This window comes from Dreissena polymorpha, chromosome 6, assembly GCF_020536995.1.
Source record: "Dreissena polymorpha isolate Duluth1 chromosome 6, UMN_Dpol_1.0, whole genome shotgun sequence".
NCBI lineage: Eukaryota > Metazoa > Mollusca > Bivalvia > Myida > Dreissenidae > Dreissena > Dreissena polymorpha.
Window position 1 is genome coordinate 28,188,605 of NC_068360.1, and position 61,420 is coordinate 28,250,024.

General features: G+C 35.1%; 3 protein-coding genes and 1 long non-coding RNA gene across 5 annotated transcripts; 2 read left to right on the forward strand and 2 right to left on the reverse strand.

Moving 5' to 3' along the window:
* Window positions 1–7,788: 7,788 nt before the first annotated feature.
* On the forward strand, window positions 7,789–30,708 carry LOC127833932 (eukaryotic translation initiation factor 2A-like). Its single transcript, XM_052359449.1, has 16 exons — window positions 7,789–7,854; window positions 8,583–8,652; window positions 9,441–9,515; window positions 12,641–12,759; window positions 13,900–13,999; window positions 15,132–15,214; window positions 17,596–17,696; window positions 18,977–19,274; window positions 22,809–22,910; window positions 23,987–24,161; window positions 25,540–25,706; window positions 26,323–26,424; window positions 27,130–27,194; window positions 27,907–28,029; window positions 28,939–29,004; window positions 29,832–30,708. The coding sequence occupies exons 1-16, from the start codon at window positions 7,836–7,838 to the stop codon at window positions 29,892–29,894; spliced, it is 1,728 nt and encodes a 575-aa protein (XP_052215409.1). The 5' UTR covers window positions 7,789–7,835; the 3' UTR covers window positions 29,895–30,708.
* A 1,727-nt stretch (window positions 30,709–32,435) lies between these two features.
* LOC127833958 (uncharacterized) lies at window positions 32,436–33,737 on the reverse strand. The gene is made up of 2 exons (XR_008027697.1): window positions 33,617–33,737; window positions 32,436–33,332 (listed from the first exon to the last, which is right to left on the reverse strand). It is a non-coding gene; the product is annotated as an uncharacterized LOC127833958 (long non-coding RNA).
* A 238-nt stretch (window positions 33,738–33,975) lies between these two features.
* Window positions 33,976–38,259, reverse strand: LOC127833947 (mitochondrial import inner membrane translocase subunit TIM14-like). The gene is made up of 6 exons (XM_052359473.1): window positions 38,093–38,259; window positions 37,412–37,463; window positions 37,153–37,223; window positions 36,477–36,553; window positions 35,147–35,217; window positions 33,976–34,476 (listed from the first exon to the last, which is right to left on the reverse strand). Exons 1-6 carry the CDS (start codon window positions 38,093–38,095, stop codon window positions 34,409–34,411), a joined length of 342 nt encoding a protein of 113 aa, XP_052215433.1. The 5' UTR covers window positions 38,096–38,259; the 3' UTR covers window positions 33,976–34,408.
* Window positions 38,260–40,472: 2,213 nt separating this feature from the next.
* LOC127833937 (probable glutamate--tRNA ligase, mitochondrial) lies at window positions 40,473–59,425 on the forward strand. 2 transcript variants are annotated; one of them, XM_052359460.1, is made up of 14 exons: window positions 40,473–40,740; window positions 42,581–42,653; window positions 42,991–43,028; window positions 44,834–44,881; window positions 46,143–46,313; window positions 47,726–47,818; window positions 49,310–49,402; window positions 51,712–51,815; window positions 52,575–52,629; window positions 53,023–53,127; window positions 53,995–54,152; window positions 54,503–54,563; window positions 57,171–57,437; window positions 58,505–59,425. In XM_052359460.1, exons 1-14 carry the CDS (start codon window positions 40,534–40,536, stop codon window positions 58,610–58,612), a joined length of 1,581 nt encoding a protein of 526 aa, XP_052215420.1. In that variant the 5' UTR covers window positions 40,473–40,533; the 3' UTR covers window positions 58,613–59,425. The 2 variants fall into 2 exon arrangements, with proteins under 2 accessions (XP_052215420.1, XP_052215421.1); XM_052359461.1 differs by having other exon boundaries at window positions 40,475–40,740; window positions 51,721–51,815.
* Window positions 59,426–61,420: the final 1,995 nt, after the last annotated feature.

Genomic DNA, 61,420 nt, shown 5'->3' on the forward strand with positions numbered 1-61,420 from the left:
GAAGTAGTTTTCATCCAATCTTAACCAAACTTGGTCAGAAGTTGTATCCAGACAATATCTAGGTCAAGTTTGAATATGGGTTATGCCGGGTAAAAAACTAGTTCAAGGGGTCACTTAGTGCATTTCAAGGATTTAGCATGGTGTCCGCTCTCTCTGATTGAAGAAGTTTTCATTTGATTTTCCCCAAACTTTGTCAGAAGTTGTATCTAGACAATATCTAGGTCAAGTTCGAATATGGGTCATGCGGGGTCAAAAATTAGGTCACGGGGTCACTTAGTGCATTTCAAAGATTTAGCATGGTGTTCGCTCTCTTATTGAAGTAGTTTTCATTCGATCTTCACCAAATTTGGTCAGAAGTTGTGTCTTAATGATATCTAGGTCAAGTTTAAATATGGGTCATGAAGGGTCAAAAGGGCATGAAGTTACTTAATGCATTTCAAGGATTTAGCATGGTGTCCGCTCCCTAATTTAAGTAGTTTTCATCCGATTTTCACCAAATTTGGTCAGAAGTTGTGTCTAGATAATATGTAGGTCAATTTCAAGTATGGGTCATGGTAAAGTTATCAAGTTGTCCAAAACCTTTAAACCGGCGTATCTTGTGACAGTTTGGCACTCTTGTTCAGCAATAATTTTGCTGTATGGATTTTAAGATAACTTGGAAATCCTCACAAGATGATTTGTCCCATTATACCCATCTTCCTAACTCAAAGATCAACGTAACATTTAGAGGTAAAAAGTCAAACATGGTCATAATCAGCTCAACAACTCTTGTCATGGCCATAACTTTGTAATGTATTCATGGATTTTAAAATAACTTGGCACAAGTGTCATAAGATGATGTGTCGCGTTAAAAATGTGTTTACCTAACTCAGGTAAAGGTCACACTAATAGGTCAAAGTTGGCCATTACACAGCTTGTCCTGACTGAAACTTTGTCATTCATCATGCAATTTTAAAATAATCAGTATAACTGTAAACATAACCAAAGAAAAAACAAACTTTACCCCTACCTCAAAGGTCAAGGTCGCACTTAGAGGTCAAAGTTTAAATTTAGCCATAAAACAGCATTTTCAGAGTGTTATTCCATGCATAATGCAATTATAAAATACAAGAGTCGGACATGAGGACACCTTGTGTTGTGCTATATAAACTTCTCTCAACCTCAAAGTTAAATTTGGTCATAAACAGCTTTTTATTGCCAATAGTTGAGTTTTGAAACAAATGTGAAATGAGGTGGGAATTTGTGTCCTATGGAAACGTCTTGTTTTGCTGCACCTCTAATCTAAAACGACTAGAAATGGCCAACTAGACCGATACATTTTCTTAGAACGTTATTCTAGAAATATATCAAATACTTCTTTAATGGTAAGTTTTATCATGAAGTTTTGTAAAAATAAAGCTTGGATCATGCAATTCATTCAATATATTGTGTTACATTTCCTCTCATGAAGAATAATTCTATCAAATTGCAGGTCAGAGTAATGAAGCATGGTCAGTGATCTCACAAATGACCCAAAACACACGTTTGACATTTCAATAGAGTACCTTTAGAAGGAAATGTGATATTTCGAAGTACAAAAGGGCGGCATTTTTCAGAATCTTGAAACTTGGTCAGTAAACTCACACAATGACCATGAAAACATGTGTAAAACTCATATTGATTAAGTATAGTAGAAACAGTTTAATATTGATGTTGCACATTTACTTTAACCAGAGCACTATGTGGACACAATATATTTTAAATCTCTAAGACATCAAGATCATTTTGCTTGTTTGAATAAAAAGTTTACTTTGTGTGAGCAATCAATGACAATTTTTATGCCCCCAGAGCGAATGATCCGGGGTATATTGTTTTTGACCTGTCTGTTTGTCATTGTATGTGTGTGTCTGTCCCAAAACTGTAACCTTGGTCATAACTTTTGCAATATTGAAGATAGAAACTTGATATTTGGCATGTGTGTGTATCTCATGGAGCTGCACATTTTGGGTGGTGAAAGGTCAAGGTCATCTTTCAAGGTCAAATATAAAGGGTCAAATATTGAAGATAGCAACTTGATATTTGGCATGCATGTGTATCTCGTGGAGCTGCACATTTTGAGTGGTGAAAGGTCAAGGTCATCCTTCAAAGTCAAAGGTCAAATATATGGGGGGACATAGTGTTTCACAAACACATCTTGTTTCTGAAATGATTTTCCCAATCTGTAAAAAGGTCTAGTTTTATATAAATTTGTTTTATAGAGAGTAGCCTAGGATAAGTGAATGAATAGTCAAATAAGATTCATATGTAACACTTCTTGTTGTTTTATTGGTTTTACCACTATGTAAAATTTCTGCAAAGATATAGATAACAATCATAAGTAATGGCAATAATTAATTTGAGTAATGCAATAATTATAATTAGACATTTGGGTTTGACATTAATGTTTCTGAATCCATTACCAGTATCATCATAATCATCATTATGCACCAACATCCGCATAACAACTATATCATTAAGACAAACATTTTGACAAAGTTACATGAAGATTGGACATCAAATGTGACTTCTACAGTGTTCACAAGGTTTTTCTTTTTTTGACCTAGTTTTTGACCCAGCATAATCCAGTTTCGAACTCGGTCAAGGTATCATTGGGACAAATGTTCTCACCAAGTTTCATGAAGATCGGACAGTAAATGTGGCCTCTAGAGTGTTCACAAGGCAAATGTTGACGCACGACGGACAAAAGGCGATCACAAAAGCTCACCATGAGCACGTTGTGCTCAGGTGAGCTAAAAAAAGTCTGATAAAGGGAGACAACTCAAACTGAACTGATTGTTTATAATTAACCCCCCTTGTTTCAAAATAAATATATTTTTAGTTGTGGCGACCTTGACCTTGGAAATATTGACGTAATTCTTTCGTGCGACACACCGTCCAATGATGGTGAACAAATGTGCCAAATGATTTTAAAATCTCACAATATGACCTTTGAACTCAAAGTGTGACCTTGACCTTGGATATATTCACATTATTCTTTTGCGCGACACACCATCTAATGATGGTGAACAAATGTGCCAAATGATTTTTAAATCTCGCAATGAACGACAAAGTTATGGCCCGAACAAGCTTGTTCCGCCCGCCGACATTCGCCAATCTAATATCCAGTTTTTTCCTTCGGAAAACCTGGTTAAAAAATACTGCTGATGTTACCCTCATGTGGACATTTCTGCTACTTATTCGTATTCCTCCATGAGAACTGTGACAATGTATAACAGGTCTGGTTCTGGCTTAGGATAAAGAGCATGTTTGTTGCAAAGGCCAGATAAAAATAAATGGACATTACAAATGTGAGAAAACAATAACCAACACATATAAAACTTGTCATGTTTTATCAATAACATATATATCAATTGAAATTTATTTTTCAAATCAACATATGTTCACAAACACTTACTGAACATAGGAACATCATAAAAAGTCACAATGACAATGACGCCTTTGCCCACTACCACAATTTAGCTTACATATGTACATTGTCTAAATATATGGATGAAACAGGCGTGCTGTATAACTGTCTATACTGCCAAACTGAGGACATATTAACTGTTACAATTCAATATATTACTATATAACTGTGGGGAATTGTAAAAGATCTGGCTTAAAACTAATAGATTTTTTCACCTGTACAGCATATTTAAATGCATTATGAAAACAGAATTATGACAAATAGGAAATCGTAGCACGCAACTATTCATACATAAAGTAATTATATTCAAGGAAACACTAGTCCATTAAGTAGTGCAAACATAAAAAAATAACCATATAACATTTTTAGATTTAGAGCACATGAATATTTAAAAAAAAAATACATTTAAAATCAGATTTTCCAAACCAATGAGCCATGGTAGACTTAATGATGGAATGCTTGACATCTCACAGAGATTGTAGATAAAACAAGAGCACCGCCTTGCGGGTGCAGACCGCTCATCTATTTTCTTTTTAAAGGTGAAGGGACTCTCATTTTCAATCACAAAGGAGGGAGGAGTGGAGTGAAGAGGGGTGTATAGTGTGGGGTTGTGGACATTTATTACATTATCTTCCAAAAAAGCGAAAAAAAAAAAATAAATAAAAAAATCGGGGGGGGGGGGGGTATAGTGTGAGGGTGTGGTGATAATTTGTGAGATGATCTTAAAAAAAAAAAAAAAAAAAAAAAAAATCAAAAAAAAAATTTGGGGGGGGGGGTGGGGGGGGTGGGGTGGGGGTATAGTGTGAGGGTGTGGTGGTCATTTGTGAGATGATCTTATAAAAAAAAAAAAAAAAAAAAAAAAAAATTAGGGGGGGGGGGAGGGGGGGAGGGGGGGGAGGGCACGGGGGATGGTTTGGGTGAAGTCTATTGTGGTATGTCAGGTAAGAGTAGTTTTCATCAAAGTATCAATCAAATCTAATCATAAATAAAGAAGTTATGGCAATTTTAGCAAAATTTAATAATTTGACCTTGAGAGTCAAGGTCATTCAAAGGTCAAAGTAAAATTCAAGTTGCCAGGTACAGTAACCTCATGATAGCATGTAAGTATTTGAAGTTTGAAAGCAATAGCCTTGATACTTCGAGTGGATCGAAACACAAAATTTAACCATATATTAAAAGTTACTAAGTCAAAAAAGGGCCATAATTCCGTAACAATGACAACCAGAGTTATGCAACTTGTCCTTTTACTGTACCCTTATGATAGTTTGTGAGTGTTCCAAGTATGAAAGCAATATCTATGATACTTTAGGGGTAAAGTGACCAAAACATAAATCTTAACCAAATTTTCAATTTTCTAAGTATAAAGGGCCCATAATTCCGTCCAAATGCCAGTCAGAGTTACATAACTTTGCCTGCACCGTCCCCTTATGATAGTTCATAAATCTTGCAAGTATGAAAGCAATAGCTTAGCCTTTGATACTGTAGGAATAAAGTGGACCTAAACACAAAACTTAATCAAATTTTCAATTTTCTAAGTATAAAAAGGGCACATAATTCTGTCAAAATGCCAGTCAGAGTTACATTACTTTGCCTGCACAGTCCCCTTATGATAGTTAGTAAGTGTTGCAAGTATGAAAGCAATAGCTTTGATGCTTAAGGAATAAAATGGACCTAAACACAAAACTTAACCAAAATTGTCAATTTTCTAAGTATAAAAAGGGCACATAATTCTGTCAAAATGCATGCCAGAGTTATCTAACTTTGCCTGCCCAGTCCCCTCATGATAGTAAGTAAGTGTACCAAGTTTGAATGCAATAGCATTGATACTTACTGAGAAAAGTGGAACTAAACGCAAAACTTAACCAAAATTTGCAATTTTTTAAGTATAAAAAGGGCACATAATTCTGTCAAAATGCACGCCAGAGTTATCTAACTTTGCCTGCCTAGTCCCCTCATGATAGTAAGTAAGTGTACCAAGTTTGAATGCAATAGCATTGATACTTTCTGAGAAAAGTGGACCTAAACGCAAAACTTAACCGGACGCCGACGCCAACGCCAACGCCAACGCCGACGCCGACGCCAAGGTGATGACAATAGCTCATAATTTTTTTTCAAAAAATAGATGAGCTAAAAAGCACACACAAGTGATAAACAAAATAATGCTTTAAGTTTAAAATAAACACAAATGACTAGCCCTAATGTGTTCGTACAATTAACAACTCAGAAGTAACTAAATCAGATTTCCTTAAAGTTGAACATTATTGGTTTAATTGCGTTTTAATTGCATAAAATCAAAAACCTTTCCCACAATGAGATGACATCATGGTCAAAGCCTTCCTGTCATAAGTGTTGTCACTTCAAGAGCTCTCCTGACAGGAGAACCAGTGCCTGGGGCTGCAGTGGATGATTGATGTTCAAGGCAAGAGTCTAACAATTACAAGACTTTGACACTTGATGTTTTGCAACAATCATTGTCAAAAGTTCAAATGATACTAAATGATGCTACACAGCTTTGGCTAGTTAAAAAGTAAACTTTTTTTTACTCTAGCTAGTGAAATAGTCTTTTTTAAAGTACAACTGTATTACAAACACCTCTTTTTAATAAAAAACATTCGAATTCTGTGCACCGGTGGATGTTTTAAAATTTACCTAACAGATAAAGCAAATAGATAATCTAGCAAATGTTTATGCAATAAAACAGTCACAGGTTGGCTATCTAGTCATTATCTGAATAGTAAAAGCCTGAGATGAAATGTTGATTCCAATTGTGTTGAGTTGGTTAAACGGTCGGTCCTCATTCTGGCTTAGAACATCCTGATACTCTGTATGATTTGGAAAATTGCTGAAAAAATAGAAAGGCAAAAAATGCAATGCAAATTCACTGCATTAATTAAAACAAGTTTACAAAAAAACAAGCAAAAGAAATAAAAAATACTTTATTAACAGCTGTAAGACAAAATGGTAGTGTTAAGAAGTTAAAAATAAACTGTACAACTGAACAAAAAACGAAATCAGCAGTTAATCATCTATGATTGTTTTTTAAAATTATTAATTGCGGTGTTAACATGATTTATTAGTAAACATTTGTACCTGATCCGCACACCACGAAGATGAAGAGGCCTAACAGCCATGGGCCAACTGGATATTTTTCTTCTTGAGGTTTCTGTAAAATCAAAGAAAAGTATTCAAAATAAGAACAATTTAACTCTGGTACAGGTATGTACTTTAACATTTGCTGTATCAATATGTCTTGTAAAACTACACATATATGTGTCAAAGTATGTAGCTTTGTTATGGAAATGACTTAACAACTTATTTACTTAAATAGAAACAAAATTTTAATTAGGTTTAAATATATTGATATATATTAAATTGCAAAGCATTCCGTTTAGTAGCCCCTACAGATGTATTCAGTTTATACCATAATTATACCATTTTTAAAGTAAAAATATTGTTTTTGTGACATAATTTTAATATTATACCCTACTCAAATATAATTATTAATCTGCAATTTGCATGTTAAAATTGTTTTGGTAAATCCCTTATTCAAAACATCTGTCAAATCATTATAAATAAGATACTTAGTCTACAACATGTGGGAATTAAGTATAGCATAAGTTTACTGGACTCCACAGTATACTGAAGTTAAAGGTCTACATGCACATTGCTGCCCCATGTTCTAATGTTTGCATTTTTTAAAAGAATTGTCCAAAGTCAAGAGTTTGAATATATTTTGAAGACTATAATAACTTTAAAAGCTTATTTCTCTTCACCAAATTTATTTAACAAATATAACTGTAAACTAATTAAGTTAAAGGCATTGGATTTTGTATTAATCAAATGAAAGTGACACAAATCCATTATGTTCATACAATAAACTTATATGCTATTTAACATGTCAAATAAATGTAAGTAAATTTAATAACCAAGATATCAACAGTATTTGAATTTTATAAAAATGATTAAATGAAGTCTAACTTACCAGAGATTTCGGAACGTTTCCTCTTGTATTAATGTTTTTGCTGTGCTTTTCTGATTGAAGACGCATCCTCTGTTTTGGTGGCATGATTTGTGTTTTGGTTTTAGCACAGCACCCGATCAAATTAAAATTAAAATGGGAAGTTGGTTTTGACAAGCTGTCACTTCTTAAGATGTTCCACGTAGAGAAAGCGTAATCAGGTCAACCGGAAATACGTACGCATAAATATAAACAAAATAGTTCTTAAACATAAACGTATTTTATATATATTGTTATTGTTGTGTATCAAACATATTAAACTTATACTACTTCAATACTTGTTATGTACGGCATAAACAATATTGTTAATAAAACAATATACATCTATTTTTGGATCTCAAAAGGACTACTTTTAGCGTATGAAAAATAAATATGGCGCTGCCCATCACATGTGAGATTGACAGTTTTATTAACAATTTTTGTATTCCAACACTTCACTATATGAAAGTATAAAAAAATGAAGTGACATTATAATAAGAATCAGTTTCAGTTTGTTTGAGAATCACATTAAAAAAAAATATCTAAAAATTCGTACCTTTACAATTTCGTACCCTTGTACTCACTAGCTTCCAGACATTTTCGACCCAATCAGTCGACTTCAAATTTAGACTAATATACTGACTGGGTATTTAGGATTCGATACATGCATTATAGACATATAACATTTTATTTGAATATACCTGCTTTGCAAAGTGCCGCTAGATGTGGGAAAACAAAAACACTGCGTTCAAAATCAAGTGACAAGGCGCTTTACTTTTAGTATAAGAATCAATCTACATTAAACAAGCCTTATAAAAATGCAAATTCTTGATAACAAGAACCAAAATCGAACCATGAAAAATCATTTCAATTAAATAAAATTGGTTTGAATTGTTTGTACCTACAGACATTTAGGCAAGATTGGTCATTGTTGACTGGTTTCCCCTGTTGGCTCGGGTACCACTTAAATGTACCCTGGGTACTCTTAAGAGTATATTCAAATGCACACTGGTTATGGAAAATATACTGAAACTATTTTTTTTCAATTTTGTCAATTTTCCAAAACATAAAAAGGTCCCTTACATACAAAAGCACATGTGGACATCCGGTCCACTCTTGACTCTGCACATGTTATTTCAGTGCGTGGGTCGGCAGGTATATGGATGATCAATGGACCGCCAAACATTGACAAGCCTCATGACTATCCCAGGTAAGCTGGTAACCAAGGTAGTCCATATAAACGTTCTCCCAGAGCCTTTGATAATTTTTGCTATGGCGGCTCTGGGACTCTCAGAACCTTTGGGTTATAAAGCTGAGAGTTGAATTATTGCAACTAGAAACCAAGGTCTACAATATGAAACATGGCTGCTTACCCATTATGTTGGCCAGATTAGTAATCAGCATTATTGGTTTTACAAAAATATGTTATGTCTTTTGACTAAGGTTTTGTGAAAAGGACTACTCCGTTTTCAAATTTGTGTGTGTGGAAATTTTAGCAGTCAATAATAATACTGACCAGAATTAGTTAGCTAGGACCAGAATTAGTTAGCTAGGATTTTTCTTTCTGTAAGCATAGATAAATGAGATACATTATTCATGATTACATTTGATTACATTTGTATGACCCCCGTAGGGTGGCATATAGCATTTGAACTGTCTGTCAGTCCGTCTGTCCGAAAACTTTAACATTTGCGTTAACTTTTGCAATATTGAAGATAGCAACTTGATATTTGGCATGCATGTGTATCTCATGGAGCTGCACATTTTGAGTGGTGAAAGGTCATGGTCATCCTTCAAGGTCATGGTAAAAAAACAAATCCAAGGGAAGTAACAAGCTATAAAGGGAGATAATTTCTATATATCATTTGGCAGGTACAGATCATTTTTACAAGGGAAGTAATATTTTTTAAAGGGATATAATAAAATTTTAAAAAATCAAAGCGGCCCAGTAGGGGGCATTGTGTTTCTGACAAACACATCTCTTGTTTTATTTTACAGGGAAACAAGTAGCCGATGTAAGGTGATGGTGTTCAGCAAAGATGGGGCAATGCTGGCATGGAGCAATGGTGACTGGTAAGATTCCAGCATGTCAGAAGTATCTCTCTTGGCTATAAACGAAAATTTTGAAATTCTTTTAACATTGTTTTTTTAGATGCCATTAGCTTACTCAGAAAATGGAGTCAGCTCAGCACACTTTTTAGTGGCCAAATGCCCGTTGGCTCCTGTTTATGCATTTTAGGGGAAGAATTCCTGTTGGGTCCTGTTTACACATTTTAGGGGCCACATGCCTATTGGCTCTTGTTTATCTGAATCCTTACTAAGTCAATTAATGCATTGTTATTGTAAGGCAGTCACTACATATCTTTATTTGCCGTACTCTTACACATGCAAGCAAATTGTCACATTTGTGTTATTGATTTTTACGCTTCCAAGCATTAAGAATTGCACTTGTCATTCAATATACTTGTATAAATTCGGAAGCTGTTGTTTTAAACTATTTTTAGCTCACCTGAGCACAATGTGCTCATGGTGAGCTTTTGTGATCGCCTTTTGTCCGTTGTCCGTTGTGCGACGTCAACATTTGCCTTGTTCACTTTCTAGAGGCCACATTTATTGTCCAATCTTCATGAAATTTGGTCAGAAGATTGGCTTTAATGATATCTTAGATAAGTTCAAAAATGGTTACGTTTGCTTGAAAAACATGGCTGCCAAGGGGCGGGGCATTTTTCCTAATATGGCTATAGCAAAATCTTGTTAACACTCTAGGGGCCACATTTATTGTCCGATCCTCATAAAACTTAGTAAGAAGATTCATCCTAATGATATCTTGGACGAGTTCGAAAATGATGTCGGTTGGTTGAAAAACATGGCCGCCAGGGGGCTGGCTATTTTTCCTAATATGGCTATAGTAAAACCTTGTTAACACTCTAGAGGCCACATTTATTTTCCGATCTTCATGAAACTAGCTCAGATGATTTGTCTCAATGATATCTTCGATTAGTTCAAAAATGGTAACCTTGGCTTGAAAAACATGGCTGCCAAGGGGCGGGGCATTTTTCCTTATATGGCTATATATGGCTATAGTAAAATCTTGTTAACTTTCTAGTTTGCTCAATCTTCATGAAATTTGGTCAGAACATTTGTTTCCTGTGTAGTAAAGTTTGGTTTTATTATGTCAATATTATGTGACATTAACTGTATTATGTAATTTTTCATAACACAGAATTTTCATAGTTAACATAACTGTTTTAGTCATTAACACTTATGATAAGCCTTTCAACTAAGAGATAACTGAAAGAAAGACAACATGTACATGATTTTGCAGTATATATGCAGTATTTATCTCCCTTGTTTAACCTGGTTCAGTAATCTATTTTTAGTTCTGCTCTGGAATTTGGGAAGATATTGATCATTGATAAATGCACTGTTCTGAGGGAAAATTGACTACTCTGCTATTGATCTTTTCTGAACTGTATAAAATAAGCTGTTTTGGCTGATTTAAACACCTCTTGGTGCTTTCTTGAAAAGTTAACAGCTCTTGAAAAAGGTTGGAATTTTGAAATAATTAAACTCTAAATTATTTTTAACACCAGCATCAAGACATTTTGGCATTATTTTCTAAATTATTCTTATTATTTAGATTATTTTTATTTGGCATTTTCTAAATTAGAAAGACTCTATTCTATTTCAATAACTTTAGTAAATTTTTCTTATTTTTACATTTGATTCACTGAAGTTTCCTAATCTCCATAAATATTGTTCTTTAGATTAAATTAGACCTATTTTGTAAACTAGATTTTTGAAGCACTTTCTAGACTAACAGTAACTTATATTTATATCAGTTTTTTTAACAGATTTTGAACTTCTTTTACATTCATTAAAGTATTTGCTGTATGTTGTTCATTTTTGTAACGATACTTAGATTCTTTAGACTTGGCTTGTACCTGTTCTTAATTTTCTGTCATTGTTCTTCATTTTCCGAGTTCTTGGAAAAAAAAAGAAGTTATTTTTGTTAAAGCTGTCTTGGTTTTTACTTATAAATTAAATTCTTTGAGTGTATTTAGGTGTCCCTGACTGAACGCCTTTAGTTAATTGAATTACAACCAGTCAGTATAGTCATCCTGACCTGAAAAAAGAGTTTGTCAAATAAATATTTCCGCATTACATAAGTGCTCACAGAGTTACATAACTTGTGACCGTCCTGTGACCGGTTCATTTGCGTAAGCGAAGGAGACCGCACTACCACACCTGGATAGGACAGTTGAGTTCGATAATGGTTTGGATTGGTAAAAAAAACATGGCCGCCAGGGGGGGTGTCTTTTTCCTTATATTTATATAGTAAAAAAGCTTGTGAACACTCTAGAAGTCACATGTTTTGCCTAATCATCATTGACTTTTGTCAAAACATTAGTTTTGTGATGTCTCGGACGAGTTTGAAAAGGTCATGATCAGTGAAAAAACATGGCCGCCAGGGAGTGGAGCAGTTTTCTTTATGTGTATATAGTGACAACATGTGAACAGTCTAGAAGACACATTTTTTTCCCAATCTTCATGAAATTTGGACATATCTTGGAAGAGTTAAAAAATGGTTCATATCTGTTAAAAAAACATGGCCACCATGGGGCCAATTGTTGTTCATTTTTCATGATACTTGGTTAGAACATTTGTTCCATTGATATCTTGGGCTACAAAGAACAGGTCATTTCTTTTTATCTCAGGTGAGCCACTTTGGGCCTTTCAGGCCCTCTTGTTTAACTACTGGTTGAATCACCTACAAACTTTTCTAGTTGAATGTTTATGTGTAGATGATGGTATGAAAAAGATTTTGGCTGTGACAATGTTTTACAAAATTTTGGCCCTTAGTGTGTGTTTCCAATGTAAAGTCGCCTGAAGCCTGTGTTTTCAATTCCTCTTTAACTAATAGGTGTATCCAACTCAAGCTTTCCATTAGAATAACCTTAATTTGTAAATGATGTAAATAATGGAATTTCAGCTGCGACTATTTGTTGCAGAATTACAGTCCTTTGTCTGTTTTTTTACCATATAATTGATAGTCTGTGCGGACTGCAAAGGCTAATCTGGAACGACACTTTACGAACATGCATTATGCCCAGTTTTCTCAGAACGCGACACAATTGATAAAAACAAATCAAGTGCATTCTGGTAAATATCTAAACATGAAAATGACTTGTTTTCAGCGTACAAATATTTGACGTGGCAGCCAACAAGGTATTGAAGGAGATTGATCGACCCAGAGCATCCCTGATGACATTTTCACCGAAAGGCACTTACTTGGTTATTTGGGAACTTTACACAGGTACAACTTAATATAACTCTGATTAATAGAACAGTTGAAAAGACATGCTTGTGTTGATGGCTGTTTTTTCTGGAAGAGATGCCAGATGAATAACCCTAACACATTGTCAGTATTTTCCAGTTGCTCCCGAGGTAAATCTGTATGTGTGTAAAATCAACATTGTCATGATGTTGTCACTGTAGTTTTGTTTTTTATGTCCACCACCCACTATAGTGGGGGACATATTGTTTTTGCCCTGTCTGTCTGTTGGTCTGTTTGCTCCAACTTTAACATTTGCAATAACTTTTTCAATATTCAAGATAGCAACTTGATATTTGGTATGCATGTGTATCTCATGGAGCTGCACATTTTGAGTGGTGAAAGGTCAAGGTCATCCTTCAAGGTCAGAGGTCAAATATATGTGGCCAAAATCACTCATTTTATGAATACTTTTGCAATATTGAAGATAGCAACTTGATATTTGGCATGCATGTGTATCTCATGGAGCCGCACATTTTGAGTGGTGAAAGGTCAAGTTCAAGGTCATCCTTCAAGGTAATTTTTTTTTTTTTTAATCAAAGCGGCGCAGAAAGGGACATAGTGTTTCTGACAAACACATTTCTTGTTTATATTGAGTATACACATACTTTTGAAGGAACATGTTCACAGTTTGGAAAAATGACTTTAAAAAAAAAATGTAATTGATTCACAAAAGCATTTGTGCATTATATTAGACAAGCAAAGTATCACTTCTTACAAAGCAAACTGTAAACAATATTGCTTTGTCTCTAAATAATCATCAATCAAAATCAGAAGAATAATAACTGGTTTTCATGTTTTTAAATGATAATGTGGAAAATACATGCATGACTTAAATGTTGTTTAAATACCATACATTTTCACTATCCTAAGTCGTAAAGTGGTAGCCTGCTTAAAAGAATCTCCTGTACTCTAAATATCCTACAAAGTATCCAGGGTATGAAAAATATGCTAAAAGTACCCTCCAGTATTGCCGGTTGCCTTTAAGCCTATTTTCCGTACCTCATGGGGTACAGTGTAGTATACTTAAAGAGTACTCAGGGGTACTACCCCTCAGTAGTACCTGAGCTGAAAACAACCAATTAAGCGGTTATAAGTCGTAATTTCTCTCTCCGTTGACAGTGGACAAGGCTACTCAGAATGGCCTGCCCAACCTCAGCATTTACGATGTGGCCAGTGGACAGTGCCTTAAAACTCTCATACAGAAGAAAGTCACACACTGGTATGTTACCTTGGCAGGGTATTGCTATGTAACCTTGACAGGGTACTGGAATGTAACCTTGGCAGGGTACTGGTATGTAACCTTGGAAGGGTACTGGTATGTAGCCTTGGCAGGCTGCCCACGTAGCAGGTTTAGCAAAGTGTTCATGTACATGTACCTTAAAAATACAAACCTCATGGTCTGTATTCACCAGCCCATCATATTCCTAGATTTTAGAAAAGAATGATCTTGAAAAAAATAATCTGAAAATGTTAATTTGTATTGAAAGAACGACATATTCATAGAAACTACGCTGTTCTTCCGAAGCTGCCCGAAGCCAATCTCGCATTTGCTGTAAATGTTGGGATATTGTAGCCAGATCATATGGAATACATTTATATTGTAGCACAAAAATAAAAACGAGCATTTTGTATCGCGTTAAATCATGTTACCAGACCACAATTAGCTTAGAAATTTTAGCTATTGCTATAAGGAACAATGATTTTAATGCCCCCCTTCGAAGAAGAGGGGGTATATTGTTTTGCTCATGTCTGTCTGTCGGTCCGTCCACCAGATGGTTTCCGGATGATTACTCAAGAACGCTTGGGCCTAGGATCATGAAACTTCATAGGTTCATTGATCATGACTAGCAGATGACCCCTAATAATTTTCAGGTCACTAGGTCAAAGGTCAAGGTCACAGTGACTCGGAATGGTAAAATGGTTTTCGGATGATAACTCAAGAATGCTTACACCTAGGATCATGAAACTTCATAGGGTCATTGATCATGACTGGCAGATGACCCCTATTAATTTTCAGGTCACTAGGTCAAAGGTCAAGGTCACAGTGACTCGAAACAGTAAAATGGTATCCTGATGATAACTCAAGAATAATTAGGCCTAGTATCATGAAACTTCATAGGTACATTGATCATGACTGGCAGATGACCCCTATTGATTTTCAGGTCACTAGGTCAAAGGTCAAGGTCACAGTGACAAAAAACATATTCACACAATGGCTGTCACTACAACTGACAGCCCATATGGGGGGCATGCATGTTTTACAAACAGCCCTTGTTTATGTGTTAATTTTTTGGAAATATTCGTTGATTTTCAGTGTTAATGGGCTTTTAACAGACTAATGTCTGTTCCAGGAATCCATTGTTTTCAGATGATGAAAAGATATGCTGTAGAAATGTCAACAATGAGCTTCATTTCTATGAAGATGGAAAGTTTGGTATGTAGGGCCCAATACTATAAACAGTCCCTCATGTTTTAGATGAACTCAGAAGATGAGATTTTTTTTAATTTCCACTCAGCTTTTTATTACGAATATCAGTCAGCTAACAAATCTCAAATGTCTTCTATATGAATTCACATATTCTTTCTCAAATGCATGAAATTATTACTATTGACATTATGAACAATGCCAGATAGGCAAAAGTATTAGTTTTGGAGTGATCCCTTCCTATATTAAAGATCAAAACTATAAATATTTGCAAAATTAACACTTTAAACCTAATTTGATTGTTATGCCCCCGGATCGAATGATCAGGGGTATATCGTTTTTGACCTGTCTGTCAGTCAGTCATTCATTCATTCATTCATTGTATGTGTGTCCCAAAACTTTAAACTTGGTCATAACTTTTGCAATATTGAATATAGCAACTTGATATTGGCATGCAAGTTTATCTCATGGAGCTACACATTTTGAGTGGTGAAAGGTCAAGGTCATCCTTCAAGGTCAAAGGTCAAATATATGGCTTCAAAGCGGCGCAATAGGGGGCATTGCGTTTCTGACAAACACATCTCTTGTTTTCTTATATGAGCTGACCAAAATAGAGTGGTTTTACAATCTTATAATTTGATGTCTCTGATTCAAAATAATTGTGAGGGATAACATTGTTCTAGAACTTTAGTTTACCTTTTGTTACTCTTTACATTTGACTGTGTTTCTGGTAGTAACGGCATATGATATATAACTTTATCCTATTACCTGATGACAATCGATAGTATAACAAGGATCGTATAAACATGAGCTTTATACTATCGCTATTTTTAGATCAGATTTGGGTTTTTCCAAAAATTGGAGAATCTGTTTTTGTCAACTACGGAAAAACTAAATCGTCAAAAAATGCCATATTTGACAGTTATTTATTGAAAATTGTGAGGAAATAATAGGATAAATAGAATATTATGTGAGTTTTGGATAAAGATCAAGTTTATCATGCTCGGCACGAACCATGTTAGCGCTCGGCAAGCCTCGCGCTACATCGGTTCTAAGCCTCGCATGATAAACTTGATCTTTGTCCAAAACTCACATAATATTCTCTATTTATAGCTTTAATAGTTTTCAGATACAATGCAACTATGCTGTCAAATATTTATAGAGATAAATTTGCACTACGCAGTGCATTTGGAACAAAAAATAAAACAAAATAAATCAACTAGTGTAGTTAAAATCAGTTGTCAGTATTTGTGTTTTGATTACTCAGGGAAGGTAAGTGAATGAAGTCTCAGATTATGTATGTAGGGGAGGGAACTGCAGAGCCTCCAATTATGTTTTAAGTGTAGAAAACTGACTAATATCTCAGCATTTTGTATTCAGGTGAAGGAACTAACACAATTTTCCCACAATGTATTTTTATTTAAATAATTTTTTAGCTCACCTGAGCACAACGTGCTCATGGTGAGCTTTTGTAATCGCCTTTTGTCCGTCGTGCGTTGTGCGGCGTCAACATTTGCCTTGTTAACTCTCTAGAGGCCACATTTATTGTCCAATTTTCATGAAATTTGGTCAGAAGATTGGTCTCAATGATATCTTGGATGAGTTCGAAAATGGCAACATTTGCTTGAAGAACATGGCTGCCAAGGGGCAGGGCATTTTTCCTTATATGGCTATAGTAAAATCTTGTTAACGCTCTAGAGGCCACATTTATTGTCCAGTCTTCATGAAATTTGGTCAGAAGATTGGTCTCAATGATATCTTAGATGAATTTGAAAAGAATTATGTTTGCTTGAAAAACATGGCTTCCAAGGGGCGGGGCATATTTCCTCATATGGCTATAGTAAAATCGTGTTAACACTCCAGAGACCACATTTACTGTCCTATCTTCATGAAACTTGGTCAGAAGATTCATCCCGATAATATCTTGGACGAGTTTAAAAATGATGCCGGTTGGTTGAAAAACATGGATGCATTTTTCCTTAAATGGCTATAGTAAAACCTTGTTAACACTCTAGAGGCCACATTTATTTTCCGATCTTCATGAAACTTGGTCAGAAGATTTGTTCCAATAATATCTTGTTATCTCAGGTGAGCGACTTTGGGCCTTTCTGGCCCTCTTGTTTAATGGAGGTAACTTACTAAAGTCCCCATTATTGTATAGAGGGGAGGTAACTGACTTAAGCCTCCATTATTGTATAGAGGGGAGGTAACTGACTTAAGTCTCCATTATTGTATAGAGGGGAGTAACTGACTTAAGTCTCTATTATCGCATAGAGGGGAGGTAACTGACTTTAGTCTCAATTATTGTATAGAGGGGAGGTAACTGACTTAAGCCTCCATTATTGTATAGCGGGGAGGTATCTGACTTAAGTCTCCCGTTTAATTTTCAGATGAAATCAAGACAAAGCTTCACCTTCAGAAGGTGACAGGCTACAGCCTCTCTGGAGCTGGACCACCGTACATGGTGGCAGGATATGTGCCTGGGGGAAAGGTGAGGAACTAATATACTAGTACAGTTACCATTTGAAACAAACAAACAAAGAAACAAAATTCAGTTTTTGACATTATCATTACTTTTTAGCCGTTACAAACCAATACCATGTCACAAAATACATCCAAAACAAGGTGTAATATAATGAAAATGAGAGCATAATGTACCAGTACCAACTAAACAGAAACTTGTAACAAATATTCAGTTTTTGTCATTAACATTACTCTTAAGCTGTTAAGGACCAATACCATGTCATTAAATACATCCAAAATGAGGGGTAGTATAATTGAAATGAGAGCATAGTGTACCAGTACCATTTAAACAGAAACTTATAACAAAATTTTCAATTTGTGCCATAATCATTATTTTAAGCAACTTTGAACTTTGTCTCAAAATGCCATTCAAAATGTTGTATACATGTAGTTGAAATGGGATCATAGCATTTTGCATGTTTGCAAATTTTAAAACTCCTTCAAAAAGTCTTTGTATTTAGCTTACACCATAACATGTTTTGTTTAGTGATCAAGATTTATTATTATAAGTTAAGTTTAACAGTTTTTAGTGTCAATATGATTGGAATTGGTTCTTTATGTTGCAGTATGTCAAGGTTTACCAATTTCGGAAGAAATCAAATACTTTTGCAGCATTTTAGAATTATTTTTGTGTCCCCCACCCACTATAGTGGGGGACATATTGTTTTTGCCCTGTCTGTCTGTTGGTCTGTTTGCTCCAACTTTAACATTTGCAATAACTTTTTCAATATTCAAGATAGCAGCTTGCATGATATTTGGTATGCATGTGTATCTCATGGAGCTGCACATTTTGAGTGGTGAAAGGTCAAGGTCATCCTTCAAGGTCAGAGGTCAAATATATGTGGCCGAAATCGCTCATTTTATGAATACTTTTGCAATATCGAAGATAGCATCTTGATATTTGGCATGCATGTGTATCTCATGGAGCCACACATTTTGAGTGGTGAAAGGTCAAGGTCATCCTTCAAGGTCAAAGGTCAACAAAAAAATCAAAGCGGCGCAGAAGGGGACAGTATTTCTGACAAACAAATGCTGCACATTTTGAGTGGTGAAAGGTCAAGGTCATCCTTCAAGGTCAAAGGTCAAAAAAAAGAAAAAAAAATCAAAGCGGCGCAGAAGGGGACATAGTCTTTCTGACAAACACATTTCTTGTTTTAATAAGATGTTTGTTTTCATCCTGTCAAAGAAATATTGTGCTTTAGATTTTATCGAAAATGTATATTTGATAATTTATTTTATTGATCATAGGGTCAGCCATGCTTTGTGAGGGTTTACAAATACCCAAACTTTGGGGGCCCCAATGCGGCAGTGGCCAACCGGACATTTTTCAAGGCAGACAAAGTTGAGATGCTGTGGAACAAGGCGGGCACAGCCATGTTGCTACTGACGACCACGGACACCTCAGAGTCCAGTTACTATGGCGACCAAGGCCTTCACTACCTCGGAAGTAACGGTGAGAGCAGCCTTGTGCATCTTGGGAAGAACGGGCCGGTATACCACATCGAGTGGAGCCCAAAGAGCACTGAGTTCTGTGTCGTGTATGGATGTATCCTTGCTCTATTGTCCATCTTGGTGCAATTGATAAACAATTTAGCATCGTTTTGGGAAAACTGGGTTTAATGCATGTGGCTTAACTGTGCCTAAGAAGAGACTTCCTTTTAATTAAAAATTTAATAAAAGTGTCTGTGTCATCCCTGGGGACACTTTAAGCACATGCAGTTAGTCCAGTTGTCCAAGAACAAGGCTAAATTGAATCATGGTTAATATGTTTACCTACATGGATTTGATTATATTGGGAAGAATGGGCCCACGTACCACATTGGGTAGAGCCAGAAGAGCACAGAGTTCTGTGTGGTATGGATTATCCTTGCAAGGCTTACTCCGCCATTTGCCGAATTTGCTAATGGCAATAAGAAAATTTGGCTAAAGCAACTTTTATTTGGCTACAATATTTTCTTCATAATCACCCATAAAAGATAACAAATAATAAGTCTTCAGACGCAAAAAGGCAAACTTTGCTACAGAAAATTTTAGGCTAGGGGAGCCCTGTCATTGATCTTTTCCATCTGGGTGCAGGTGATAAAAAACAATATTATGTTTAATATGTTAACATACAGGGTTTTTGTGCTCCCCCAAAATTTATTTTTGGGGGAGCATATAGTCGCCGCTTCGTCTGTCCGTCCATGTGTCCATGCACAATTTTTGTCAGGGCTATTTCTCAGCAACTAATGACCGGAATTCGATGAAACTTTATGGGAAGCTTCACTACCAAAAGGAGATGTGCATATTATCAGCGGGTTCTGGTCGGATGATTTTTCACAGAGTTATGGCCGTTTGAAATTTTCCATTAACTGTACATATAGTGCAATTCTTGTCTGGGCTATTTCTCAGCAACCAATGACCGGAATTCAATGAAACTTTATGGGAAGCTTGACTACCAAGAGGAGATGTGCATATTATCAGCAAGTTCTGGTCGGATGATTATTCACAGAGTTATGGCCCTTTGAAATTTTCCATTAACTGTACATAAAGTGCAATTCTTGTCCGTGCTACTTCTCAGCAACTAATGACTGGAATTCAATGAAACTTTATGCGAAGCTTCACTACCAAGAGGAGATGTGCATATTATCAGCGGGTTCTGGTCGGATGATTTTTCACAGAGTTCTAGCCCTTTGAAATTTTCCATTAACTGTGCATATAGTGCAATTCTTGTCTGGGCTATTTCTCAGCAACTAATGACTGGAATTCAATGAAACTTTATGGGAAGCTTCACTACCAAGAGGAGATGTGCATATTATCAGCGGGTTCTGGTCGGATGATTTTTAACCAGGTTTTTTAACCAGGTTTTTAACCAGGTTTTCCGAGGGAAAAAACTGGTTATTAGATTGGCGAATGCGGGCGGGCTGGCTGGCTGGCTGGCTGGCGGGCGGGCGGAACAAGCTTGTCCGGGCCATAACTATGTCGTTCATTGTCAGATTTTAAAATCATTTGGCACATTTGTTCACCATCATTGGACGGTGTGTCGCGCGAAATAATTACGTCAATATCTCCAAGGTCAAGGTCACACTTTGAGTTCAAAGGTCAAAAATGGCCATAAATGAGCTTGTCCTGGCCATAACTATGTCATTCATTGTGAGATTTTAAAATCATTTGGCACATTTGTTCACCATCATGGGACGGTGTGTCGCACGAAAGAATCACGTCAATATCTCCAATGTCAAGGTCGCCACGACTAAAAATATTTATTTTTTTTAAACAAACTTACAAAGGGGGTTAATTTTGTTTGTTCATTTCAAAAGTTCAGTTTGAGTTTTCTCCCTTTATCAGATTTTTTTTTCACAATGAAAACCTGGTTTTGTGACAATTTTGTCCCTTGTTCACATAGTTATGGCCCTTTGAAATTCTCTATAAAAAAATTCTTGTCCCCCCAACTTCTGTGCCCTCAATACATTTCCTTTTATCTCAATATATAGTGCAATATTGTGACAAAAAAAACTTTGGGGATCATCACCCATCTCAGACGGTTTCTTGTTTAGAGAGTTATGGCCCTTTGAAATTTTTAAGTTGCTAAACCATCCATCGTATTATTTTGTACAAAGTTATGCCCCTCAAGACGTTTCCTTTTATCTGAATATATAGTGCATTATTGTGACAAAAAAACCTTTGGGGAGCATCACCCGTCTCCGACGGTTTCTTGTGTGATAATCTTTTGATAAGGTCTGTCTACCATGTTGAGTGCTCCATATGAAGGAGTTCTGTGTGGTCAATAGCTGTCCTTGGTCCATCTGGGTCCGGTTAATTAATAATTTAATTATGAGTTAAAGCTAACTATGGTTAATGTGTTAAAATACATAGTTTGATAATCCTCTGCAAATTATCACACTGTCAATAATAAGAACAAGTATTAAATAGTTCTGCCTACCGTAACTTTTGAGGAGGGTTTATAACTTTATCCCATTATTAAAGAATGGATAATTTGTCTCAAAACTAAAACCTTCCTTAATTAAACTCATGGGTAAAATTTTCAGCAATTGGGTCTTGGACCCACATTCTAAAACCTCCTTACAGAAATCTATAAAATTTCTTAAATTGATGAACATTTATGTCCCCCACCACTTATAGTGGGGGACATATTGTTTTTGCCCTGTCTGTTGGTTGGTTGGTTTGTGTGTTTGTTTGCTCCAACTTTAACATTTGCCATTACTTTTGCAATATTGAAGATTGCAACTTGATATTTGGCATGCATGTGTATCTCATGGAGCTGCACATTTTGAGTGGTGAAAGGTCAAGGTCATCCATCAAGGTCAAAGGTAAAAAAACAATCAAAGCGGCGCAGAAGGGGACATAGGGTTTCTGACAAACACAGTTCTTGTTTTATTTTTTTTGGCTGCATTGAAGTCTTCATAGTAATACATGTATAGAATAACATGTAGTCCAAAGGATCATACTGCACTAGAAATTGAAAAAAGTCAGGCTATTATTTGTTTATGTCCAGGGGCCCAAATAACATTTCACCAGCCCCAGAATGTTTTTAATGTTAAAACACCTTGATACAAAATATTTGGACACTAATCATTTGATTTTATATGATAAAAGTTTGATTTGAAGTATCACCTATGTGAAACTAAGGTTACAATTTCCCCTTGGAGTTTTCCTGCATAATGTATAATTTGAATAAATAATACAAGTACAAGATTTAAATTGATAAGATTATCATCATTAAATGATAAAGCATACATTTTGCATTTGTTGAATGTTATGTTAGAATTATTAGCTTTTGTTAGTTTTGGTTTTTCATTATTAATTTTTTTTTCAGTTAATGTAGACAACTTGGCAGTCTTGTGTTTGTTTTTGATGCCTCTATACATGATGTGTACTTTCTGTGAAAGGCAAATAATGTATTTCTGCATTTTACAAGTATTGCAGGACTGGTAAATGCTTTACAATATGAAATTTATTTTCCTCGCATATGTTTTTAATGCTTAGGAATTCTGCCTCTCTAGTGTTTTAGAAGTTTCTAAGTATCGAAATGTATTTATATTTTTTAAACGCTGGTCAATGACCTTAACTTGTGTGCCAGTTATGCCAGCAAAAGCCACCATATACAATATGAAGACAGAACCTGTATTTGACTTTGGCACAGGGCCAAGGAACTTTGGCTTCTACAATCCTCAAGGAAGCAATATCCTTTGAAGTAAATGAGAAGATTCACCATGTTCAAAATAAATAATCTAGTGAATTACATCAAGGGCAGCTTAGTGAGATAAAAAATATACACACAAATCTTTTTATGCATTCATTTAAAGCCTTAAGTGGCTTTATATCAACATTCTTTTCATATGTATTACACCTTGCATTCAAATTATGATGTATGTGGTAAAAAATGTTGACGTATTTTAATTTCTAACTTAAATTTAATATTTGTTTGATTATCTTGTTAAGATGGCCCACTCACCAAAAATTTAAACATTGTAGTTTCCAATTTACATCTTACTGACAAAATACAAAAGCACACACCAGTGTCAATCTCACATTGAAATCAAAAGTTAAGTAAGCTAAATTCTGATCTTAACTCATTGGTAATAAGAACATTTATTAACCAGCCTATATGAAAGTGAACAAAGTAAAAAAAAATCACACGCAGGAAAAGTATGAGATCATGAACTTAATGCAAGGGAGCAATCACATAACAGTCTCTTCACAATCGGCAAAGAAAGTATTCAAGTGATCAATTGCGTAACACTTTGACAAACCACAAAAGTACTAGACACAGCAAAAAAACATGTTAACAAACACACACACAAATCTAGCATGGGGACACTTTCTTAGAACGATCAGTGCAAAGAGTTGTTAGTTTAAACTTTTATTGAGCTTCGAACATCATACTTGGCTCGGAGATTAAAATTGGCAATCTGATGAGCAACTCCAGCCCAAAACTCACATGCAAATTTCCGTCTCTGCTTCTGTGAAAACAATACTTATTGGCCACTAAATGCTGTGGATGATTGTGGGTCTTCTCAAAACGCAAATCAAATGTCCAACAACTGTTTAAGACCAAAGGGTTAGATCAGACAACGTTTAAAAAAATGATCAGACGGAAATGCCAGATTTTATTAGTACACAAAATTTCATGTTAATGAAAATAAATAAATCTTCAGTTTTACACCTTTTAACCATACACACTTTCATTTATCCACAAAACTTGTCATTGAAAATAACTGAAACAAGTACGGTATAACACAACTTAACCCCTCGTACTTCTTTGCCTGTGCGGCTTCGGGAATCTCCGTGGAAACATGGAATTCTGGGACGTGAAACAGAAGAAGCTGATTTGCCAGACGCAGTCGCAGGACACCACCAGCTTTCAGTGGTGCGCAGACGGTGAGCACATACTGACTGCCACCACAGCGCCGCGGTTAAGGGTTGGCAACGGGTAGGTTGGGTGACTTTTAAAGCCTTGTTCTGGGAAAACGGGGCCTAAAGCATGTGTGCAAAGTGTCTTCCCAAATAACACTCTCTCCGCCTAAACTGGATTTTTGTTTAGAAGAGACTTCATATAATTGGAAAATTCCATAAAACGTGCGGAAAGTGTCGTCCCAGATTAGCCTGTGCAGTCTGCACAGGCTAATCAGGGAGGACACTTTCCGCTTTTATGACATTTTTCGTTTAAATGAAGTCTCTTCTTAGCAAAAATCCAATTTAGGCGGAAAGTGTCGTCCCTGATTAGCCTGTGCAGACTGCACAGGCTAATCTGGGACGACACTTTATGCACATGTATTAGGTCCAGTTTGCCCAGAAGGAGGCTCATGCGAAATGGCAGACTGAAAATAGCAAAATGTGTTTTGTATATGGATTATACCAGTACTTTTTTGTGCCCACACTTTAAGAGGAGGTGCATATGGATTTGTCTTTTTCTATCAGTCCATCCATACTTTTTTAGCTTGATTATTCACAAGCTATACTACTAAACCAAATGTATGTGTCTATGTAATTGCTCTGGTTAAGGTAAATGTGCTACATCTGGATATCACTATATCTACTACAGGTATTTAATAACAATTTTAGACGTGTTTGGCGTCATATTGTAAGGTAACTGACCAATGTCCATAACTCTGATCTGCAATTTAACAGAATTATGCCCTTTTTTGTACTTTTATAAAAAAAAAATGGTTAACGTTCAACATCTCTGTATCACTGTTTTATTCTACAGGTATTCAATTAAAACTTCACACATATATTCCATAACTCTTGCCTCCAATTTAGCTGAATTGTGTCCCTTGTTTTGCTTAGAAAAATTAGATTAACGTCTGGGTGCAACTGCTCCATATCTCTTTATCTTATACAGATATTAAAATAAAACTTTACATTTGTTGAGAACATTGACTGACCCTATAAATGTGTTAAGCTCTTTAGCTGCATTATGCCCTCTTTCGTACCTAATAAAATCTGGTACATGTGTTAGTGCAAGATGAAATGTATGTTATGGTTTGTGTGCAACAAGTACATATCTATATGCTTACTATACTTACTTCACACATACAAGTTCACAGACCAAGACCCATAATTCTGCTATTAACTTTTCAAGTTCAAGTATATCTTTGTGTTCAGCAACCTCTTTCTCTAGCAGACATGTAGATCTGGCGTCAATAATAGTGGAAATCGCCATCCCTGATTAGCCTGTGCAGACTGCACGGGCTTATCTTGGACAACACTTTAGGCACATGCATTGAGCACATTTTCCCCAGAATGAGGCTCAATTAAAGATCCCTAACTGGGAATGTCACAGTAATTTGACATGTGTTGGACTTCAGGTACCGTATCTGGCACTACACTGGGGCCATGTTGGAGGAGAAACATGTCGGCAAGGGGGAGGAACTCTGGGAGGCCTTTTGGTGCCCGGCACCCTTGGAACGGTTCCCGGAGAAACCCATAAGCTACCGTCAGGTGCCCTCTGAGAAACCTGCACCACCCCCAGTGTGTAGGTTGAAAAGTTGATGAATGCATTAATATGCACTGTATAAGACTTTTGGGGGTATATTTGTTGTTTATGTTGGTGAGCTTGTTGACCACCAAAGTTAATTTTTTCAGAGTCAAGCAATTTTAAACTGATCTTTACCAAACTTCATGGAAATGTGTCCTAAAATATTACTGCCAAGTCCAAATATAAGCCTACTTGCCGCAGGAAATGTTGAGTTATAGCGCTTGAATGATATGAACATTTCTGTTGAACAGTTGCCGCCCGATATATCAAACAGTTGTCATCAGGTCGGTCCTCACCACAATTGATAACATATCTCTAGATTCATTTAAAGTAAAACTTTAGATGGGAATAATGGTTTTACAAGCACCTATTTATCAATACATAAAGAGTTTTTCAAATTTAAGAAATTAAGAATTTCTAATTCGTTATCTGTATGGACCTTGGGTTTACCGGAATACTGAGCCCAGGGAAGGAAGTAGTATTAAAATATAGCTGTGACTTGTTTTAGGAGTTTTTTCACAGAAATTGATGTCGAATGTATTCCGAATTTTTTTGTTAACTTCAGAAGATGTATGTCATATGCATGTAGACTATATTTTGACTCACTTTTTAGCAACACAGCAAACGTATGTCCCTCCATCCATGCGAGGAAAGACAAACTTGCCTTCCACCAAACTGCACGAGTATGAACCACCGTCCAATCAGAAAAAACAAGGTCAGCAACCATACATTTAACTCTTTCCCACTTAGAAGCAAAGTGAAAATTGATATGTGCAAACAGCATAAAACCAAAACAGCCTGCGAGTTATTCGCAGTCTGTTCAGGTTTTATGCTGTTTGCTGCTCATCAGTATCTAAGGGTGTGAAATGAAGCCTTGAATCTAGTAAGAAAGGCATGGGACTACAAATGCGTCAAAATACGTATATAAGTGGTGAAGTGTTAATTTATAATATTGCTTTAGTATACACTTGTTTATATTTAAAAGGTAGTAACCTGAAATCTCATGAAAAGTTGATGATCCGATTTGAAGTAATGTATTCTATATTTAGATCCTTATAGAGCCCCATGAAAACTTTCTTTATGCAAATGACCCGAGCTTTGTTTGAAAGGGGTTTATTGCGTATATTGTCATCCCAGATTAGCCTGTGCAGTCATTAAAGAGAGAAAATATTGTAAAGGCTTTCCGTCTAAACTGGATTTTTGCTAAGAAGAGACTTTATTTTTCAAAAAATATCATAAAAGCGGAAAGTAAAGTCCCTGATTAGCCTGTACGGACTACACAGGGTATTCTGGGACAACACATTACGCACATGCATTAAACCCCCTTTTCGCAGAGCACGGCTCATATGGTTGTTTCACAAGGACTGGATATAAAAGGTACATCTATGTCTTTCAGTTCATTTTCGTTTGCCTCCTATAGATCCCAGTATGCCAGTGAGCAAAAACAAGAAGAAGAAGGAAGCAAAGAAAAACAGAGAAGCTGAGGTTTGTTTATAAAAAGAATAATTGCACAATATTGTTATACGAAGTGTTCTGTATCCGGGAAAATGTAAAATGTCCACCATTCACAGAGAACGAGGTGAGAGTTTATTACTTTGTTATTCACTGATATCATTATTTAACAGAATTTTGCAAAAGTTGAAATTCCTGGGTTATTACCGGTAGATTAAGGTATGGCAGGTAAGAGATGTCAAACAGGGGGTTTCTAGATAATAAAATTAGTTTGCATTGACCAGTCTTGATGAAACTTTGTACATAGCAGACTTGCATGGAGAGCTAGATTTGGATTGTATTAACCCTCTGCATGCTGGGAAATTTGTCGTCTGCTAAAATCTCGTCTGCTGAACTTCTAAAATAAACATTTTCTTCGATTTTTTTTCAAAGAATACTATCAGAATAGCAAACAGTTTGGATCCTGATGAGACGCCACGTTTTGGATCAAAACTGTTTGCAAAGGCCTTAAAAATTCAGTTCCAGCAATGAAAGAGTTAAAGGTGTGTTGGTGCAAGGTCTGGACCACTTTTACAACAAATAGAAAATCTCAAAGTCAAAAGCTTGAATTGACGTCAAAGGTCAAAATACAAAAAAAGTTATTGTCGAACTTGTACATATGTGTAAAAGAAGTACGTATTGGGGTATTGATCCCTTATCAGTGACAGGTCTAGTTACATGTATAATAAACTTCCCATATCAACAGAAAGCGGCTAGTGGTGGCAATGAAGCTGCCTCCATGGTAACGAGTGCAGCCAGTGCTCCCAGTGTCCCAATGCCTTCCACGGGTGACCCAGAAAAAGACAAGAAGATTCGTAATCTCATGAAGGTGCGACATTTCATAACAAAATTCAGTGTTCATATGAAAATAGAAAATATTATTCTTCTTAACATGGTAATTATGCAAAAGGTGAAAAAAAAGATCCATAATTACATTTCATTTGATCATTAGGAGTGCCATTTAAAGAAAACAATAAGATATTTACTTTGTTGTGATTTACCCAATATAGAAAAGCTCTGGTATAAACTGTCGCACATAATAATGTAAGCATTGATTTTCACTGTGTTATTGAATTTTTTTAGTATTATTACCTGGTAAGTGTTTTTTCTGTGTTTACTTATTAAAAACAAAAAGATATAGTATTAATTCAAAGTTTTAAATGAAGATTTTTCAATGAAAACTCATTGGCTCAAAATAAAAATTTGAACCAATTGCAAGAAGCAACTGCATGTTTTCTAATTATTGTCAATTCTATATAACACAATCCAAATATTTTCCATAATATAAACCAGCATAATTATCAATGACTTCAGGTAAAATGTGTGGATGGCATGTACTGCAGTACAATGTGAACGTTTCATATGGATACATGTATGAAGTATGGTCCCAGATTAACCTGTGCATTCCAAACAAGCTAATATTGGATGACATATTTAGATGACATTTTTATGCCCCCGGATCGAATTATTGGGGGTATATTGTTTTTGGCTTGTTTGTCTGTCATTCTGTCTCCATACTTTAACCTTGGTTAAACTTTTGCAATAATGAATAACTTTTGCAATATTGAAGAAAGCAACTTGATATTTGGCATGCATGTGTATCTCATGGAGCTGCACATTTTGAGTGGTGAAAGGTCAAGGTCATCCTTCAAGGTCAAAGGTCAAATATATGGCTTCAAATCGGCGCAATAGGGGGCATTGTGTTTCTGACAAACACATCTTTTGTTCGGTTTTTCAGAAACTGCAGGCCATAGAAGTGCTGAAGGAACAGCAGAAGACAGGCAAGCAGTTGGAACTCAACCAGGTAAGATGGGGACCATAAGCTGCTTTTCTGTACTCTGAAATCAATAACTGTTTTCCTTTAGAATAATCGTACACCATGAGTGTCCATTCAAACACTACCATTGTTTTCCTGAAAAAATAATTTAATCAGGCTATTTTCAGTTTGTTTTCGTCAAATTCCATTAAATGAGGCTGTTTTGTGTGTACCGGTATTTTCCAAAACTTAGACTATTTTAAATAAGTATTCCATATTCCCGAAAATGCGGACATTTTAAGTTTGTTGTCCCATATGTTCTGTAGGATATTTTCAGTTTTTCTTTTTAGAAATTTTCTTTAATGAAGCTATTGTTCACCCCACCCTCCCCTACCCAAAAAGAGGGCTAATAACTAACCCTGTATTGGGATCAATCTTTACGGGATTCTTATTAACTATAGTGAAATTGTGTAAATCAGTTGAACATACCGGTAGGTACACACTGATTATGTTATGTCTTTTCATGCCCCCGGTAGGGTGGCAAATAGCAGTTGAACTGTCCGTCAGTCTGTGTGTCCATCCGAAAACTTTAACATTTCCCATAACTTTTGCTATATTGAAAATAGAATCTTGATATTTGGCATGCATGTGTATCTCATGGAGCTGGACATTTTGAGTGGTGAAAGGTCAAGGTCATCCTTCAAGGTCAAAGGTCAAATATATGGCTTCAAAGCAGAGCAGTAGGTGGCATTGTGTTTCTGACAAACACATCTCTTGTTACAATAAATATTTTAGATTTATTTTGCTCTGGACAAGTTCTACTACACATCCATGGTGCTATATTACTTTATTTAAAGTTCTTTGACTCTTTTCAGTTAACAAAGATGAAGACTGAAGACGCCTTGCTGGCTGAACTGAAGGCACTGGAGATTAGCTGAGACTAGAGGGATTTAGTTTCCATGCCAAAATATTGAAAAGTGCTAAATGTTATAACATACATGTAAAGTCTTTTGTTGGTTACATGTAAAGTGCTGTGCAATGTGTGGCCTTTTTTATAGCATTAACAGCTTTTATTTGGTTAATGATTTGTGTTCAAATTGTATTGACAGTGTTTTTTTGTGCAAACAAATACTTTAAAATTGAGAATAAAAATTATTTCAATATTATGTTTACCTAGGTTAAACTTAACAACTGGATTACAAAATTAACTTTATGTTGAATTTTTTGTTTAATTATTTTATTTTTGGAAAGATTAATTGGGAATTTCTAGCAGTAATTAGGAAAAATACATACTTTTTGAGATTGGTGATGAGGCCTAATTTGGACCAAAAAACAACGCTGGTTGATTATATGCTTTAGACTACTGGTAGGTAGGAAAACTCTCCAATATTTAAAACTCTAAAAAAAAATAGCGTTTTTCAACGTACATTGTGTGTGTTTATTAGATAAAAACTAATACCTTCTTTTGATTGCAATATTTTATAAAGCATACATGTATTTGTTCTCCTTTAAAATTCTTCATAAAATAATTGTTACATATATTTAAATTGATAAATTACTGGTAATACACAGGTAACACATTTCTGTCAGTCTGGTAGCATACATCAACTTTATGTATTCATGCTTAGCTTTTGTTTACCCAGTTTTAGGATAAATGTTCAGAGGATGTTAGCAAGGGATAAATGTGTACCAAAATCAGGTTATTTGTGCATTGAAAAAGGTCTGTGATCATTCAATAAACTACATGTTGAATTGTGTCTTGTTGTTATTACAGAAAACTCAAGAATTGATCATGAAACCTTTGGACCTGAAAAAATATGTCTACAGGTACATAAGGGCCAGGTATCAACAAATTCTTAATTTCGTCTCAACTCAGATGATATTGGAGTTTTAACTCCACTGAGAAATGAGAATGTTGAGCAGCTCACAAACAATCTCAGATTTCAGCTATTATTTTCCTCAAATTTTGGGTTGAGTGGGACTCAAAACTATGAAACACATTTGTGATTGCCAAAGCTACCATGATGTTGAAGCTCATCTAAATAAGAGAGTATTCACTAAGCTTTATTTTAAATAGTACTTACATGAACATGTCAGATCTTCATAGGTAAAAGTGATCCCTGTTGTTGTTTTTTGCTTGCAGAAGGATAAATATAAATCTTTTCAGCAATATTTACTTGCTTCAAATATTGTTAAGTAAAAAAGTATTTAATAAAGACATGGCCAGAGATTCAATGAATTTTCTGCATGTACAGAAATTTGTATGTGCTGTGTTGTTTTGACGTTTTACCAAAGAGACAAATTTCTGATGACAGCATGTGATTAAAGTTTTGTGTAATTCCATAATTGTCTTAAAAAAAACTTTTTATAAACAGAATGCTCAATATTTCAAACACATTTTGGTTATCTTTGAATGATTATGAAAAGGCCATCGATGGTCCTGTATTGCTCACCTAAGCTTGAGCATTGCTGGGTAGCTCACCTGATTTCAATATAAACTAAATTTAACTACCTAAATTATGGTACTTAAAAGTGATTGCAGTGTTGTCTCAAAGATATTGATACAAGGGGATTTACACAAGAAACACGTGTTCTACTTGTGTAGAATAAATAATTCCCAACATTTCCCAATGAATTATTTTGAAATGCAGTCTGCTGTCTCTGACAAGATTTTCTCTACCAAAATAGAGGTAAAGTCAGGACCAGTGTTCATAAACCTTTAGAGGGAAAACTTATGGAAACTCTTGAAGTCATAACAATTCCTGAAGTTTCTTGCTATGTAATTCATGCTTAGTTGTTTTTCTATTTATTAAAAAAAATTAAAAATATCTGATACCTTAAACAACTTTATATTGCTTAAATGGTGAATTTGTATAATTTTTTATACAAGAAAACAATGGATTTTAATAGAAAATTTCATCTAAATTTTTTGCTGAAATACAAGACCTTTATAAATAATCCCATTCATGGTCATCAGTTTTTTCCTACATTTAAGTATATTACTTAAAGCATATGTTGAAAATCCACTTGCATTTCCAATTTGAAATATAATCCATAAAGCCATTCAAGGAAAACTATCCAACATTTAGACCACCAATATTTTTAAAAAAATACCCGTATTTATATTTTTAAGCATTTAGACGTCACCAAAGGTCCATTTATCAAATGCTATATAAAAATGAACGTTTGAAAGTTTTCCATATAGCAATCTAAATATAATGAAAACTGCAAAGCCCTTGCCAGCAATTGTAATCCGCATGTCAATAATTTTTTTTATTTGGTAAAGGGTGGATAAAAAAATTAATTGATGTTATGAAATTGTATTATCTGTTTCTGGGCCTATCTTTTTTTTATTCCAAAAAGCCAGATAAGGAAATCTTCACAACCCAATTAGCTGTTTGATAACAATCAAAATGTGAATTTTGAATTTTTTAATTTGGTACAGATTTAACCAAGGAATATTATTTTAAAACAAGATCAAAGGTTTCATTTTTTATATTGATATAGAAGGAATTGGTAGGGGGTTACCCAAGGATCACTTCATAATAAGATTGAATAAGTTTACTAGCTTTAAGGCAATGACTTCACAACTAGAACTTGTCACAGTGATAAATAACCACACGCACACACCCACACAATTATGCAGGTCGAAATATGAAGTAAGATATAACAATAGAAACATTGAATTGACCCTGGGGTGTATCCATATTTGACTCCATGGGAATTATTTGAACAAATCTGAGAGGAGCAAAGGAGAACCTGTGCAGTTCGCACAGACTAATCAGGGACGACACTTTCCGCTTTTATGACATTTTCTTTATAAAGAAAGTATATTCTTAGCAAACATCCAGTTTAGACGGAAAGTGTTGTCCCTGATTAGCCTGTGCAGACTGCACAGTCTAATTTAGGACGACACTTTACGCACATGCATTTAACCCCCTTTTCACAGAGCATGGACCATATGTATATAAATGACTTTATGAATAACTTATATAACAAGGGCTGTTTGTAAAACATGCATGCCCCCATATGGGCTGTCCGTTGTAGTGGCAGCCATTGTGTGAATACGATTTTTGTCACTGTGACCTTGACCTTTGACCTAGTGACCTGAAAATCAATAGGGGTCATCTGCGAGTCACGATCAATCTACCTATGAAGTGTCATGATCCTAGGCAAAAATGTTCTTGAGTTATCATCCGAAAATCATTTTACTATTTCGGGTCACCGTGACCTTGACCTTTGACCTTGTGACCTCAAAATCAATAGGGGTCATCTGCGAGTCATGATCAATCTACCTATGAAGTTTCATGATCCTAGGCGTATGCGTTCTTGAGTTATCATCCGAAAACCATTTTACTATTTCGGGTCACCGTGACCTTTGACCTAGTGACCTCAAAATCGATAGGGGTCATCTGCGAGTCATGATCAATCTACCCACGAAGTTTCATGATCCTAGGCGTATGCGTTCTTTAGTTATCATCTGGAAACCATTTTACTATTTCGGGTCACCGTGACCTTGACCTTTGACCTAGTGACCTCAAAATTGATAGGGGTCATCTGCGAGTCATGATCAATCTACCCATGAAGTTTCATGATCCTAGGCATATGCGTTCTTGAGTTATCATCCGGAAACCATTTTATTATTTCGGGTCACCGTGACCTTGACCTTTGACCTAGTGACCTCAAAATCAATAGGGGTTATCTGCAAGTCATGATCAATCTACCCATGAAGTTTCATGATCCTAGGCATATGCGTTCTTGAGTTATCATCCGGAAACCATTTTACTATTTCGGATCACCGTGACCTTGACCTTTGACCTAGTGACCTCAAAATCAATAGGGGTCATCTGCAAGTCATGATCAATGTACCTATGAAGTTTCATGATCCTAGCCCTAAGCGTTCTTGAGTTATCATCCGGAAACCACCTGGTGGAAGGACCAACAGACCGACCGACCGACATGTGCAAAGCAATATACCCCCTCTTCTTCGAAGGGGGGCATAACAAATTTACAGGAAGATGAATTTCATAAATTTATTAATAAATGTATACACATAGGTAACCAACAAACAGTACACAATACAATCAGTTCAATAAATATTATTTACTTGGACAGCATCTTGTGCACAAAAATAATTGTTCCCAGAAAAATTAATAGATTGTGTTTGCTTAAAGTGAAATTTTATTATGCACATGTGATTTATAACCAGCTTGATGAAGTTTCTGAGCAAAACACCAATTTTCCATGACTAATTTAAATTCAAGGGTATCCTGGTATTTCTTTTTACTAAATGAGTAAAAAAGAAAGCAGCTAATGCGATTTCGGATCACACAATGTTCATAATACAGGTGCCATTTGCCTTCATCAATCATAGTAATAATGTCGTTTTTGTGTCCATTCTCTTGCATTTGCAATCAGCATCTCTCAATATGTTGACCATTTTCACATGCTATCAGGGTTTCTTTGATTCAAGGTAGTCTTTTGCTTCATTAATCTTTGTTGCAAGGTATGGAGATCCACCTGAAGGAATTCAAAAATTGAGCCTGGCTGGCAAAACGGCGCTTTATGCATGTGCGTAAAGTGTCGTACCAGATTTGCCTGTGCAATATGTTTTTATGGTATTTTTCGTTCAAAGAAAGTCTCTTCTTAGCAAAAATCAAGTTTAGTGTCGTCCCTGATAAGCCTGTGCTGACTAAACATGGCTTATTTGGGATGACACTTTACACACATGCGGTAAAACCCCTTTTCACAGAGCACAACCCAATTATATAATATTCAAACTGACAATGTGCCCATGCAACACAGATACACTTAGGGAGGTGGACAAATATACAAACTTTTTTGTAACAACTGTTTTAAATGGTCAATATATTTAACAGTGACAATAAGATAATGCGACAAAAAACTTTTGATAGCAAATATTTCATGTGAGGCTTCAAGACGTACAGATTTCAAACTTTAAAATATAAAGTGATTGCGTTATACATGATAAGAGTTTTTCAATATAATTTAAATTATATGTTTAATGTACTGTTTCAGATTCTCTGACCAATTAAGTTGCAATAAGATACCCAATAGCACTGATTTAAATGCAAAATATTAAGCAGAAGCAGCAAGAATCTCAATTGTTGTAGGTAGCTTAAGAGGGCTTTTTGAAATGGTTTCGTACTTAATACAAACAATATCATACCTCTGTCTGGATGATTCAGTAACATTATTCTTTTGTGAGCTTCCTTGACCCTGGCGGGAGATGCAGATTGGCTAAAAACAACAACAAAACACTTTTATAGTTGCATCAGTTAATCTCAAAGAGTGACTATTAACAGAAACTACTTTGTAGGCAATGTTCAAGGGCAAATAACTCTGGAATGTGTTGATGAATGGGGGGGCAAATAGTATTGCATGTGTTCAATTGATGGTATTGACATATTTGAAGTTTGAATTTAATTGTTTAAGAAATTATTAAGTAGTTTTCTCCACAAAAAATCAGGTATAACAGTTAACGCTCACCTATCCACAGACAGAGTGACCCTGAGTGCGAGTGTAAAATAAACTTAACTTTGTTTATAAATAATTTGATTTAATTCATTGATTGCAGCTATTGATCATAAACAGTAACAAGTTAAATAAAAATAATGTAAACCTTAAATGTAAAAACTTCTCTTGTCAGAGATTTAATAATTTTGCAACAATTGGATGATTGCTCTTCCTAACAAATAACCAATTAAGTGTTATTGTAACTGACAAATGAGTACCAATACATTTTACCTTTAGTATTAGTACATCTTATCATGTGCAATTCTAACAATGTATTAAGAAACTGCAGTAATAATGTTTTTAAAGTTTGTACAATACTTCAAAAGAAAAATAGTTAAAAACAATTAAAAACTCCCAGAGAAAGGAACTTGTCTGTGTTGACAATAATTACACGCCATGCCATATTATGCTATCCCTTTCCCACTTGGTAGCAAATTGAAAATGGCTATGTGCAAACAGCATACAACCAGAACAGTCTGTTCAGGTTTTACCCTGTTTGCTACTCATCAGTATCTTAGGGTTGGGAATGAAGTCTTTCAAACTTGAATATATTAAGAAAGGACTTTAAGTTAATTTGATTTTCTAAAGGGCTTAAAATGCGTCAAAGTGCGTTTCTGAGTGGTATAGAGTTATAAGACTTTCCTTAGATCTTGATTATGGATTGACAAATGAGACTATACAATAACTTATATATGCCTCTTCTGTCACTACAATTGAGTTTGGGATTATACTTTCATCTTCTAGTGTTATACTAACACAATAAAGTGTTATATAGGGATTGTAACATATTATTGATAACTTTTTATCTTTACTAAGGCATCATTTGTTACAAGATAAAAGTAGTGAGTACCATCAAATATCAATTCCATCAAACTCAAATTTAAACATCAGCTCTTCATTTAATCCTGTTTCACAGAAGTAAGTATACATGTAGCAGCTTCAGCATAGAGATCATTTTAATACAATGTTCAAGACATGCGTACCTTACGCCAAGAATCAGACTTGCTTCTCGTTTTGACATCTTCTTTTCGAAACCTCCCTTGTAGTATTTACTGAAGGGCTGAAATTGTAAGACTGGTAAGTGAGGGAAACAAGAGCTGTCACCATAGGATGACATATACCCCCGAAAAACGCTTTTTCAAAAAATAAACGCAGATTTCGAAACCTACACGCGAACCCTAAGTTCAAGGTCAAGGGGGTCAAAATTTGTGTGCGTATGGAAAGGTCTTGTCTATGTAAACGTGCATACCAAATATGAAGATTTCATTTGAAGCAACATAAAAGTTATGAGCTGAGCATTTTTCGAAACCTAAATGCAAAGTGTGACAGACAGACGGACAGACATGCAATCGCTATATGCCCACCTTCAGGGGCATAAAAATCAATTTAGACTCAAAGATAATTCTATATGAACTTAGAACTGGGAGTTTACAATTTTGAGAACACAATGGTAATACAGACTACTCACTTTGTGTTTAAAACATGCCTATGTACCTTTATACATGAAACAAATAATTGTGTACCATAATATACATAATGCATAATTACTTATTTTAAATACTTATTATATCACTAACAATTATCTATTAAGCAGATTATTTAACATGTAATTTATCGAGAATGGCAAAACAAATATTCTAGATTACAGAAAATACCTACATCTTTTGGTAAGAATTCTGCTGTCTTATACACTGTTTCAAGAGCTTTTCTGTACCTCAAAAATTGTCTTCCTGAAAAACATAAAAAATATTCATTACTAGTAAGTACATTTGTACTATTCAAAAAGATAGAACCCAAACCCAAGTTTGGGCACACATGGTAAGTAGTATAGTAGTATTAATAGTTTTACATTAAATGTTAAGTCTCATATGTTCAGTATATCACTATATGTTAAGTATACCATGTACAATTTACTCACCTGTCAACCCTGCTACTGTAAGGCCGAGTCCTACTACCATTACAATGCTGGACTGCAAAACAGAAGAGTACACATGTTACAAATAAAGAGGCATATTGAAGGTATTTTACCATGAATATATCTTCATCAATTATTTAATGTTTTCATTTCTGATACAAACCTTTGAACAACAGACAGTGCTTGTAACTATTTGTGATAGAATTGTTTCTGATTTGTTATTGTTTGTGAGATATATGCTGTTGACAACATATGCCATTTGATTACATAATTATAAAATGGTTAGGCAACAAACAACTGGCTGCGAATGATTTGAAACAGGAGAGGGAGCAGTGTATGGTTGGTGTGTTTAAACCAACACCTGGCTGCCTGGGTTTTTATAGTGTCATGGTAGTGTTCCAGCAATAGTGGGTTTGAGCATGTGCCAGGTGCTCTTTTCGTCCCAAAATTTTCTTTAAACATAGTAGAGCAAATTTGTTATGATTCTTAAATCAGTTATGTACTGATACTTAAGTTAAAGAAAATGAATGTCAAACTTCAAAGATACAAAAACTATGTTAAAGAACTACAACTGAAGTGAAAACTACCAATTGAGTGAAATGAACTTGAAGGACACAAACGTGATAACTAGAGACAAAGTTGATGGCCAAATTGTCACAGAGGAGACACTGTTGGTTGTCTTACCATGTTGATTGCGTTGCTTTCAAATTTCTGTTAAACCTCGAAATGTCCTGGTTTATATCTGAACAGATATACAGAATATTTATGTGAATGTGATGAAATGTGTTATTTACAAAATCTCGGTTTACAGATTAGCTTACGACTATTGCCAGTTTTACGACATTGAATTGCGCAACTATCGGATTGCTTGTAATGTTCATGTACGACTTCAAGAGTACACAATATCCATGCAGAGTTGTCGTTCCATGCTATCACATACAAGACTCCCCGTCGTGTATTAAAGGGGCCTTTTCACAGATTTTGGCATATTTTGAAGTTTGTCATTAAATGCTTTATATTGATAAATGTTAACATTGGATCTTAAAAGCTCCAGTAAAAAATCAAGAATAAAATTTTAAAAAAGGAAAAAAAGTAGCCGGTACCAGGGCTCGAACCAGTGACCCCCGGAGTCCTGGAGTTAGTCTGAAGTAAAAACGCATTAGCCCTCTCGGCTATTCCGCCGAGTATACAGAGGATTAGTATATTATTCGTTATATAAACAATCTTCGTAGTTTCGTAAATTTAAACGACAACAACAGAACTCTCCAAATTATTCAATCGTTTCGCGTTGCAACGCTTTATAATTTTTAGGTTTTCAAATCGTTAAAAGATACATATAATGGCAATATTGGACTATGGTAAATGTTCAGTAATACCGTTTCCTCACAAATATCATAACTAAAACGAAAATTTGCGAATCTGAAACAACTTTTTTCAATTTTGTCAATTTACCAAACCGTGAAAAGATCCCTTTAATAGATGGAAGAAAACATCGTATTGGTGGAAAAATATTTATTTCTTTTCAGTGCAGATAAAATAAATGTATCCAAGAAAATTTGGTCCGAAGTATGTTCAACCCCTATGACGATTCAAACCAAAATTATTCCAACCACAGTCGTTTTTATTGTGAATTTCATAATATGAATTATAATTGAATAAAACGATTAATGTTGTTTCCAGTATTGCAGTTTATCCTTGACTTGTATTAAAATACATTGATCTTTCCAATAATTATCTAGCGATTTCTTAAATGAGTTTATTTTTTGCACTTGCTACATAGTTTGGGAGTCTGTTCCAGATTTTTGCTGCTCTAAGTTTAAAGCAGTGATTCCTTCGAGTGAGATTTATACAAAGATATCGTTCAAGTCTCTCCTAGCTGTCTCACATGTCGAGTAATCCTTCCACCATTTGATGAAATCTGCTGTTACTGTGTCGCATTTCCCAATCAATATTTTGTATATTTCGATCATATCACCATAATCCCTTCTATATTTATAGCGTTGGAGTTTAAGTTGTTGAGTCTCCCTCAATATTCGAGGTGTTGAAGCCTTGGAGTTCTCACGTGGTGCGCATTTGGACTCATTTAATCAGATCGTTGTATTTTTCTAAATGTGGACATCACACTTTGGTGGCGTAGTTGGTTTAAACATATTTATTCAGTAATGTGTTTTACAACATTATGTACAAGCATCTAAAGTTTATAGGATTGGAACGATAGCTAGGCTAGTAGGGTTCCTTTCCTCGAGTAGTTTAGGTGTGATTTTACCAGTGCTTTGTACACTGGCTGCGGCAGAAATGTTTATGTCATGTTTTTAAGTGTCTATCGGATAACATTAGACAGAAAAGACTTTTTAACATGTTTTTCGAAGGTGGGCTTGCCATCCACTATGAATTCTATGTCTTAAATTTCTCCTCATTGTTTTTTTCTGTGCTTTCCCAATTAGTTTGTATCGAAAATTCGTGCCATGTTTATTTTTACCAACATGAAGGTATTTGCATTTATCTGGATGGAATGTTAACAGCCATGTATCATTTTTTGTTAGTTGCTATGCATTAATGCAAGATGCATCTTTCGTTGTTGTCATTGATCAATTAAAATATGTTGGTATCGTCTGCAAATAACGATATAACTATATATATACTGATGATTAAACAGTGTCTGTGTGTAGATTGCGAAAAGCATTTGTCATAACACTGAGCCCTGTGATAAGTTGGTGCATGCTTATATTTAAGAATGTCATTATGTGTAAATATAAATTAAATTTAATCGATAAATTTAACAAATTTAAATGTAATAATCTTGTTTAACGGTTCGACAGAACTTTGTTAATACTTAAGAGCCGAACAAGCTTATTTTAAGACATATATATTTAGTCCATCAGTTGATGCCGTTTTGAGCTATAATACGAATTTACAATTGCACAGTCTGCCTTACTCTCTTTAGAGGTGAAACGTCCAAAGGCGAAATTTATTGGCGGGGAAAAGTATCGGGGACGAAAAGTCCACAATCGGGACACCTCGGACAATTCCGCCATATCGGCGATCGTCTGGTGTAGCCCACTGTCCGATGCGTTCAGATTGGAAAAGTCCAGCGACTTTTTACGACAACCAGAAACAAATCCAACATGGCGCTGCCCATGCGAAATGTCAGATTCATATTCCAAATTTGCAGACGATATGGAGTCTCATCTGCTAATGCTGTGCGAGTTAGATTCGCACCGAGTCCCACTGGGATGATGCATTTGGGAGGCCTTAGAACAGCACTGTTTAACTATTTGTTTGCTAAGTCCAATAATGGATCGTTTCTTCTCCGTATCGAAGACACCGATTTGGTAATGGTTACATTGCACCAATAAAAGTGCGAAAAAAAACATGTCAAGTATCTACATATCTGAGAACCAGATATTGACCACAATGCTACTTTCTAACTTATGTGCAATTTATGCATATTTGTTTATCTTATTTTTACTTCTTTTTGTATGCGTTTTTGTTTTAATTTCTTTTTCTTATGATACAGCACTCCTTCTAAATAGAAGATTTTGTCCCAGGGCCTATTGGTTAGGGGTTGCAAAATGTACACAAGTGCTCATTTGGGTGCTATTTTTAAATTATTTACATTGTAAGGTCATAAGAGAGACAATGACAGCCACAGGATTAAGGGTTTTAAAACTTATACTGTGGCTGCCTCATGTATGTGGGGAGGTAGTAAATTCCATTGTATTTGTGATCTTGGGTTGACTTAGTATTTATAAGAGTCATTTGAAGTTTGTATGTGTCTAAAACAATGGTTACTGCTGAGTCTGGACTGGCGGTCAACAGAAACAGGGAGATTATCTGGGGGAGTGATGGCAACTTTATGGTGGATAATTTTATATAGAACGATTAGACGGAAGTTTGTTCTGTGTGTTTCAGAGTGGGACAATTCAGTGTGTCTGTCATATTGGTTAATAAGCTTGTGTTGTGATATCTGTTTGTTACGAATCTGGCCGCATGTCTTTGTACTTTTCAAATTGGTTTATTTAAGCTTTTGTATGTTCTATTAAAGTGGGATGTATATTTTTGGTGGGGAAGAACAGGACCATGCAAATTTTAGCCCAAGCATTTGTTTAAACTTTGCCCATTTCATGGTTATGAAAAAATGTCCAGGAAAACTTATTAACCAGACAATCTGAAACAGAATTTACTTTCTATGAGTTTATGTTACTCCTAATAAGATTACGAGCATCAAATGATTTTGCTGAATTGCTTTTCTAACAATGTGTTTGCTTTTCAAAAGGGAGTTAATTTGTTTCACTTAACTTTGTACTGTTGACTAGGGGCATAATGATATATTTATTTACACTTTATACAGGGTAGGAATATTTCACTTGTCAGCTTAAATTGGCGACTCAAATTTTGTTCTGATATCTGAAATACTCGATCTATAGGCAGTGTTTTTTTCAACATTTTGGGAATGTGACCTGGTCCCTTTGGATTGGGAAAATTTGCAGCGTTTTGACTAGCTTTGGGAAATTATTGCACTTGTTGTTTTGCTAAAAAATGCTTAAAAATTGAGAATACAAATGTGTTCAGTATTATATTTCCTAAGGTTGGACTTAAATGGATGGGAGTTGAACAAAATATTGAGACCTACACAAAAATATTGGGAATTTTTAGCTCCCATTTGGGAAAAAATATGTACTTTTTTCCATTGGGAATGGGGCTGATCACCGGGCCTGTTTTCAATGGAAAAAACACTGATAGGGCCACCCATTTTAAGATAAATAATTTTTTTAACACTTCCTTGTCTGGATGCAAAGTTATTAGACTGTGCATTTGTTATTAGCTTTTGGATTAATATTTTTATTGACAGCTTTTTTCACAACAATAACCCCTGATATTCACAATGTATTTAGCAAAACATTTTGTTTTGTATGGTTGACAGTGAAACTTAGGGCCACTACAAAGTTACAAAGTACAAAGTAAGGGCAACCTGATTTGTTTTTGGTAAAATTGCAGGACAATTTTCTTCTTGTGTTTGGATTTACACTGGACACCAGTATACCTCACCATCCTCTTCTAAATAAAATCCAGATATTAGCAAACAGGTCACATTTATAGCAATTGTGTAGCTGTAATTGATAGTCACTCATAAAGAGTTTTAAAGATGCAATATTTCTTCGTAATTTTTAGACAAGAAAAGTGCCAGGAGCAGTTGAGAAACTAGAAGACATCTTAGACTGGGCTGGACTTACTCCTGATGAAAGTAAGAGTGTAAGAATAATACCTGAACCTTAGTTAGTAAAACGTTTTTTACATGAATGTACATTTTAACCCTTTAAGGGCTGGAACGGAATTTCGAAGGCCTTTGCAAACAGTTTGGATCCAGATGAGACGCCACAGAACGTGGCGTCTCATCAGGATCCAAACTGTTTGCTATTCTGATAGTATTCTTTGAAAAAAATCGAAGAAATGGCTAATTTTAGAAAATCAGCAGACATTTTAGCAGACGACAAATTACCCAGCATGCAAAGGGTTAATTACCTGTATGATATTGTTAATGCTTTAAGCATCAATTGAATCACAAAACTAATTTATTGCAGGTCCAAACAAGGGAGGCCAGTATGGACCTTATATTCAGGTTTGCGTTAAAACTTGTTTATTTCAAAGCCCTTCAGAGGATTTTGCTAATGCACAGGTGTAAAAACATGCAATGAGGTGACTTTTTAGCTTAAAGCCCTTGGGAAGGGAATGATTTCATCTAGATTGTATCCAAAGACTTAAGTCAAAAGCTTAAATGAACACATTGTGGGTCTGTTTCCTTGCTAGAATCATTGCTTGCTGAGAAATTTCATTTCCTAGAATCAGAGTAGGGACATCAAGAGCCCATCTAAATAAATGTCATACGACAAATAAGATAACAATACAATTTTAAAGTGTATACTTTCTAAGCACCAAGCTCTATGATAAGAAATTTTGTCTTGCATATGTCTTATATGTTAGAAACATACAGTAATAATTGCTCTATATTTTGACTTTACTAGCTGCAAAATTTCTTAGCAGGATGACCTAATTACAGCTCAAATCAGAAAATTTGCAGAGAGTAAAGTTGAGATATAAAGCAAGTTATAATATGAAATAAACACTAATAACTTACAAACTGATATGGCTGAAAAGTACCGATAAGCATCATTAAAAAATTTAACAAAAGTATTTGTGTAATAAAGGATATAAAATGGTGAAAAATACCTGTCTCGGCATGGATGGCGCTATCTGTAGTATCATATTTTCTTCTTCTCAGTTAACAGTGTGCAATTCTGATATAAAGCAAGCAAGTTGTTTGTTCCCACTAACATCTCCAAAACTGATATGGCGGGTCAGTCAGTTAATTTATTTATTTCTTTTATGAAACCTGAATTGTTTCCCACTTTAATAAGGAAATGAATTGATATATAGAAATCGGTATTTAACATTCTTTTTATGCCCCCGAAGGAGGGCATATAGTGATTGGACCATCCGTCTGTCTGTCTTTCTGTCACACTTTGCATTTAGGTTTCGAAAAATGCTCATAGCTTCTATGTCCCTTGAGATATAACCTTCATATTTGGTATGCATGTGTATATGGACAAGGCCTTTCCATACGCTCAAAAATGTTGACCCCTGTGACCTTGAACTTAGGGTCCGCATTTAGGCATTTAGGTTTCGAAATCTGCATTTAGGTTTCGAAAATATGGACAGATTGACCCCTGTGACCTTGACCTTGAACTAAAAGGTCGCCGTGGTGTAATGGATATGGTGTCCGCCTAGCAACCGGGAGGTCACGGGTTCGATCCCCACCGTGGGAGCATTCTGTAGATCTCCTCCAAAGACACCAAGTACTGGTTCTAGGCCCAGGAAATTGACTCGAGAGCGTCTATATAAGCCCTAGGCTTTTTCTATGCAATCGAGCTAAAATAAATAGGTTTAAAAAAAAATAACTAAGGGTCCATATTTAGGTTTCAAAATCTGCATTTAGGTTTTGAAAAATGCTCATAACTTCTATGTCCCTTGAGATATAACCTTCATATTTGGCATGCATGTGTATATGGACAAGGCTTTTCCATACGCATACAAATTTTGACCCCTGTGACCTTGACCTTGAATTTAGGATCCGCGTTTAGGTTCTGAAATCTGCGTTAAGGTTTTGAAAAATGCTCATAACTTCTATCAAAGTGTTTATAGGGGGCATATGTCATCCTATGGTGACAGCTCTTGTTTAAGTTTAATTTAATTATTTAAAGTTAATTTAGCTAATGTGATATTGCAATATTTATTGAAAAAGATCTAATGTAGCACAATAGATCGAAAACTTAACCTGGAATACAGGAAAACTTAGGGTCCACACAAAACATTGTTGTGTTAGTGGAAACAAACAATTTTTGTATGGCTTACAAACATGTTTTTCAGTCGGAGAGGCTCTCGCTGTATCATGACAATGTGAACACACTTCTTGAGGTAAGTAGAGAACACTGAGTCAATGAAGAAGCAGATATAGGAAACTAAAATATAACACTTTAAATCATGTGTGTGCAATAGCAGATAAATACAATAAAGAGTTTTCTATATTTAAATTCTTAATTGCTTTTCTTGAATGGTATTCTACTTTAAGACATTTCTAACTAAATAATACTTACTCAAACATCCAATTGCATATTTAATAAGATTAAAATACATGAAAGTCTGAGTTTTGTGTAATCCTCTGTGTTCTATATATTGTAAGATAAAAGCTGGCTGATTGCTTCATATATAATAAAAAAATGTTTTCCTGTTTGTCAATTGGTACAAATGCTTTATCTAATAATTGTACCATACAGGGCTCAACATTAACGGTTGTCCTATATCCCCTGGCAAGTAAAAGTTGGGTCTGGGCAAGTTATTTTATAATCTAGTTGTCCACCCGGGCAAGTGCAAAAAATAACAAAGTGCATTTAATTTAGACTTTAATTAGACTTTAATTGCTGTAATCATTTTGTTAAATGTGCAAAAATAAAAAAGGTTTTGTGGTGTATCATTTTGATCTTTATTAAAAAATATGAGGTTTACAGTTAATGTGATATTTCATGTCTGGGCAAGTTGTTTTACGTTCAGGGCAAGTAGATTATATAAGTACTTGCCCAGTAGGGCAAGTTGGTTTTTAGGTTAATGTTGAGCCATGCCATAATAAAAAATCTTTAGCAAAATGGAAGGATGTGTGCACCCTGCTCCTGTTGTGCTCTCTCCTGCTGCTCTTCTGGGCCTGTCAACACAAAAATGTGACAATTTTCTGAAATTTAATTTATTTTTGCAAAAAAGCAAAGAATTATACTAAGCTTTCAAATGTGCATTACTAATGTAAGATTAAAATTTTTCCAAAACTCTAGTAGATAATTAAAAAATGTTGTCCCATTGTAGCAGCACCCTGTACATTTGGGTACCAAGATCTTTCCCTAGATAACCATGATATATTGGCCCTGTTCTGGGAAAACTGGGCTTAAAGCGGTGCATTAAGTGGTGCCACGGATTAGCCTGTGCAGACAGTACAGGCTAATCCGGACGATGCCATCTCTTAAATGGTATTTTTGGTTTGAAGGTTATTCTTCTTAGGTAAAATTCAGTCTGGGCAGAAAGTGTTGTCCCTTACTAACAGACTGCGCAGGCTTATCTGGGACAATACTTTACAAACATGCATTAAGCCCCGTTTTCTCAGAGCGAGGCTTATTAAAAAAGGATGTTCTAGTCGGGCCACTGCTACAGATGTTTCTGCACAGAGAAGAGACTGTCACTGATGAAGAAGGATGCCATCGCTCGACAAGAGAACCGTAAATATGACAACAGATGTAGAAATATGACAGAACAAGAGATGGAAGAAAAGATTGCACAGAAAGTTCCATATGTTATACGATTTAAGGTAAGGCTTTCTCATTGCAGAAGACTACCGTATACGTAATTCCACTTAACTGAAGCTGGATGAGAATACTTGTAGACTAAACCATGTCATATGCTGATGGTGCATTTTTCCGTATTAGGTCAGTAGCTTTTCATGTTTTGTAAATCACCTAAAATGATGTCACAGAAGTATACATCATCATAAAAGACTATAGCTATTTTTTTCCAATTATTACGTTGATATTAGAAAAATAATGCATTTTGTTTTGATAAATTCACTATATACCTTACTGACCTGCATTGTGTGATACGTGATAATGATTGAATATTTGAAGAGAGCTACACTCTTTCACGATACTGATCTACTAGCCCTGTTTCACACTTTACTGAGTCAGTAAGACACAATTTAACTAATAATTGTTGGAAGACCCATACAGACCTGGAGATGTTTTGGTAATTATTTTTCTGTGTATGTGTTGCAGAGGATAAGTTACATTACTTTTTGTGTTTCCTTTTATAATAGCGGTCATTTTTGACAAAGCGAGTCTTCAAAGTTTTCAGGGTCAATGAATTTTAATTAATAAAGATGATAACAAATATCTGGACTCCTTAATATCTGAATACTTTGTATTTATTTTTTGTTAGAATTTAAGAAAACTATTCGTATACACCAAAAACACTATTTTATATATACATGTATGCAACATGCTGCTGATATAGACTAGGATTCGTCACCCATTGATGCATTGATTAGTTTCAAGTAACCTTAACCCTTTGCATGATGGGAAATTTGTCGTCTGCAAAAATGTCGTCTGCTGAATTTCTAAAATTAGCATTTGTTTGATTTTTTTTTCAAAGAATACTATCAGAATAGCAAACAGTTTGGATCCTGATGAGACGCCACGTTCTGTGGCGTCTCATCTGGATCCAAACTGTTTCCAAAGGCCTTCAAAATTCGATTCCAGCACTGAAAGAGTTAATTTATCAGTGTTTTTCTTGCGCTTTAAGTTATTTGATCAGTGAGAATTCATAAGAAACAATCTTATTACATACATGTATATAGTTTCTATTATTTATCATTCATAAATGGCATTTGTATAAAAATACACGATACAATTTCTAATAATGATGTCAATCTAAACAGATATGTAAATAGTATTTGTATATCAAATACTGATATCCAGATGCAAATTTTAGCAACCATTGACATCCCTAAAGATAACATATATTTCACTCTTAGCTTGAGGATAATTAATGATAATTAGCTATCTTTTGTGTATTTCTTTCATTAGATTATGCTAGAATAATTATAGTTTATTCCAGAGTCCATGAAATGGTTTCAATGATGTTTTTTTTCTGAATGCTTTAATTTTATTAAATGCTTTAAGTTGCAGATAATATAAACAATTAAGCCCAGTACAATATTTTTTGCAGTATGAACCTATGCGTGAACCTTGGACAGACCTTGTGTATGGTTTGATGGTGGAGAATGTGGACTCTGAAGAAAGCTACAGAGAGGGGGATTTTGTAAGATCACAAGTGTTTATTGTGTGTTGTAATCTCACATGCTCTTGGGAACATTTTTTGTCTGTCATGCATTGTATTTGGTAGGTATTTTTTCATTCAAACAGCAATTCAAACTGTCGGCAGATTTTAACAAAACTTAAAAAGTATGATCCTTGGTTGATCCTCCTTCAAAGTTTTTAGAATTGTTCTGGTCTGCTGCATATGTTGGTCACCAGAGCTAAAAATAAATCTTTAAAGTTAAAATTTATAAAATAATCCATGCAATAGCAAAGGTTTACAATTTGATGTGTGACATCATATGTTGGTGCTCTACAAAGGTTGTTCAAATCATGCCCCTGGGGTCAGACTTGCTATGGCCCAGGGATACATGAATTCTATTGACTTATTTAGTGAATAACTTAAACAATTGGTAATCTATGAAACTGAAAGCATCAGGAGTATAATGTTAAGTGTGAAATATCGCATGGTGGTCCTCTACCAACTTTTTTCCAATAAAAACTGGCAACACCTTAAGGGTCACACTTTTTCTTTAGACTATGTATAGACTTATAGCAAATAACTTTAAAATGTTCTCTGAAAGCATTAGTCCCAGAGCTTTGATATTCGGTATGTTACATCACATAATGGTCCTGTACAATGTTTGTTAAGATCATGTCCTTGGGTCGAAAATGGCGACTCACATAGGCACGCATGATTTAAATAGACCTATATAGCATGAACATTTTAACCATCTATGAAACCGCAAGACCCACAGCTTTGAAATTAATTATTTTACATCAGATAGCAGCCCAATACAAAGATTCGAATCATGCAAAGGGTCAAACTTAGGTTGTGAGAGTGAAATTTTGTATATTGACTTATATAGCACAATAAATTTAAACAAAATCTCTGAACACAAAGTACACATAATTCATATTTGGTATGTTACATCAGTTGTTGATCCTCAACAAAGATTGTTAAAGTTATGTTGGCAACTGGCCAAGTCCAATTACAAATGTAAGCAATCTTATAGCGCCATCTTATTCATTTAATATTAGATTGTTACACTCGCTTGACATCATTCTGTTTGTCTATATGATGCTTCAAGACTTAGTATATAGACTTCAATATACATAGTATATGTTTTATGTTAAGTTATAATCTTTATATTATTCAATGTTTAAATATTCTTTGTCATTCCTAAATGTAATGTACATTATATTATGTTGCTATGGTACATGTTTTGGGACAGCTTTAATGGTAATTGTAATAGCTGAAGTTCTATATCACCATTTTTTTTCAGTTAAAAGTTTGCAAATTCGGTACACCCAACAACGGTTTAAATAGACCAATTTTATTTTCTTCTTATTAAAACCGCTTGCTTGTACAACATTTGTTAGAAAAATATAAACACTATTTTGAAGACAAAAAGACTATAATTACAACGTCAATACTTACACAAATCAATATTTGTTTGATTAAATATTTTAGTCCGTATAATTTCTGTTGCAGGTGGTGATAAAATCGGACGGGTATCCCACATATCACTTTGCTAATGTGGTTGACGATCACCACATGAGGATCTCGCATGTTCTAAGGGGTGCAGTAAGTTGACAGTTCAATGCATATGTATATCTAGATATGTTGGTATGTGCTTGTGTGTTTCTTTTTGCAGGGCTATGTCATTTCAACATTGAAAGATTAATACAGTCCACAGGCATTTACTGCATACCATTTGCAAACCGTACCCTTTCACTACCAAATATACGGTAATAATCTCAAATATAGTCTCAAGTTGTGGTGTATTTCAAAGTTAATGAGGTCCTTTTGAGCCTGAAGCTAGATAAAATGTGGACCCTGTGTGTGGTTCAGCACTCCTGACTAATAACCAAACTGGAAACATAAATGTTGGACACATTTTTATTTAGCGTTGTAATACCGTATCCAGATACCAGATATTTAGTTCTTACTGAGGGATTTTCAATTTGGGTGAGGTCATGGGTTGTTGGGGGAAGCCGGAGTACCCTGAGGAAACCCCATCTGTCAGGTATGGTGACTGCCAATAAAATTCACATGCTTCAAGGTATTAGAAATAAACCCAGGTCACCTAGATGTAGCTAAAACTTATTCTTGGGACATGCAGTGCAGAAGAACCATAACACTTGGATCCATGTTTTTTATGCCCCGGGCATAGTGGCATTCAGCTGTTGGACTGTCCATCCTTCTGTACACCTGTCCATCCGGTGTTTTCCTGAGTTTTTTAACGCAACATTTTAGACTTTGAGCGGATTTTTGGTATGCTTGTCTACAGATGAAATGTGAGTTTCGTTCCAGTCCATTGATAACTGGCGAAGTTATGGGCCTTGGACTTAAAAATTAGTTCTATAATAAGCATTTTCCGGATGTTAGTTATGCAATGCTTTCAGATATTAAGCTAATTTTTGGTGTGTGAGTCTACCTACATGATGAAGTGTGAGTTCCATGCCAGTCCATTGATTTTTGGCAAAGTTATGGGCCTTAGACTTAGAAATTTTCTTTATTATAACCGTTTTGGGAAGTTTTTTTATGCCCCCGGTAGGGTGGCATTTAGCACTTGAACTGCCCGTCAGTCAGTATGTCAGTATGTGTGTATGTCAGTCTGTCCGTCCGTCCGAAAAAAACACTTTAACGTTGGCCATAACTTTTGCATTATTGAAGATAGAAACTTGATATTTTGGATGTGTGTGTATCTCATGGAGCTGAACATTTTGAGTGGTGAAAGGTGAAGGACAAGGTCATCCTTCAAAGTCAAATATATGGCGTCTGTCCGTCTGAAAACTTAAACATTGGCCATAACTTTTTCAATATTGAAGATAGCAACTTGATACTTGGCATGCATTTGTATCTCATGAAGCTGCACATTTTGAGTGGTGGAAGTTCAAGGTCAAGGTCATCCTTCAAGGTCAAAGGTAAAAAAAAATCAAAGCGGCATTTTCATGAAGCTGCACATTTTGAGTGGTGGAAGTTCAAGGTCAAGGTCATCCTTTAAGGTCAAAGGTAAAAAAAATAAAATCAAAGCGGCGTTCTCATGAAGCTGCACATTTTGAGTGGTGGAAGTTCAAGATCAAGTTCATCCTTGAAGGTCAAAGGTCAAAAAAACAAAAACAAATTATTTTTTTTCAAAGCGGCGCAATAGGGGGCATTGTGTTTCTGACGAACACATCTCTTGTTTTTAATGCTTTCAGATATTTAGCTGGTTTTTGGTATGTGAGTCTACCTACATGACTTAAAGATGAAGTGTGAGTTACACTCCCGTCCATTGATTTTTGGCAAAGTTATGTACCTTGGACTTCACAAGAATAGCTGCTGTGCGGCTTCAAAGCGCAGTCGAGGGCGTTATCTTTCCTAAACACTGTGCAGGTCTTTTATAATTATTGTCCTATGTTATTTTTTTTATATAAGTTGTATACCGAGCATTTCTTGAAAATTGTTAGCGCTATCAACTGGATGCTTCTGAGGTAAGTAGATCTCCTTGAAGAGATGTTCAGTGCACAAGAACCATAACTCTTACTTCCAACTTTTTAGAGTTATTGCCCTTTTTAAATTAATTTCATTTTAGTTTTGAATGGCGAATATCTTCTAAAGTATCCAAGATATCAACTTGACATTTTTAAGGTAGCTAAATCTAAATTTGGAGAAGTTAAGTTCATAAGAACCATAACTCATTCTTTAATAATTTACAATAATTTCCCTCGTGGATGTTCATGCTAAAATTTTATCCAGGACATATCTCGACTATAATATGATGTACCAAGATAAAACTGTACAGATAGAAAGCTTGCAAAACCAGTTCTTAAAACTGAATTGCTAATGACCTCTGACAAAGTCGGACCAAGGGGGGGGCGGTATTTCAGGCATAACAGTGACATTATTAGTGTTTACAGGAATGGAGCATCTCCACCCCAAAGCACCTTCAGATGTACAAGGCATTTGGCTGGGAGCCACCCCTCTATGCTCATTTACCGCTTATCCTTAATCAGTAAGTAGATTGTTTATCATCATAGATCATAAAGTATCCAAAACCAGCACTTTTTCTCATCATTTTGGCAATATGACATTTACTTTTGATACTGGGAATTTTAGCATCATTTCAGTATTAACTGTAGGAGAGTAGTTGTTTGATATATTGTAATATTGTTGATAAATTTCATATAACTTTAATAAAATTGTATATTTTAAACATAAATATATTAGTAAAATGGATATTACTGTTTAAACACTCTTTATTTCTAGTTTAATCATCTCTATTACTAAAAGTTAGAAAATCAATAGAAATGTTTGGACTGAATTTGGAAAAAACGGATACTTTTTGCCATTTGAAATATGACCTAATAACAGCTTTAAAAGCCCTCCAGTTAATGTAATGTTTATCGTCATTAATCAGTAAGTTCCATATTTATGTTTGGGTTGGACCAGGTGTTGCTCTATAAGGTTGTTGATGCTGCAGAACCCAGATTGTTATATCAAATATAATAATTACTTGCTTGCTATGATTTATCAGGATTATAGACGTAATATTTTGACCGTTTTTGTTCTTTCTTGTATAGAAAACGGGAGTATCTCTTATGTTGTGTGTGTGGGGGGGGGGGGGGGGTGTTATTGGCTAGTGGTCTCTTTGCCATTGGTTGGTTACACTGTTAGATATATTTGCTCTCCAATTTAGACTTGGAGATATCATATCATAACCTATGCAAAATGTATTGTTAAATGTAAATTAATTGTTACGCATTTGCTTCAGAGATGGAACAAAGTTATCTAAACGACAGGGCGACATTCATGTGGAACATTTTAAGGTAAACTGCATACAGCACTGCCACTCATGGCATGTTCTGATGAATGGCCTAGTGCCTACCCAGCAGCTGGGGAAAAACGGTTCCTGGCCCCTGCCTTTCTTCATATATAATAGGCCAATTACCGGTAGTACGGGTAGTTCTTAAATCCTGTGGGGATTGGTGGAGAAATCATGTATTCGCTTCTCTCTTCCTAGCTCTGATTCTGTTAGGGGCTAATTATATGTGTACAAGATATACAAGATGTAAATGTTAAGCTTTAATAAGTGTTTCAGAGTCTGCTCATGAAAAGTATTAATAGGATAACCTGCTTTTTATACAAGTGCGTCTATAATATTTGGCTGTTGATTTGACTTTTTGGTAACTATGGTTACTTGTATTGTATGTCATTTTCAGGACCAGGGGCTTGAGCCAGATGCTCTCCTCAACTACCTGACAACTGTAAACAAGGGATTCAAAGGGCCAACTGATGGCAAAACTTTGAAGGAGCTTGTTGCCATGGTAACATTAGGTTTTATATTTTTATTTTTTATAGAAGAAAACCAGTAATTTATTTGTTTTGTGTTCTTAATAGTTTTGCAGTTGTTGGACTTCAATGTATGTTTGAACTAAAAATATTTGCTGAAAGTTTTACATATAGACAAAAGAATATTTATCTTTTTTGTTAATTAATAGCACAGGTTGCTAACTGCCGAACTGAAATTTTCTTTCATCCTGAGCATCGGTATGCCCATTAAACTTTTACTAAACAAAAATATAATTTTCAATTTCAATTTTTAATTTTTATGTAAAATAGGATAGTTTATGTCTTAAATTTTTTTATTAAAAAGAACCTCATGAAAACGGCTGAGAACTTGTCAACTGGTCATAACTGTTATATCTGTGTACGCTTTAACCTATTTATAGGTCATAGCATATAAATATTGTTTTCCGTTAATTTTCACCAATCTTGTAAAGCAAATTTTAAGCAATACTAACTATCGTTTCTGTTTCAGTTTTCACTTGATATTGTCAACTCGTAAAGTTTGTGTTTCAGTTTTCACTTGATATTGTCAACTCGTAAAGTTTCTGTTTCAGTTTTACACTTGATATTGTCAACTGGATATTGTCAACTCGTAAAGTTTATGTTTCAGTTTTCACTTGATATTGTCAACTCGTAAAGTTTGTGTTTCAGTTTTACACTTGATATTGTCAACTGGATATTGTTAACTTTTAAAGTTTATGTTTCAGTTTTCACTTGATATTGTCAACTCGTAAAGTTTGTGTTTCAGTTTTACACTTGATATTGTCAACTGGATATTGTTAACTTGTAAAGTTTATGTTTCAGTTTTCACTTGATATTGTCAACTGGTAAAGTTTCTGTTTCAGTTTTCACTTGAACTCGTTAACCGCCATTCATCACGATTACAACCAGAAAAGTTGCCTCCCCTGAACCGGTTACACCTTCAGCGACAGTTTTCTGGTCAGCAGAGACAAAACATTGTTGACCGGACCAGAGACATTATTGAATCATATTTTAAACACAGGTGGACTTGCTTTAACTATAATTTCCATGCTGCTACTTTATTTGTTAAAATATTTAATATATATCTGCCCATCCTCAGTGATCTAGAAAGTACAAACATATAGACAAAGATTCAATGCTTTAATTTACATTTCTGTTTCAGAGATTTCTTAAACTCAGTCTTCCCAATTTAAAAGTTATGCTTTAAAAAGCTCTGATCTTCTGTGAAATTTTATTTAGTATTTTGTTTACATATTCTTGCACAAATGTATTGTATGGTACAAGCACACACAAATTTTTTTTCGGACATTTCAGTATACATAAAATGACTGAGGATTATGGGAAGATAACTATTTGTATTTTGTATTGTAGATTAACGGACAAGCATATTCTGACAGATCACTATCTGGAGTCCATTATAAATTGGGCAATAGTAAGTACTTCTTCAAATGAAATCATCATCCATCATGAAATACTAATTATATCAACATAATGACTTCATTATAATAAATGTTTTAAATTCCATGGCACATTTTATTGTTATAAATATAAAAAATATACACGGTAAATCTTTTAGAAGGCTTAAATGTTTCTTGAATTTGAGACTTTATACTGGTGTACAGTGTACATTAAATAATAAGCTTATTTTATCACATGCCATACCCTGTTTCCCATGTAATTTAAACATTACAAATAGTTTTATCTTACACATGTGTTATATACTTTTTAAGCATTTTCATTGGCTTAGTTTTCGTTTGATTGACCAATCGCATTTTGTTATTTTGCAATGTCAAATGACGTCACGAAATGTAAACAACATTTTATATTTTTAGCTCCACTGGCCAGAGGCCAGCGGGGCTTATGTCATGGTCCTGTGTCCGTCGTGTGTGTGTGCGTGCGTCCGTCTGTGCGTCCGTGTGTTAACTTTTTCTTTAAACATCTTCTTCTCCTAAACTACTGGTCCAATTCTGATGAAATTTCTCAGGAATGTTCCTGGGGTGAACGTCTTTCAAATTTATTCAAATTATGCCCCTGGGGTCAAATTTGACCCTGCCCCGGGTGGTCAAAAAATTGAAAATTTGCTTATATAAGGCCTATTTTGTGAAAACATGCGAGACAACTCTTCTAAATATTGCATTTAAGTTTACAGTAGTTACTCCCCTTTGATTATTAATGTTTTCATAATAATACAGTGTAGTTGTGTGTATCATTTATGTGTTAATTGTTATTAGAGGTTGGGTGTTTTGAGCTCCACTGGCCAGAGGCCAGCGGGGCTAATGTCATGGTCCTGTGTCCGTCGTGCGTGCGTCTGTGCATGCATTTACTTTTCCTTAAAACATCTTCTTCTCCTAAACTACTGGTCCAATTCTGATGAAATTTCTCAGGAATGTTCCTGGGGTGAACCTCTTTCAAATTTGTTCAAATTATGCCCCTGGGGTCAAATTTGACCCTGCCCCGGGGGTCACAAAAATGAAAATTTGCTTATATAAGGCTTATTTTGTGAAAACTTTCAAAATCTTATGGGTCTAGGGCTATCAAATTTGGTATTTAGAGACATCTAATAGTCCTCTACCAAATTTCTTCAAATTATGCCCCTGGGGTCAAATTTGACTCTGCCTGGAGGTCACAAAATTGAACATATGCTTATATAAGGCCTATTTTGTGAAAACTTTCCAAATCTTCTTGTCCATATCCATTGGGCCTAGGGCTATCAAATTTGGTATGTAGAGACATCTTATAGTCCTCTACCAAATTTCTTCAAATTATGCCCCTGGGGTCAAATTTGACCCTGCCCTGGGGGCCATAAAATCGATTATATGCTTATATAGTGCCTATTTTGTGAAAACTTTACAATTCTTTTGTCCATAAGGCATAGGGCTACCAAATTTGGTATGTAGTGACATCTTATAGTTCTATACCAAGTTTGTTCAAATTATGCCCCTTGGGTCAAATTTGACCCTGTCTGGGGGGGTCACAAAACTGTACATACGCTTATATGGGGCCTATTTTGTGAAAACTTAAGAAATCTTTCTGTCCATAACCATTGGGCCTAGGGCTACCAAATTTGGTATGTAGTGACATCTAATAAACCTCTACCAAATTTGTTCAAATAATGCCTCTGGGGTCAACTTTGACCCTGGGGGGGTCACAAAATTGAATAAATGCTTATAAAGCGCCTATTTTGTTAAATCTTTAGAAATCTTCTTGTCGAAAACCATTCAGACTATGGCTACCAAATTTGGTATGCAGTAACATCTTATAGTCCTCTACCAAGTTTGTTCAAATTATGCCCTTTGGGTCAAATTTGACCCTGACCCGCAGGTCACAAAATTGAACATTATATACGCTTATATCTTGCTTATTTTGTGATAACTTTTTAAGATATTATTGTTCTTTACTCTAGGACCTAGGGCTACCATATTTTGTATGTACATGTAGTGAGAAATAGTAGTCCTCTGCAAAGTTTGCTCAAATTATGCCCCTGGGGTTAAATTTTACCAAGCCCAGGGGGTTACAAAAGTGTACATGTGCTTAAATAGGGCCTATATTTAAGTATTTGCACATGCAGAGAATATTCTTTTCAGCCTTTTTTTAGCAGTGGAGCGATACAGGGCCATCATGGCCCTCTTGTTCATTATGTTTGCGTAAATATTTATTTAATTTGCTCATTTAAAAGCATTTGATAAAAAAGATCTGACACTCGTTGTCATATCATACCATATTTTATTAAACTCGTCCAGGATATTCGTTTGTAAGCTGGCCAGAGGCTCGCTGACGCAATTTCTGAACTCGTTTAATAAAATATGGTATGATATGACAATTCGTGCCAGATTCTATATATACTTACTATAATTGGCAGTTTATTTAAAAACAACAACTCTACAAACAAATTCCACAGGGGAGTTTTGTCCCATTTTAGATTTTTTGATTTTTTGAAGTTATAATCAAGATAAGTTAGTAACATTCGCATAGTTGTTTATGTTCTATTTTACAAAAGAAAAATATCTGTTAATAAAGAACTCTTTTGTTCATTAATCAGGCCCATAGAATATCTCGCCTTGAAGAACTAACTGAGTCAATGATTGAATTCATATGGGTGCGACCATCAAAAGACAAAATACTCACTCTTGCAAAAAAGGACACAAGTTGTGAGAAAGTTATAAATGGTGTCAAGAGTTGTTTAGACGCAGTGGAAACATTCACAGATGAAGCCATCAAGAATGTTCTTAAGAACTTCTGTAAAAGCCAGAATTTAAAAACTGTGCACTTAATGAAGATACTGCGCTCTGCATTAAGTGAATCGGAGGTTTGTGCCATGAAAAATAAGAGCCTTTCTCTGTGGAAAGAGGGTTTAATGCATGCACGTAAAGTGTCATTACAGATAAGTCAGTGCAGTACCCACACACTTTTCAGGGATCACACTTTCTTCTTTAATTATATTTTTCACTTCTAAGCAACAATGCTGTAAGGGCGGAAAGTGTCGTCCCTGATTAGCCTGTATGGACTGCACAGGCTAATTTGTGACAACACTTTTGGCACATGCATTTAACCCCCTTAACACAGACGACTCATATACATGTATATTGATTGCTGCCTTTTTTATGCCCTCCTTCGAAGAAGAGGGGGTATATTACTTTGCACATGTCGGTCGGTCTGTCAGTCTGTCGGTCGGTCCGTCCACCAGGTGGTTTCTCGATAATAACTAAAGAACGCTTGGGCCTAGGATCATGAAACTTCATAGGTACATTGATCATGACTCACAGATGACCCCTATTGATTTTGAGGTCACAGCCCTTGTTTAGCTCACCTGTGCATGCATGTAGGGCACATGGTGAGCTTTTATGATTGTCTTTGGTCCAATGTTTGTTATCAATATTTACCTTGTTATGGTGGTCACATTTCTTATCTCATCTTCATGAAATTTGGTCTCCAGTGTCCAGCTTTTATATTTGGGCCTAGTTTGAAACAGAATCATTCAGGGTCATTCATAAACTACTTCATTAGATCAAATGAAAAAAACTTAACATTCTAGGGTTCACATACATTCATTATTTATTATTCTTTATGTGTCTGAATTTGACTACCGGTAAGTTTAAAAACTTGGTTATTGTGATGTCAAAAATAAGGTCATTAGTTCCATTAAAATTGAAGCTTGTTTATACTCTATACGCCATAATTATTATTCATTCAAAATATTTTTCACTCGTTAACATCTTAACAGTATTTGATAATTCGAAAAAACAGACATGCAGGGCAGTGGCCTAGAACCCTCTTGTTGTCTTGCTGTTATGAAGTGTTTTGTAAAAAAAGTCAACACTATGTGTATGTATTAGGCCCTGTTTTCCCAGACCAATCACAATATGCTATTTATAGGAGGGACCCCATGTGTCAGAGATGATGGAGATACTAGGGAGGCAGGAAACAAACAAGAGACTAGACATGGCCTTAGAGGTACTGAAGACCTCAAAACAATCCAGATGACAGCGCTGGTGTCAAAACTGTTATGTCATAGTGTGGAGCCCTTTTTCGACTCGTAACGATTGACAGGCGTTAGGCCAAGCCATTCATCAGGACTGTGAATAATTGACACCAAGGCCTTGTCTAAATAAAATTCTTACTAAGATGTTATTTTGCGACTGAATGTTCAACTCAGAGCAAATAATAGTTTATTACAAATGTGTTCCTTAAAAAAGAATATATAAATGATTGATGTAATAAGTCTTTAACAACTGTATCTCTCTTAACCCTTTACCACTCAGAAGCAAAATGAAAATGGCTTTGTGCAAACAGCATAAAACCAGAACAGTCTGCGAGTAACTCGCAGCTGAACGAAGCTGTTCAAACTTGAATCTAGTAAGAAAGGTCTTAAATTAAATAAAGGACTATAAATGTGTCAAAATACGTATCTAAATGGTAAAGGGTTAAATTTGTTGTTTGATGTTTGATAAGACATGCTCCAGATCTTCACTGCTTTGGCATAATAGATACAAGAATTATGGGTATGTTGTCCACTACACAATGTTGACCTAAGTGAGTTGTGCTGTTGCACTCAAGTACTTGTTGTTGAAAATTAAAATATCAATATTAAAATATTGTCTAAGCATTCAATATTGTTTAAAGATTGTATGAGTAAACTAGAAATACTACTGAGTCATATTATCTGGAAGTTGGTGCAAATGCTTAATTGACTGACATATTCATAGTTGCATTTTTCTGATCTGAAACTTAGTAAAATTGTAATTGTTTATAATACATTAAAAGAATAACTATAATATGAATAAAACTTTGTTAATATATGTCTGTTCTTACTTTTATTAGTCCCATAATGGTTTAACCCTTTACCACGTATTTACGTATTTTGATGCATGTGTAGCTTTTTAGAAAGTAACATTTAATTAAATACCTTTCTTACTAAATTCAAGTTTTAAAGGCTTCGTTTTCTACCCATAGTTACTGATGAACAGCAAACAGCATAAAACCTGAACAGACTGCGAGTGACTCGCACGCTGTTCTGGTTTTATGCTGGTTGCAAAATCCATTTTCACTTTGTTTCTTATGGGGGTAAGGGTTAACTGGAGGGACTATGGGTTTACATTCCAATCTGTTTGTGCGTCCATGGTGCTGTCTCTCCACCTGTCTGCCTGCCCATCCAGATCTGGAACCTCCAATAGCTCAAAATGTTCTTTTGCTAAGTTGATGAAATTTGCTAGGTGGATAGAGGGCCATACGGAGAATAAAAGTTTCAGGGTATTTTGTCGGACACAAATTATGGTTTCTATGGGTACAGAAATGATTTAGAACTAAAATCAGTTCCCGGAATGACTTAAAAAGTACTAAAGCTAGGTAAATAAAACTCAGTTTGTGGATAGAATGCCATAAAGGGAATATGCATGTTATTTCATTTTTTTCTTCAGGCAAAAATTTTGGTTATCTATGGTTAAAGATTCTATGTTTACAGAAATAATGGACACTTAAATTTGGATCATGTTGTAACTCAAAAAGTATGTAAGCTAGCTTGATGCAACTATGTGTATGTGTATAGAGGGTCTTATGGGTAATATGTGCGTTATTTCAGTGAAGTCTGTCCTTTTGTCTATCCATTCAAAAAGTCTGGATCCTGCAATAACTGGAAAAAGCACTTACCTGGTAGGCTAGGTTGATAAAAGTCAGTATTTGGATGAGGGCCATGTGGGGAATATGCTTGTTAGTAAAGTTTTTAGGTCAGTCAAAAAATATGGTTCCTATGATTACAGAAGTATTGGAATACTTAAATTGTAGCCTGTGAAAAATAAAAAAGTACTTAAGTTGGGTTGATGAGACTTGGTATTTGGATATACATGTATTGGGAATATGCATGCTATGTCAGTTTTTTCATTCTGTCTGTAGTTCTGTCCATCTGAACTTCCTGATTAAGTTTATAAAACGCTGTAATTGAATTGAGGGCCATATGGATTATATGCACATTATTTCAGTTTGTTTTTGTCTAGCCAAAATTATGGTTGTTATGGTCACAGAATTAAGTGATAACTAAAATCTGAATCCCATGACAATTAAAAGAATTATAAAACTAGATTGATAAAACTTGGTACATGTATGCGGATAGAGGAACATATGGGGAATATACAATTTATTTCATAATTTATGTTTGCAAAAATCTTCATGCTGTCGGTCACAGCTAACAGTACATCAGCTTGACTAATGAAACTAAAGGAGATCCTGTTCTCACTCCCAACAACATAAACTCGGTAGGGGACTGCTGCTTAATGTCTGTGAAAAACCCTTTCTATTCAAAGTTTAATGTTTATGCTGTTCAGTCAATGTTATTATTTCTTTAATAAAGGTGTATCACTAAACGTTATTTTTTATTACTTTATAATGACATATTGTAACATTATTCAAGCATTTATTTATTGTACTGACTTAATAACATCAGGGGAAACCGTTAGGCATGTGGAGAGGACATCAATACAAAATCAAACGATGGTAAGAAGTGTTACTGAGTCAGAGATATACGCAGACATAAATTTATTTATGAGCTGTTGCATAGTGTAACTAGATAAAGACTATAGATGGCTGCATGCTTGAATAACCTTACTATTACATTGTACAGTGAGCTGATAAGCCAGTCTCACTTGAGCCACCAACGTAGTAACATCATTAAAGAGTATAGCGCACATTTGTGTTTGTTATTAGACTATTCACATGAGTGAAAGAACAACTACGCATAACATCAAATATGAAACATGAGCTAACGACCAACTTGCTATTTAAGTTGAAGAATTTCATCAA

Coding starts and splice junctions, on each gene's coding strand:
- LOC127833932 (XM_052359449.1), top strand. Junction 8,653..9,440: donor AAGCCTCATGACTATCCCAG/GTAAGCTGGTAA, acceptor TTTATTTTACAG/GGAAACAAGTAGCCGATGTA. Junction 25,707..26,322: donor ACCTGCACCACCCCCAGTGT/GTAGGTTGAAAA, acceptor CTCACTTTTTAG/CAACACAGCAAACGTATGTC.
- LOC127833937 (XM_052359460.1), top strand. CDS start 40,534: ATGGCGCTGCCCATGCGAAATGTCAGATTCATATTCCAAATTTGCAGA. Junction 40,741..42,580: donor GTATCGAAGACACCGATTTG/GTAATGGTTACA, acceptor CGTAATTTTTAG/ACAAGAAAAGTGCCAGGAGC. Junction 44,882..46,142: donor ATGTGAACACACTTCTTGAG/GTAAGTAGAGAA, acceptor AGGATGTTCTAG/TCGGGCCACTGCTACAGATG.
- LOC127833947 (XM_052359473.1), bottom strand. Junction 36,554..37,152: donor CAGAATTCTTACCAAAAGAT/GTAGGTATTTTC, acceptor TTACAATTTCAG/CCCTTCAGTAAATACTACAA. Junction 34,477..35,146: donor ACTGAATCATCCAGACAGAG/GTATGATATTGT, acceptor GAATTCCTTCAG/GTGGATCTCCATACCTTGCA.